Raw genomic sequence first — 72,089 nt, 5'->3', positions numbered from 1 at the left:
CCTAAGAGGCTGAACACCTAAAATGTGTCTACTGTGACTGAGGAACTAATTTTTAAATTATTTAATTTAATCTAATTAAATTTTAAATAGTTAAGTACGGCTAGTGGCTACTGTATTACACAGCAGCAGCTCTACACAATTTTGTGCACCTTGGTTTTTCACTGAACAATATATCCTGGAGATGACTCCGTACCAGTACAGAGAGGGAGTCCTCATTGCTTCTATAACTGCATAATCCACCAGATGTAGATGGACCATAGGTGATCATCCAGCCCTCTGTTGGTGGACATGTCAGGCATAAGAGCAACCCAGAGGGGAGGTCCATCTTGTGAGAAAGCTGTGAAAACTATCCACTAAATCAGGAGACTTAGATGTGCAGATCAGGGTCCTGGTCTGGGCTTGTCTTTGAGAACTTGGTCTCTATGCTTTCTGTCTCCTGTGGATCTGGGTCCAGGCCCCCACCACTGGGAGACAAGGCCCTAAATGAAGAAGAAACTCCATGTCACCTCTGATGGACCCCTCAGATAACTAAATGGGAGGGACCACCCTCCTAGGGATAAGACAGACACAAAATCACTCTCGACATCTATCATGCAAGCTGGCCAAGAGCTAAGAGAAAATAACCCTCTAGCTCGCACCCATGACAGAACCAAGACTGAAACCACACAGTGTTACTACCTTGACATTCACTGTCCTTCTGGGAGGGAAATCTTGTCAGGAGAAAGGAGTAGCCTCTTAGGGCTCTTCAAGAGAACAAAGGTGTGGGTTACGAGTTGCCTCGGTTTCCCAAGTACAACCTCTCCCCTCTCAACTGCATTATTTCCTGTTTAGATGCCAGGTTTCCAGGACTCAGGGTGAAGCCTGAACTAAACTTGTTTGGAATGGAGTCCCTTTGAGGTCATACCTCACCACCCTATGGCGTGCGCACTAACATCCACCTTGCTGCCTGTGGATGTCTCTAGTTACCCAGGTCTACTGATCAGGAGGGGGAAGGTATGGGATGCAGATGTGGAATTGGACTGACCATGCCTGGTACACAGTAGACACCTAATTCACATTTAATAAAGAAATGAGATGTAGATGCAGGAGTAAGCAGGAAATGAAAGCTACCTATATGTCCTTTCATTCTTTTTATACACATAAATTCTTCAAGGAGCAGTGGGATTACACAACAGCCTCTAAGTAGATTTGTGTGACACTATAGTGGGTTATCTATAAAATGGTACATTGATACCTACCTCACAGGTCTGTTGTGAGGAGAAATTAACAAACCAATAAGAAAAGGGAACCCTCATACACTGTTGGTGGGAATATAAATTGGTGTAGCCACTATGGTCGATAATATGGAAGTTCCTTAAAAAACTAAAAATAGAACTACTATATGATACAGCAATTCTACTCCTAGATATATATCCAGAAAAAAGAAAACACTAATTCGAAAAGATACATGTACCCCAATGTTCATAGTACATTGTTGATTATTTACAATAGGCAAGACATAGAAACAACCCAGGGTCGAGGAGAGCACCCAAGATGGTGGAGAAGAAAGACCCTGAGTTTACCTCCTCTCATGAGCACACCAAAATCACAACTATCTGCAGAAAAAACATCAATGAAAAAAAAAATGGAACCTACCAGAAAAGATCTTCTACAACTAAAGACATAAGGAACCACAACAAGATGGGTAGGAGGGGCGTATTCACAATAGAATCAAATCCCATACCCCATGGGTGGGCGACCCACAAACTGGAGAATAATTATATTGCAGAGGTTCTCCCACAGGAGTGAGAGTCCTGAGCCCCACGTCTGGCTCCCCATCCCATGGGTCTGGCACCAGGAAGACGAGTCCCCAGAATTTGTCTTTGTAAGCCAATGGGACTTAATTGCAGGAGCCCCACAGGGCTGGCAGAAATAGAGGTTTCACTCTTAAAGGGCACACACAATCTCACATGTGCCAGGACCAGGACAAAAGCATTGACTTGATAGGAGCCTAGGCTAGACCTACCTGCTGGGCTTGGAGAGTCTCCTGTAGAGGTGACGGGGGGGGGGGAGTGGCTGTGGCTCACCCTGGGGACATGGACATGGTGTCAGACATACTGGGGAATATTCAACCCTGTGAACACTCCTGGCAGCTGACATATTGGCTCATTAGTTCCAAGACCTGGTGCCAACCAACAGCCTATAGGCTCCAGTGCGGGGACACCTCAGGCCAAATATCCAACTGGGTGGGGACACAGCACCATCCATCAGCAGACAGGCTGCCTAAAGGATAAAGAGCCGATAGCCACCTCTGGGCACACCCCTAGACACAGCCTAGCCCACCAGAGTGCCAAGATCAAGCTCCACTGAGCAGTGGACAGGCATCAGACCCTCCCAGCAGGAAGCCTACACAAGCCTCTAGACCATCCTCAACCACCAGGGGGTAGACAGCAGAAGTAAGAAAACTACAATCCCACCATGCAGGCCAGACCCTACCCTAGTGCCAGCTGGGCCCTGATCCTGCATGCTAGCAGGCCTACGCAACTTTCAGGACACCCCGGGCCCCATACCCAACTGTGTCAGGAACCACCCTCCCCCATCAATGATCTGAAACAAGTTCTGGGATCCCTGGGCCCTGCAGACAGACTCCAGAAACCAGCTGTGCCTGCCACTAGTGTGGCACTAACCCCAGGATCTAGCTTCACCTGCCAATGGGTGAGCAATAGCCCCAGAGGCTTTGGGACACTGGCTCCACCCACCAGTGAGCCAGCACTAGCCCTGGGGCCCCCTAGGATTCCTCAATGAGCCACCTCATGATCGGCCCCTGCTAAACAGCAGCCAGCAGCATCAGTACAAGGCAGGACCTGGCAACCAACCAGACTAGGGCCAACCAAGCCTACAAGGCCACCCACAAAGTCAGCCCACCACAACAAAAGGACCCATACAGCCCTCTTAAGGGGAACCCCTAGAGCATATACGTTGGGTGATTAGAGGGGAGTGCACTGCTGGGACACATAGGAGGCCTCCTACAGAGGGTGACTTCTCCAAGGTTGAGAAGCATAACTAACCTACCAGATACATAAAAATACAAATAGCAACTTAGACAAAATGTGGCGGCAGAGGAATATGTTCCAGACGAAGGATAAAGTCAAAACCCTAGAAGAACTAACTGAAGTGGAGATAGGCAATCTACCTGAGAAAGAGTTCAGAGTAATGATTGTAAAGATGATCAAAGAACTTGGGAGGAGAATGGATGCACAGAGTGAGAAGTTAGAAGGTTTTAACAAAGAGAAAATATAAAGAACAACCAAACAGAGATGAAGAATATAATAAATGAAATGAAAAATACACTAGAAGGACTCAGAAGTAGACTAAATGATTCAGAGAAACGGACCAGTGAGCAGGAAGACCACCCATCAGGAAGCAGAGTTGTGGAACTCACTGCTGAAGAACATAAAAAAGAAAAAAGAATGAAAAGAAATGAGGACAGTTTAAGAGACCTCTGGGACAACATCAAGCACACGAATATTTACATTATAGGGGTTTCAGACGGAGAAGAGAAAGAGAAAGGTCCCAAGAAACTATTTGAAGCGATAATAGCCAAAAACCTCCCTAATCTGGGAAAGGAAATAGTCACGCAAGTCCTGGAAGCCCAAAGAGGCCCATACAGGATTAACCCAAAGAGGAACACAACAAGACACATTGTAATCAAAATGATGAAAATTGAAGATAAAGAGAGAAGACTAAAAGCAGCAAGGGAAAAGTCACAAGTAACATACAAGGGAACTCCCATAAGGCTATCAGCTGATTTTTCAGCAGAAACTCTGCAGGCCAGAAGGGAGTGGTCCAATATATTTAAAGTGATGAAAGGGAAAGCCTACAACCAAGAACACTCTACCCAGCAAGGCACTCATTCAGATTTAATGAAGAAATCAAAAGCTTTACAGATAAGCAAAAGCTAAAATAATTCAGTACCACCAAACCAGCTTTACAACAAATGTTAAAGGAATGTCTCTGGGTGAAAAAAAAAAGGTCACGACTAGAAACAAGAAAATTATGGAATGAAAAAGCTCACTGGTAAAGGCAAACAGTAAAGGTAGGAAATCATCCACACACACAAAGTTAGTAGGGAGGTTAAAAGACAAAAGTATTAAAATCATCTGTATCCACAATAAGCAGTTAAGGGCTACACAAAACACTTAAGTGTAAAATATGATATCAAAAACAGTAATCATGAAGGAAACCAAGATGGCAGAGGAGTAGGGGGAAGTGGAGTTCACCTCTCCCCACAAATGCATCAAGAATACATCTACAGGGCTTCCCTGGTGGCGCAGCGGTTGAGAATCTGCCTGCTAATGCAGGGGACACGGGTTCGAGCCCTGGTCTGGGAAGATCCCACATGCCGCGGAGCAACTAGGCCCATGAGCCACAACTACTGAGCCTGCGCGTCTGGAGCCTGTGCTCCGCAACAAGAGAGGCCGCGATAGTGAGAGGCCCGCGCACCGCGATGAAGAGTGGCCCCCGCTTGCCACAACTAGAGAAAGCCCTCGCACAGAAACGAAGACCCAACACAGTCAAAAATAAATAAATAAATAAAATTTAAAAAAAAAAGAATACATCTACAGATTAAACAATTCTCACAGAACATCAGCTGAACACTAGCAAAGACCTTGGATACTGGAAAGGACAAGAGAGATCCCTGCATAACTGGGTAGGATGAAAGAAAGAAGGGAAAAAGAAGAGGAGAGGAAGCAGGACGGGATCTGCACCCCTAGGGGGGCGGGAGCTAAAACAGAGGAGAGGTTCCTGCATCCGAGGAAGCCCCCTCACCAATGGGGAAATCAGTTGGGACAGAAGGGGGAGTATCTGAGGCTGTTGGAGGAGGGTGAAACAGCCGGTCTATGGCAGACAGGACAGAGTGAGACTTACATAGATGGTCCATGCCTCAGCCCTGTGTGCCCCAGACTGGGATGTGTGTCCACCATACATGGGGGCTGAGAGCTGGAACCTGGGGATTGGAAAGCAAACTGTGGGGAGGACTGCTGTTGGCTGTGAGGAGACAGCCTGACGGGATGGGAGGGAGGAAATCCACAACCAGGAATGCTTGTGGAGGAAACCCAGACTGCCATAGAAGCAAGGCTCCACTGTTGAATGACACGCAGGGGGTGGAGCCACCATTGCAGCCTCTCTCTCCACACACCGGCCCCTCCCCCACCCAGGTGCTAGGAAAAGCCCCCACCAGGGCTGGCCTTCGTGCCTGCCGCCAGGTGCTAGGAAAAGCCCCCACCAGGGCTGGCCTTCGTGCCTGCCGCCAGGTGGTAGGAAAAGCCCCCACCAGGGCTGGCCTTCTCGTGCCTGCCGCCAGGTGCTAGGAAAAGCCCCCACCAGGGCTGGCCTTCTCATGCCTGCCGCCAGGTGCTAGGAAAAGCCCCCACCAGGGCCGGCCTTCTCGTGCCTGCCGGCAGGTGCTAGGAAAAGCCCCCACCAGGGCTGGCCTTCTCGTGCCTGCCGCCACACCTGCTGCCAGGCACTAGGAAAGGCTCCCACTAGGGCCGGAGCTCTCGCACACGTGGCTGCTGGCTTTCTTACGCAGCTGTCGCCACCGGGGCACCTGCGACCCAGGCAGTTGTGCCATCTCCACACCCTGCCCTTGCCGGGGCAGACCTGAGTGCTCCAGGGCAGCCTCGGGAGCAGACTAATGTGAGTAGCCCACAGGCAGAGGTGGGGCAAAACCCACAGCTGAGCCCCAGGGGCAGGGTGATTAAGGAAGAGGAACCAAAATCTTTCCATGAAGCTGCACAAACCACAGATTAAATCCCCATGATCAGCTTGGTAAACCCTGCATCTATGGAATATCTGAATGGACAATGAGTGTTCCCCAAACTGAAACCGGTCTAGTTCTAGCAGCTGTGGGCTTTGGGGACTAGTACACACAGGAGATGGGCCAGGTCAGAGTCTGAGCTGCCCCCACAGTGCCCACAGAGGGACCAGACACCTACCTAGAGGTTTTGGAGGGCCTGGTAGGGAGGTGGAGGGTGGCTGTGACTCATGGTGGGGGCAAGGATACTGACAGCTGAGACCCCAGGAAAATATAATTATTACTATTTTTTAATGTTTTGTTTGTTTTGTTGTCGTTTTATTATTATTTGTTTTTATTTCCTTCTTGTCATGAAGAACCTAAGGGCAAGACGGGAATAAAGACACAGACCTACTAGAGAATGGACTTGAGGATACGGGGAAGGGGAAGGGGAAGCTGGGACGAAGTGAGAGAGTGGCATGGACATATATGCACTACCAAATGTAAAACCGATAGCTAGTGGGAAGCAGCCGCATAGCACAGGGAGATCAGCTCGGTGCTTTGTGACCACCTAGTGGGGTGGGATAGGAAGGGTGGGAGGGAGACACAAGAGGGAGGTGATATGGGGATATATGTATATGTATAGCTGATTCACTTTGTTATAAAGCAGAAACTAACACACCATTGTAAAGCAATTATAATCTAATAAAGGTGTTAAAAAAATGTGGTATATATACAATGGAATACTACTCAGCCATAAAAAAGAGAAATTAACACCATTTACAGCAACATGGATGATCTAGAGATTATCATAGTAAGTGAAGTCAAAGACAAATATCACATGACATCACTTATATGTGGAATCTAAAATATGACACAAATGAACTTATCTATGAAACAGAAACAGACTCACAGACATAGAGAACAGCCAGGTGGTTACCAAAGGGGAAGCGGGGGGAGAAAGAAAGTAGGAGTTTCGCATTAACAGATACAGATACACACTACTATATATAAAATAGATAAATAACAAAGACCTACTGTATAGCACAGGAAACTATATTCAATATCTTGTAATAACCTATAATGGAAAAGAATCTGAAAAAGAATATATATATATATATATATATATCTCTGAATCACTTTGGTGTACACCTGAAACATTATAAATCAACTATAGTTCAATAAGAAAAATTTTTAAAAAAAGAACCCGTGTCCTCAACAGATGATTAGTTTAAGAAGATGTCGTATATATATACAATGAGGTATTACTCAGCCATAAATAAAATGAAATATTGCCTTTTGCAGCAACACGGATGGACCCAGAGATTATCATACTAAGTGATGTAAGTCAGAAAGAGAAAAACAAATATTATATGATATCACTTATATGTGGAATCTAAAAAATACTACAAATGAATCTATATACAAAACAGAAATAGACTCACACATATAGAAAACAAATTTATGGTTACCAAAGGTGAAAGGGAGGGAGAGGAGGGGTAAATCAGGAGTATGGGATTAACAGATACAAACTAATATACATAAAATATATAAGCAACAAGCTTTTACTGTATAGGCCAGGGAACTATATTCAGTATCTTATAATAACCTATAATAGAAAATAATCTGAAAAAAATATATATATATAACTGAATCACTTTGCTGTATACCTGAAACTAACATAATAATGTAAATCAATTATACTTCAAAAAAAAAATAGATGATATCTAACACATACTAATGTAAAACTTCAACAAATGTATGTATGGTTTCTCCTGTGTTCTCCCCCAACAAAAGAGATGACTTACACATGAACAATTCATAGAGATCATTGGGATTTGCAGTAGCAGGAAAAGAAATGTATACATATTTATATGATGGATTAGCTTCTGTGCCACTTCGTTGTAGATGAGTTAGCTAATTATGGTGAGGAAGAAGCAAATCATCCCCTCATTATTTTGTGTGTGTGTATGTACAATATAATGATTCAATATTTTTATATATATAAATATATATATATATATCTCGTGAAATGATCACAACATAAGTCTAGTTAACATCCATCAACTTACATAGTTACAATTTTTTTTTCTTGTGATAAGGACTTTCAAGATCCATTCTCTTTAGCAACTTTCAAATATGCAATACAGTATTTTTAACTGTAGTCTTCATGTTGTACATTACATCTCCTGACTTACTTATTTTACAACTGAAAGTTTGTACCTTTTGACCCCCTTCACCCATTTCGCCCATCCCCACCCCCAACCTCAGGCAACCACCAATCTGTTCTCTATATCCATGAGCTCAGGTTTGTTTGTTTGCTTGCTTTTTGTTTTCATTTTTTGTTTTTCAGATTCCATATATAAGAGAGTTCTTATGGTATCTGTATTTCTCTATCTGATTTATTTCATTCAGCATGATGCCCTCACGGTCTATCAATTTTGTCCCAAATGGCAAGATTTCGTCCTTTTTTAAAGCTGAGTAATTTTCCGTTGTATATAAACATTTTCTTTATCCATTCACCCATCGATGGACACTTAGATTGTTTCTATGTCTTGGGTATTGTAAATAATACTGGAGGTTAACATGGTGGTGCAGATATCTTTTTGAGTTAGTGTGTTCATTTTCTTGGGATAAATATCCCAAGAAAGTGGAATTGCTGGAACGTGTGATAATTCTATTTTTAATTTTTGGAGGAACTTCCATAATGTTTTCCATAGTACGTGCACCAATTAACATTCCCATCAACAGTGCCAAAGGGTTCCCTTTTCTCCCACCCTCGCCAGTACTTGTTATTTCTGGTCTTTTTGATAATCGCCATTCTGACAGGTGTGAGGTGATATATCATTGTGGTTTTGATTTGCATTTCCTTAATAATTAATGATGCTAAGCATCTTTTCATGTACTTGTTACCCTCTCTGTCTTCTTTGGAAAGTTTTCTTTTCACATCCTTTTTTTTTAAAATCAGGTCGTTTGGGATTTTTTGCTGTTGAGTTGTATGAGTTGCTTAAATATTTTGGATATTAACCCCTTATCAGATATCATGACTTTTTATTTGATGGTTGCTGATCTTTTTTACCTTTCATTTTGACATTGGAATAGCAGCCTCCCATTGATCCCCAGAAAGGAGAAAGGACAATAACAGAGTATAAGGATGGGTCTGCTGTACAATAGACTGAAAACAGGAGACTCGAGTCCCAAATATCAGATTGGTCTTTGCCTACAGGACCATGGGTAGTCCTTTTCCCTGTCTGGTCTCAGCCCTAACACAGAAAAACATTGCATATCCCAATGGTTAGAGTGGGGGGAAAACTTGGGCACATTTAATTACTGGTTTCATGATCTTTAGCAAATGTTGAGCCTCCATATAGATGAGACCCAAATGTAATGTCTAGGCATGACTTATGCATACATGGAGACTATAAGGAGAGAGTTATGGACTGAATTGTATCTCCCCAAAATTCATGTTGAAATCCTAACCCCTAGTACCTCAGAATGTGGCTGTTTGAGGAGATATGGCCTTTAAAAAGGTTATTAAGGTAAAATAAGTTCATATGGAAGGGCCCTAAACCAATATAGCTGGTGTCCTTAAAGGAGGAGATTAGGACACAGAAAACACAGACCTGGGAATGACCATGTAAGGATACAGCGAGAAAGTGGCCATCTGTCAGCCAAGGAGGGAAGCCTCAGGAGAAACCAAACCTACTGAAACTTTTACCTTGGGCTTCTAGCCTCCAGAACTTTGAGAAAATAAATTTCTGTTGTTTAAGCCACCCAGTCTGTGGTATTTTGTTATGAAAGCCCTAGAAATCTAATATAGGGAGGAAATGCACAAACGTGATATTTTTTAAAAAACTTAATGAGTGGCAGATGGCAAGTTGTTTATTAATATCTGGGTTTGGCTATAGTTTTCACTTTTTCTAAATTAGTGTGGGTCATCTTCAAAATCAGAATTAAAGCTTATGGAGGAATTCCCGGGCGGTCCAGTGATTAGGACTCTGTGCTTCCACTGCAGGGGGCACGGGTTCGATCCCTGGTTGGGGAACTAAGATCCTGCATGTTATGCGGCACAGCCAAAAAGATAAAAAATAACAAAATAAAGCTCATGAAAACAGTGGCTGGTAGGAAATATTTCAGACATAGAGATAGTATAGAAAATAGTATATCAGGGAATTCCCTGGTGGCCAATGGTTAGGACTCCGCGCTTTCACTTCTGTGGCCCAGGTTCAATCCCTGATCGGGGAACTAAGATCCCACAAGCTGTGCAGTGCCGCCAAAACAAAACAAAACAAAACAAAAACAGACACTGGGGATCTCTCATCACACCAGAAACAACCATGCTAGCACCATGATCTTGGCCTCTAGAACTGTAAGAAAAATTTAAAAATAAATAAATAAAAATTAAAAAAAAAACTTCTTTAAAAAAAACAAGAAAATAGTATATCAGACTTCAGTATACTCACATTAAGAAATAAAACATTACATGTAGAGGTGAAAGTCACCGGTGCACCCTTCTATGATTTCCCAGAGGTAACCATTATCAAGATATGGGGGGTTTTACTCTTGAAATCTTTCTTTACATTTTCTCCTCAAGTGAAGTATAGTATTGTTTTGTTGCATGTTTTACTCATAGATGCCTGGCTCCCTAATGGAAAAGGAGAAAGGAAGAAACATAAGGAGAACAAATCCACATTCACCTCTCAACAGTGTGACCTGCCATTTATGCTTCCTTGCCATGTGAATTCTCTTTCTAGAGTTTCTAAAATGGACACACCCATTGTCTCACTTTATATGCTGTAGGTGGCACCAATAGAATATTATTATCCCCCACATACTATTTTCAGTCACTTTTTTATCCACTGTGTCAAAATCTTAGAGTTCCCAGGTGCCAGGTAGCCCAAAACAATGACGCAGTGTCTCCTGAACATGAAACTTCTTCCCTTTATCCAGGCCTAATTTTCTGTCTTTCATTCACACTGTTGCTTATCTAGGCCTGTACATCGAGAACCTAATATGAGCCAACCGGATGAAAGAAGACAGTGATTGAAGGGAGTTAGTTTTCCTGTGTCCAGATTAATACCCAGATCCCTCAGTTGGTTTAGGGATGCAGGCTGTAGAGAACTTGAGCTGAATTTGTATTACAAGTGTTGGGCATGTGTATATTTTCCTTTCCTTTTATTATTTTTATTTGCACAAGGAAGTACTTCAAAGGTGTTTTCATTCACCTGTGTTGATTGTTCCTGGGGACTTACCTGAATGATCCTGTGACTAAACTTCCCCTGAATTCTCCCTTCTGGAAACTGTGGGGCCGAGTGCTGGGTGATCTCATGCAGTTCCTCACCCTTTCCCTCTCCTGTGGCACTCACTGCTTTGCTAACTGGGTGGCAAAACTGATGAACATGCTTTCAATTCAAGGGGCTTTATTTGGAGGGCACAGAAAGAAGCGTGTTGTGAAATTTACTTTCATCTCTTGACCTTCACTAAAATCCTGGGAAGTGGAGACATTGTCTGACTGCTGAATGTCAGGTTTATTTGAGAGACATACTTGCCCGTCCGCTAGGCATCTGTTATGTCCCTGAAGCTGCCCAGTTGGGACTGTCATGTGGTATATTCATGAACTACTTCTGGAACCATGCTATTCTATTACCTAATTCCCTTGGCTTAGGGATGTTCCTCATTCTGACACTGACCAGTTTCCTGGGCTGGAGTTTTTTTTGTTTTTGTTTTTTTTTTTCACTTCCCAAACTAAGACACTTTTGTTGTAAATAAAAATAGAAAGTGCAGGAGGTGGGAAAAATTGTTTGAAACCCTTAAAGTCTACTACTTATGAATAAGCACTGTTACCATTTCTTCATATATTTTCTCAGAAATTTTACTTTGCAAATGTTACCGTATTTAAGAATGTAAATGAGATAATATCCTTAAACTTTTGTAAAATGCCTTTTTAATATAAATATCATATTATGAAGGTCAATTCATGCCAATCAATATAAATGCACATAATAATAAAAATGGCAGTAGAAACACTAATGGCCAATTTAGGTATGATAATCATAAGAACTGTTAATTATAACTGCTGACTCCCTCAGTTCCCCACACTGTGGTCAGTGCTAAACCTGTACTTGCTCATTTAATCCTCATCACAACCTATGAGGAGGAGCTCCTGTTGCCCGACTAGCCATCAGGGAGCTGAGGCACAGTGATGGCGGTGCTAGCCAGTCACAAGATGAAGCTATGAACCAATTCTGGGTGGCAGCTGAGCCCCACATCTAACTAGTGTACACGAGCGCCTCTCATCTCATGAGACACTCAACCTTACTGTTCATCAGGGCACAGCAAAATAAAACTAATTAAGGTCCCATGGTTTTGTTCTCAGTTAACTAGGCAAAAGTTTAAAATATTGATTTTAATCAGTGTGGTTTGGAATTTGAGGACCTGTGTCCTGTTACATTGTGGAAGGGGCTCCTCCAGATCTTGCTCCCTTCCTGTGTCTCTGGGATGTTCCTATTCTAAAGTGAATGGCTTTTCCTGTGCTTGGGGCAGAAAGTGCTGTTTCTCCAGCCATTTTAATATTTTATGTAATTGCAAGAGCAATAGGTATTTATTATAGTTAAAAATAGGTGATATAGGGGCTTCCCTGGTGGCGCAGTGGTTGAGAGTCTGCCTGCCGATGCAGGTGACACGGGTTCGAGCCCTGGTCTGGGAAGATCCCACATGCCGCGGAGCAACTGGGCCCGTGAGCCACAACTACTGAGCCTGTGCGTCTGGAGCCTGTGCTCCGCAACAAGAGAGGCCGCGATAGTGAGAGGCCCGCGCACCGCGATGAAGAGTGGCCCCCGCCTGCCACAACTGGAGAAACCCCTCGCACAGAAACAAAGACCTAACACAGCCATAAATAAATAAATAACCTATGGTGAGAGTTCTCATGGTGATAGTGCCCATGGTGACAGTGCCCATGGTGACAGTGCCCATGGTGGCAGTGCCCACGGTGATAGTGCCCATGGTGATAGTGCCCATGGTGACATTGCTCACGGTGACAGTGCTCATGGTGACAGTGCTCACGGTGACAGTGCCTATGGTGACAGTGCTCATGGTGACAGTGGCCATGGTGATAGTGCTCACAGTGACAGTGCCCATGGTGATAGTGCCTATGGTGATAGTGCTCATGGTGACAGTGCCCATGGTGATAGTGCTCTTGGTGACAGTGCCCATGGTGAAAGTGCTCACGGTGACAGTGCCCATGGTGATAGTGCTCACGGTGACAGTGCCTATGGTGACAGTGCCCATGGTGACAGTGCCCATGGTGGCAGTGCCCATGGTGGCAGTGCCCACGGTGATAGTGCCCATGGTGACAGTGCCCATGGTGACATTGCTCACGGTGACAGTGCTCATGGTGACAGTGCTCTCAGTGACAGTGCCTATCGTGACAGTGCTCACAGTGACAGTGCCTATGGTGACAGTGCTCATGGTGACAGTGGCCATGGTGATAGTGCTCACGGTGACAGAGCCCATGGTGATAGTGCCCATGGTGATAGTGCTCATGGTGACAGTGCCCATGGTGATAGTGCTCTTGGTGACAGTGCCCATGGTGAAAGTGCTCACGGTGACAGTGCCCATGGTGATAGTGTTCACGGTGACAGTGCCCATGGTGGCAGTGCCCATGGTGACAGTGCCCACGGTGGCAGTGCCCACGGTGACAGTGCCCACGGTGACAGTGCCCACGGTGATAGTGCTCACGGTGACCGTACTCACGGTGACAGTTCCCATGGTGATAGTGCCCATGGTGAAAGTGCTCATGGTGACAGTGCCCATGGTGATAGTGCTCATGGTGACAGTGCCCATGGTGACAGTGCTCACGGTGACACTGCCCATGGTGATAGTGCTCACGGTGACAGTGCCCATGGTGACAGTGCCCATGGTGACAGTGCCCATGGTGATACTGCTCAAGGTGACAGTGCTCACGGTGACAGTGCCCATGGTGATAGTGCCCATGGTGAAAGTGCTTATGGTGACAGTGCCCATGGTGATAGTGCTCATGGTGACAGTGCCCATGGTGACAGTGCTCACGGTGACACTGCCCATGGTGATAGTGCTCACGGTGACAGTGCCCATGGTGACAGTGCCCATGGTGACAGTGCCTATGGTGACAGTTCCCATGGTGATAGAGCCCATGGTGACAGTGCCCATGGTGACAGTGCCCCTGGTGGCAGTGCCCACGGTGATAGTGCCCATGGTGACAGTGCCCATGGTGACATAGCTCACGGTGACAGTGCTCATGGTGACAGTGCTCACGGTGACAGTGCCTATGGTGACAGTGCTCATGGTGACAGTGGCCATGGTGATAGTGCTCACAGTGACAGTGCCCATGGTGAAAGTGCTCACGGTGACAGTGCCCATGGTGATAGTGCTCACGGTGACAGTGCCTATGGTGACAGTGCCCATGGTGGCAGTGCCCAAGGTGGCAGTGCCCACGGTGATAGTGCCCATGGTGACAGTGCCCATGGTGATATTGCTCACGGTGACAGTGCTCATGGTGACAGTGCTCACGGTGACAGTGCCTATGGTGACAGTGCTCACAGTGACAGTGCCTATGGTGATAGTGCTCATGGTGACAGTGCCCATGGTGATAGTGCTCACGGGGACAGTGCCCACGGTGACCGTGCCCACGGTGACAGTGCTCATGGTGACAGTGCCCATGGTGATACTGCTCAAGGTGACAGTGCTCACGGTGACAGTGCCCATGGTGATAGTGCCCAAGGTGAGAGTGCTCATGGTGACAGTACCCATGGTGATAGTGCTCACGGTGACAGTGCTCATGGTGGCAGTGCCCATGGTGACAGTGCCCACGGTGGCAGTGCCCACTGTGACAGTGCCCACGGTGACAGTGCTCACGGTGATAGTGCTCACGGTGACCGTACTCATGGTGACAGTTCCCATGGTGAGAGTGCCCAAGGTGAAAGTGCTCATGGTGACAGTGCCCATGGTGATAGTGCTCATGGTGAAAGTGCCCATGGTGAAAGTGCTCACGGTGACAGTGCCCATGGTGATAGTGCTCATGGTGACAGTGCCCATGGTGACAGTGCTCACGGTGACACTGCCCATGGTGATAGTGCTCACGGTGACAGTGCCCATGGTGACAGTGCCCATGGTGACAGTGCCTATGGTGACAGTTCCCATGGTGATAGTGCCCATGGTGACAGTGCCCATGGTGACAGTGCCCATGGTGGCAGTGCCCACGGTGATAGTGCCCATGGTGACAGTGCCCATGGTGATACTGCTCAAGGTGACAGTGCTCACGGTGACAGTGCCCACGGTGATAGTGCCCACGGTGACAGTGCTCATGGTGACAGTACCCATGGTGATAGTGCTCACGGTGACAGTGCCCATGGTGACAGTGCTCACGGTGACAGTGGCCATGGTGATAGTGCTCACGGTGACAGTGCCCATGGTGATAGTGCTCACGGTGACAGTGCCCATGTGACAGTGCTCACGGTGACAGTGGCCATGGTGATAGTGCTCACGGTGACAGTGCCCATGGTGATAGTGCCTATGGTGACAGTGCTCATGGTGACAGTGCCCATGGTGATAGTGCTCATGGTGACAGTGCTCATGGTGACAGTACTCATGGTGACAGGGCCCAGGGTGATAGGGCTTATGGTGACAGTGCCCATGGTGACAGTGCCCATGGTGACAGTGCTCACGGTGACAGTGGCCATGGTGATAGTGCACACGGTGACCGTGCTCACCGTGACAGTTCCCATGGTGATAGTGCCTACGGTGACAGTGCCCACGGTGACAGTGCCCATGGTGACAGTGCCCACGGTGATAGTGCTCACAGTGACAGTGCTCACGGTGACAGTACCCATGGTGACAGTGCTCACGGTGACAATTCCCATGGTGACAGTGCCCATGGTGATAGTGCTCATGGTGACAGTGCCCATGGTGATAGTGCCTATGGTGATAGTGCTCATGGTGACAGTGCCCATGGTGATAGTGCTCACGGTGACAGTGCCCATGGTGATAGTGTTTACGGTGACAGTGCTCATGGTGGCTGTGCCCATGGTGACAGTGCCCACGGTGGCAGTGCCCACGGTGACAGTGCCCACGGTGATAGTGCTCACAGTGACCGTACTCACGGTGACAGTGCCCATGGTGATAGTGCCTATGGTGATAGTGCTCATGGTGACAGTCCCCATGGTGATAGTGCTCTTGGTGACAGTGCCCATGGTGAAAGTGCTCACGGTGACAGTGCCCATGGTGATAGTGTTCACGGTGACAGTGCTCATGGTGGCAGTGCCCACGGTGACAGTGCCCACGGTGGCAGTGCCCACGGTGACAGTGCCCACGGTGACAGTTCCCATGGTGATACTGCCCATGGTGAAAGTGGTCATGGTGACAGTGCCCATTGTGACAGTGCCCACGGTGACAGTGCCCATGGTGACAGTGCCCACGGTGATAGTGCTCACGGTGACAGTTCCCATGGTGACAGTGCCTATGGTGATAGTGCTCATGGTGACAGTGCCCATGGTGACAGTGCTCACGGTGACAGTTCCCATGGTGATAGTGCCCATGGTGAAAGTGCTCATGGTGACAGTGCCCATGGTGATAGTGCTCATGGTGACAGTGCCCATGGTGACAGTGCTCACGGTGACAGTTCCCATGGTGACAGTGCCCACGGTGACAGTGCAAATGGTGACAGTGCCCACGGTGATAGTGCTCACAGTGACAGTTCTTACGGTGACAGTTCCCATGGTGACAGTGCTCACGGTGACAGTTCCCATGGTGACAGTGCCCATGGTGATAGTGCTCACGGTGACAGTGCCCATGGTGATAGTGACTATGGTGATAGTGCTCATGGTGACAGTGCCCATGGTGATAGTGCTCACGGTGACAGTGCCCACGGTGACCGTGCCCACGGTGACAGTGCCTATGGTGACAGTGCCCATGGTGATACTGCTCAAGGTGACAGTGCTCACGGTGACAGTGCCCACGGTGATAGTGCCCACGGTGACAGTGCTCATGGTGACAGTACCAATGGTGATAGTGCTCACGGTGACAGTGCCCACGGTGACAGTGCCCATGGTGACAGTGCTCACGGTGACAGTGCCCATGGTGACAGTGCCCATGGTGGCAGTGCCCATGGTGGCAGTGCCCATGGTGATAGTGCCTATGGTGACAGTGCCCATGGTGACATTGCTCACGGTGACAGTGCTCAGGGTGACAGTGCTCACAGTGACAGTGCCTATGGTGATAGTGCTCACGGTGACAGTGCCCATGATGATAGTGCTCACGGTGACAGTGCCCATGGTGACACTGCTCACGGTGACAGTGCTCATGGTGACAGTGCCTATGGTGATAGTGCTTATGGTGACAGTGCCCATGGTGATAGTGCTCTTGGTGGCAGTGCCCATGGTGAAAGTGCTCACGGTGACAGTGCCCATGGTGATAGTGTTCACGGTGACAGTGCTCATGGTGGCAGTGCCCATGGTGACAGTGCCCACGGTGGCAGTGCCCACTGTGACAGTGCCCACGGTGACAGTGCCCAGGGTGATAGTGCTCACGGTGACCATACTCATGGTGACAGTTCCCATGGTGATAGTGCCCAAGGTGAAAGTGCTCATGGTGACAGTGCCCAAGGTGATAGTGCTCATGGTGAAAGTGCCCATGGTGACAGTGCTCACGGTGACACTGCCCATGGTGATACTGCTCACGGTGACAGTGCCCATGATGACAGTGCCCATGGTGACAGTGCTCACAGTGACAGTGCCTATGGTGACAGTGCTCATGGTGACAGTGGCCATGGTGATAGTGCTCACAGTGATAGTGCCCATGGTGATAGTGCCTATGGTGATAGTGCTCATGGTGACAGTGCCCATGGTGATAGTGTTCACGGTGACAGTGCTCATGGTGGCAGTGCCCATGGTGACAGTGCCCACGGTGGCAGTGCCCACGGTGACAGTGCCCACGGTGATAGTGCTCACGGTTACCGTACTCACGGTGACAGTGCCCATGGTGATAGTGCCCATGGTGATAGTGCTCATGGTGACAGTGCCCATGGTGATAGTGCTCTTGGTGACAGTGCCCATGGTGAAAGTGCTCACGGTGCCAGTGCCCATGGTGACAGTGTTCACGGTGACAGTGCTCATGGTGGCAGTGCCCATGGTGACAGTGCCCACGGTGGCAGTGCCCACGGTGACAGTGCCCACGGTGACAGTGCCTACGGTGATAGTGCTCACGGTGACCGTACTCACGGTGACAGTTCCCATGGTGATAGTGCCCAAGGTGAAAGTGCTCATGGTGACAGTGCCCATGGTGACAGTGCTCATGGTGACAGTGCCCATGGTGACAGTGCTCACGGTGACACTGCCCATGGTGATAGTGCTCACGGTGACAGTGCCCATGGTGACAGTGCCCATGGTGACAGTGCCTATGGTGACAGTGCCATGGTGATACTGCTCAAGGTGACAGTGCTCACGGTGACAGTGCCCATGGTGATAGTGCCCATGGTGAAAGTGCTTATGGTGACAGTGCCCATGGTGATAGTGCCTATGGTGACAGTGCTCATGGTGACAGTGCCCATGGTGATAGTGCTCATGGTGACAGTGCTCATGGTGACAGTACTCATGGTGACAGGGCCCAGGGTGATAGGGCTTATGGTGACAGTGCCCATGGTGACAGTGCCCATGGTGACAGTGCTCACGGTGACAGTGGCCATGGTGATAGTGCACACGGTGACCGTGCTCACCGTGACAGTTCCCATGGTGATAGTGCCTACGGTGACAGTGCCCACGGTGACAGTGCCCATGGTGACAGTGCCCACGGTGATAGTGCTCACAGTGACAGTGCTCACGGTGACAGTACCCATGGTGACAGTGCTCACGGTGACAATTCCCATGGTGACAGTGCCCATGGTGATAGTGCTCATGGTGACAGTGCCCATGGTGATAGTGCCTATGGTGATAGTGCTCATGGTGACAGTGCCCATGGTGATAGTGCTCACGGTGACAGTGCCCATGGTGATAGTGTTCACGGTGACAATGCTCATGGTGGCAGTGCCCATGGTGACAGTGCCCACGGTGGCAGTGCCCACGGTGACAGTGCCCACGGTGATAGTGCTCACAGTGACCGTACTCACGGTGACAGTGCCCATGGTGATAGTGCCTATGGTGATAGTGCCTATGGTGATAGTGCTCATGGTGACAGTCCCCATGGTGATAGTGCTCTTGGTGACAGTGCCCATGGTGAAAGTGCTCACGGTGACAGTGCCCATGGTGATAGTGTTCACGGTGACAGTGCTCATGGTGGCAGTGCCCACGGTGACAGTGCCCACGGTGACAGTGCCCACGGTGACAGTGCCCACGGTGACAGTTCCCATGGTGATACTGCCCATGGTGAAAGTGGTCATGGTGACAGTGCCCATGGTGACAGTGCCCACGGTGACAGTGCCCATGGTGACAGTGCCCACGGTGATAGTGCTCACGGTGACAGTTCCCATGGTGACAGTGCCTATGGTGATAGTGCTCATGGTGACAGTGCCCATGGTGACAGTGCTCACGGTGACAGTTCCCATGGTGATAGTGCCCATGGTGAAAGTGCTCATGGTGACAGTGCCCATGGTGATAGTGCTCATGGTGACAGTGCCCATGGTGACAGTGCTCACGGTGACAGTTCCCATGGTGACAGTGCCCACGGTGACAGTGCCCATGGTGACAGTGCCCACGGTGATAGTGCTCACAGTGACAGTTCTTACGGTGACAGTTCCCATGGTGACAGTGCTCACGGTGACAGTTCCCATGGTGACAGTGCCCATGGTGATAGTGCTCACGGTGAGAGTGCCCATGGTGATAGTGACTATGGTGATAGTGCTCATGGTGACAGTGCCCATGGAGATAGTGCTCACGGTGACAGTGCCCACGGTGACCGTGCCCACGGTGACAGTGCCTATGGTGACAGTGCCCATGGTGATACTGCTCAAGGTGACAGTGCTCACGGTGACAGTGCCCACGGTGATAGTGCCCACGGTGACAGTGCTCATGGTGACAGTACCATTGGTGATAGTGCTCACGGTGACAGTGCCCACGGTGACAGTGCCCATGGTGACAGTGCTCACGGTGACAGTGCCCATGGTGACAGTGCCCATGGTGGCAGTGCCCATGGTGGCAGTGCCCATGGTGATAGTGCCCATGGTGACAGTGCCCATGGTGACATTGCTCACGGTGACAGTGCTCATGGTGACAGTGCTCACAGTGACAGTGCCTATGGTGACAGTGCTCACGGTGACAGTGCCCATGATGATAGTGCTCACGGTGACAGTGCCCATGGTGACAGTGCTCACGGTGACAGTGCTCATGGTGATAGTGCCTATGGTGATAGTGCTTATGGTGACAGTGCCCATGGTGATAGTGCTCTTGGTGACAGTGCCCATGGTGAAAGTGCTCACGGTGACAGTGCCCATGGTGATAGTGTTCACGGTGACAGTGCTCATGGTGGCAGTGCCCATGGTGACAGTGCCCACGGTGGCAGTGCCCACTGTGACAGTGCCCACGGTGACAGTGCCCACGGTGATAGTGCTCACGGTGACCGTACTCATGGTGACAGTTCCCATGGTGATAGTGCCCAAGGTGAAAGTGCTCATGGTGACAGTGCCCAAGGTGATAGTGCTCATGGTGAAAGTGCCCATGGTGACAGTGCTCACGGTGACACTGCCCATGGTGATAGTGCTCACGGTGACAGTGCCCATGATGACAGTGCCCATGGTGACAGTGCCTATGGTGACAGTGCTCACAGTGACAGTGCCTATGGTGACAGTGCTCATGGTGACAGTGGCCATGGTGATACTGCTCACAGTGATAGTGCCCATGGTGATAGTGCCTATGGTGATAGTGCTCATGGTGACAGTGCCCATGGTGATAGTGTTCACGGTGACAGTGCTCATGGTGGCAGTGCCCATGGTGACAGTGCTCACGGTGGCAGTGCCCACGGTGACAGTGCCCACGGTGATAGTGCTCACGGTTACCGTACTCACGGTGACAGTGCCCATGGTGATAGTGCCCATGGTGATAGTGCTCATGGTGACAGTGCCCATGGTGATAGTGCTCTTGGTGACAGTGCCCATGGTGAAAGTGCTCACGGTGCCAGTGCCCATGGTGATAGTGTTCACGGTGACAGTGCTCATGGTGGCAGTGCCCATGGTGACAGTGCCCACGGTGGCAGTGCCCACGGTGACAGTGCCCACGGTGACAGTGCCTACGGTGATAGTGCTCACGGTGACCGTACTCACGGTGACAGTTCCCATGGTGATAGTGCCCAAGGTGAAAGTGCTCATGGTGACAGTGCCCATGGTGACAGTGCTCATGGTGACAGTGCCCATGGTGACAGTGCTCACGGTGACACTGCCCATGGTGATAGTGCTCACGGTGACAGTGCCCATGGTGACAGTGCCCATGGTGACAGTGCCTATGGTGACAGTGCCATGGTGATACTGCTCAAGGTGACAGTGCTCACGGTGACAGTACCCATGGTGATAGTGCCCATGGTGAAAGTGCTTATGGTGACAGTGCTCATGGTGATAGTGCTCATGGTGACAGTGCCCATGGTGAGAGTGCTCACGGTGACAGTTCCCATGGTGATAGTGCCCATGGTGAAAGTGCTCATGGTGACAGTGCCCATGGTGATAGTGGTCATGGTGACAGTGCCCATGGTGACAGTGCCCACGGTGACAGTGCCCATGGTGACAGTGCCCACGGTGATAGTGCTCACAGTGACAGTTTTTACGGTGACAGTTCCCATGGTGACAGTGCTCACGGTGACAGTTCCCATGGTGACAGTGCCCATGGTGATAGTGCTCACGGTGACAGTGCCCATGGTGATAGTGCCTATGGTGATAGTGCTCATGGTGACAGTGCCCATGGTGATAGTGCTCACGGGGACAGTGCCCACGGTGACCGTGCCCACGGTGACAGTGCCTATGGTGACAGTGCCCATGGTGATACTGCTCAAGGTGAGAGTGCTCACGGTGACAGTGCCCACGGTGATAGTGCCCAAGGTGAGAGTGCTCATGGTGACACTACCCATGGTGATAGTGCTCACGGTGACAGTGCTCATGGTGGCAGTGCCCATGGTGACAGTGCCCACGGTGGCAGTGCCCACTGTGACAGTGCCCACGGTGACAGTGCCCACGGTGATAGTGCTCACGGTGACCGTACTCATGGTGACAGTTCCCATGGTGATAGTGCCCAAGGTGAAAATGCTCATGGTGACAGTGCCCATGGTGACAGTGCTCATGGTGAAAGTGCCCATGGTGACAGTGCTCACGGTGACACTGCCCATGGTGATAGTGCTCACGGTGACAGTGCCCATGGTGACAGTGCCCATGGTGACAGTGCCTATGGTGACAGTGCTCACGGTGACAGTGCTCATGGTGACAGTGCTCACAGTCACAGTGCCTATGGTGACAGTGCTCAGGGTGACAGTGGCCATGGTGATAGTGCTCACAGTGACAGTGCCCATGGTGATAGTGCCTATGGTGATAGTGCTCATGGTGACAGTGCCCATGGTGATAGTGTTCACGATGACAGTGCTCATGGTGGCAGTGCCCATGGTGACAGTGCCCACGGTGGCAGTGCCCACGGTGACAGTGCCCACGGTGATAGTGCTCACGGTGACCGTACTCACAGTGACAGTTCCCATGGTGATAGTGCCCAAGGTGAAAGTGCTCATGGTGACAGTGCCCATGGTGATAGTGCTCATGGTGACAGTGCCCATGGTAACAGTGCTCACGGTGACACTGCCCATGGTGATAGTGCTCACGGTGACAGTGCCCATGGTGACAGTGCCCATGGTGACAGTGCCTATGGTGACAGTGCCCATGGTGATACTGCTCAAGGTGACAGTGCTCACGGTGACAGTGTCCATGGTGATAGTGCCCATGGTGAAAGTGCTCATGGTGACAGTGCCCATGGTGATAGTGCTCATGGTGACAGTGCCCATGGTGACAGTGCTCACGGTGACACTGCCCATGGTGATAGTGCTCACGGTGACAGTGCCCATGGTGAAAGTGCTCACGGTGACAGTGCCCATGGTGATAGTGTTCACGGTGACAGTGCTCATGGTGGCAGTGCCCATGGTGACAGTGCCCACGGTGGCAGTGCCCACGGTGACAGTGCCCACGGTGACAGTGCCAACGGTGATAGTGCTAACGGTGACCGTACTCACGGTGACAGTTCCCATGGTGATAGTGCCCATGGTGAAAGTGGTCATGGTGACAGTGCCCATAGTGACATTGCCCACGGTGACAGTGCCCATGGTGACAGTGCCCACGGTGATAGTGCTCACGGTGACTGTTCCCATGGTGACAGTGCCTATGGTCATAGTGCTCATGGTGACAGTGCCCATGGTGACAGTGCTCACGGTGACAGTTCCCATGGTGATAGTGCTCATGGTGACAGTGTCCATGGTGATAGTGTTCACGGTGACAGTGCTCATGGTGGCAGTGCCCATGGTGACAGTGCCCACGGTGGCAGTGCCCACGGTGACAGTGCCCACGGTGATAGTGCTCACAGTGACCGTACTCACAGTGACAGTGCCCATGGTGATAGTGCCTATGGTGATAGTGCTCATGGTGACAGTCCCCATGGTGATAGTGCTCTTGGTGACAGTGCCCATGGTGAAAGTGCTCACGGTGACAGTGCCCATGGTGATAGTGTTCACGGTGACAGTGCTCACGGTGGCAGTGCCCATTGTGACAGTGCCCACGGTGGCAGTGCCCACGGTGACAGTACCCACGGTGACAGTTTCCATGGTGATAGTGCCCATGGTGAAAGTGGTCATGGTGACAGTGCCCATGGTGACAGTGCCCACGGTGACAGTGCCCATGGTGACAGTGCCCACGGTGATAGTGCTCACGGTGACAGTTCCCATGGTGACAGTGCCTATGGTGATAGTGCTCATGATGACAGTGCCCATGGTGACAGTGCTCACGGTGACAGTTCCCATGGTGATAGTGTCCATGGTGAAAGTGCTCATGGTGACAGTGCCCATGGTGAGAGTGCTCATGGTGAGAGTGCCCATGGTGACAGTGCCCACGGTGACAGTGCCCATGGTGACAGTGCCCACGGTGATAGTGCTCACAGTGACAGTTCTTACGGTGATAGTTCCCATGGTGACAGTGCTCACGGTGACAGTTCCCATGGTGACAGTGCCCATGGTGATAGTGCTCACGGTGACAGTGCCCATGGTGATAGTGCTCATGGTGACAGTGCCCATGGTGATAGTGCTCACGGTGACAGTGCCCACGGTGACCGTGCCCACGGTGACAGTGCCTATGGTGACAGTGCCCATGGTGATACTGCTCAAGGTGACAGTGCTCACGGTGACAGTGCCCACGGTGATAGTGCCCACGGTGACAGTGCTCATGGTGACAGTACCCATGGTGATAGTGCTCACGGTGACAATGCCCACGGTGACAGTGCCCATGGTGACAGTGCTCACGGTGACAGTGCCCATGGTGACAGTGCCCATGGTGGCAGTGCCCATGGTGACAGTGCTCACGGTGACACTGCCCATGGTGATAGTCCTCACGGTGACAGTGCCCATGGTGACAGTGCCCATGGTGACAGTGCCCATGGTGATACTGCTCAAGGTGACAGTGCTCACGGTGACAGTGCCCATGGTGATAGTGCCCATGGTGAAAGTGCTCATGGTGACAGTGCCCATGGTGATAGTGCTCATGGTGACAGTGCCCATGGTGACAGTGCTCACGGTGACACTGCCCATGGTGATAGTGCTCACGGTGACAGTGCCCATGGTGAAAGTGCTCACGGTGACAGTGCCCATGGTGATAGTGTTCACGGTGACAGTGCTCATGGTGGCAGTGCCCATGGTGACAGTGCCCACGGTGGCAGTGCCCACGGTGACAGTGCCTATGGTGATAGTGCTCACGGTGACAGTGCCCATGGTGACAGTGCTCACGGTGACAGTTCCCATGGTGATAGTGCCCATGGTGAAAGTGCTCATGGTGACCGTGCCCATGGTGACAGTGCCCATGGTGGCAGTGCCCATGGTGGCAGTGCCCATGGTGATAGTGCCCATGGTGACAGTGCCCATGGTGACATTGCTCACGGTGACAGTGCTCATGGTAACAGTGCTCACAGTGACAGTGCCTATGGTGACAGTGCTCACGGTGACAGTGCCCATGGTGACAGTGCTCACGGTGACACTGCCCATGGTGATAGTGCTCATGGTGACAGTGCTCATGGTGACAGTGCTCATGGTGACAGGGCCCAGGGTGATAGGGCTTATGGTGACAGTGCCCATGGTGACAGTGCCCATGGTGACAGTGCTCACGGTGACAGTGGCCATGGTGATAGTGCACACGGTGACCGTGCTCACCGTGACAGTTCCCATGGTGATAGTGCCCACGGTGACAGTGCCCACGGTGACAGTGCCCATGGTGACAGTGCCCACGGTGATAGTGCTCACAGTGACAGTGCTCACGGTGACAGTACCCATGGTGACAGTGCTCACGGTGACAATTCCCATGGTGACAGTGCCCATGGTGATAGTGCTCATGGTGACAGTGCCAATGGTGATAGTGCCTATGGTGATAGTGCTCGTGGTGACAGTGCCCATGGTGATAGTGCTCACGGTGACAGTGCCCATGGTGATAGTGTTCACGGTGACAGTGCCCACGGTGACAGTGCCCACGGTGATAGTGCTCACGGTGACCGTACTCTCGGTGACAGTTCCCATGGGGATAGTGCCCATGGTGAGAGTGCTCATGGTGACAGTGCCCATGGTGATAGTGCTCATGGTGACAGTGCCCATGGTGACAGTGCTCACGGTGACACTGCCCATGGTGATAGTGCTCACGGTGACAGTGCCCATGGTGACAGTGCCCATGGTGGCAGTGCCCACGGTGATAGTGCCCATGGTGACAGTGCCCATGGTGACATTGCTCACGGTGACAGTGCTCATGGTGACAGTGCTCACAGTGACAGTGCCTATGGTGACAGTGCTCATGGTGACAGTGGCCATGGTGATAGTGCTCACAGTGACAGTGCCCATGGTGATAGTGCCTATGGTGATAGTGCTCATGGTGACAGTGCCCATGGTGATAGTGTTCACGGTGACAGTGCTCATGGTGGCAGTGCCCACGGTGACAGTGCCCACGGTGGCAGTGCCCACGGTGACAGTGCCCACGGTGATAGTGCTTACAGTGACCGTACTCACAGTGACAGTGCCCATGGTGATAGTGCCTATGGTGATAGTGCTCATGGTGACAGTCCCCATGGTGATAGTGCTCTTGGTGACAGTGCCCATGGTGAAAGTGCTCACGGTGACAGTGCTCATGGTGATAGTGTTCACGGTGACAGTGCTCATGGTGGCAGTGCCCATGGTGACAGTGCCCACGGTGGCAGTGCCCACGGTGACAGTTTCCATGGTGATAGTGCCCATGGTGAAAGTGGTCATGGTGACAGTGCCCATGGTGACAGTGCCCACGGTGACAGTGCCCATGGTGACAGTGCCCACGGTGATAGTGCTCACGGTGACAGTTCCCATGGTGACAGTGCCTATGGTGATAGTGCTCATGATGACAGTGCCCATGGTGACAGTGCTCACGGTGACAGTTCCCATGGTGATAGTGTCCATGGTGAAAGTGCTCATGGTGACAGTGCCCATGGTGATAGTGCTCATGGTGAGAGTGCCCATGGTGACAGTGCCCACGGTGACAGTGCCCATGGTGACAGTGCCCACGGTGATAGTGCTCACGGTGACAGTTCTTACGGTGACAGTTCCCATGGTGACAGTGCTCACGGTGACAGTTCCCATGGTGACAGTGCCCATGGTGATAGTGCTCACGGTGACAGTGCCCATGGTGATAGTGACTATGGTGATAGTGCTCACGGTGACAGTGCCCATGGTGACAGTGCCCATGGTGGCAGTGCCCATGGTGGCAGTGCCCATGGTGATAGTGCCCATGGTGACAGTGCCCATGGTGACATTGCTCACGGTGACAGTACCCATGGTGATAGTGCTCACGGTGACAGTGCCCATGGTGACAGTGCCCATGGTGATAGTGCTCACGGTGACAGTGCCCATGGTGACAGTGCCCATGGTGACAGTGCCCATGGTGGCAGTGCCCATGGTGGCAGTGCCCACGGTGATAGTGCCCATGGTGACAGTGCCCATGGTGACATTGCTCACGGTGACAGTGCTCATGGTGACAGTGCTCACAGTGACAGTGCCTATGGTGACAGTGCTCACGGTGACAGTGCCCATGGTGACAGTGCTCACGGTGACAGTGCCCATGGTGATGGTGTTCACGGTGACAGTGCTCATGGTGGCAGTGCCCATGGTGACAGTGCCCACAGTGGCAGTGCCCACTGTGACAGTGCCCACGGTGACAGTGCCCACGGTGATAGTGCTCATGGTGACAGTGCCCATGGTGACAGTGCTCACGGTGACACTGCCCATGGTGATAGTGCCCAAGGTGAAAGTGCTCATGGTGACAGTGCCCATGGTGATAGTGCTCATGGTGACAGTGCCCATGGTGACAGTGCTCACGGTGACACTGCCCATGGTGATAGTGCTCACGGTGACAGTGCCCATGGTGACAGTGCCCATGGTGACAGTGCCTATGGTGACAGTGCTCACGGTGACATTTCCCATGGTGACAGTGCCCATGGTGATAGTGCTCACGGTGACAGTGTCCATGGTGATAGTGCCTATGGTGATAGTGCTCATGGTGACAGTGCCCATGGTGATAGTGCTCACAGTGACAGTGCCCACGGTGACCGAGCCCACGGTGACAGTGCCTATGGTGACAGTGCCCATGGTGATACTGCTCAAGGTGACAGTGCCCACGGTGACAGTGCCCACGGTGATAGTGCCCACGGTGACAGTGCTCACGGTGACAGTACCCACGGTGATAGTGCTCACGGTGACAGTGCCCACGGTGACAGTGCCCATGGTGATAGTACTCACAGTGACAGTGCCCATGGTGACAGTGCACATGGTGACAGTGCCCATGGTGGCAGTGCCCATGGTGGCAGTGCCCATGGTGATAGTGCCCATGGTGACAGTGCCCATGGTGACATTGCTCACGGTGACAGTGCTCATGGTGACAGTGCTCACAGTGACAGTGCCTATGGTGACACTGTTCACGGTGACAGTGCCCATGATGATAGTGCTCACGGTGACAGTGCCCATGGTGACAGTGCTCACGGTGACAGTGGCCATGGTGATAGTGCTCACGGTGACAGTGCCCATGGTGACAGTGCCCATGGTGACAGTGCTCATGGTGACAGTGCCCATGGTGATAGTGCTCATGGTGACAGTGCTCATGGTGACAGTGCTCATGGTGACAGGGCCCAGGGTGATAGGGCTTATGGTGACAGTGCCCATGGTGACAGTGCCCATGGTGACAGTGCTCACGGTGACAGTGGCCATGGTGATAGTGCCCACGGTGACAGTGCCCACGGTGACAGTGCCCATGGTGACAGTGCCCACGGTGATAGTGCTCACAGTGACAGTGCTCACGGTGACAGTACCCATGGTGACAGTGCTCACGGTGACAATTCCCATGGTGACAGTGCCCATGGTGATAGTGCTCATGGTGACAGTGCCCATGGTGATAGTGCCTATGGTGATAGTGCTCATGGTGACAGTGCCCATGGTGATAGTGCTCACGGTGACAGTGCCCATGGTGATAGTGTTCACGGTGACAATGCTCATGGTGGCAGTGCCCATGGTGACAGTGCCCATGGTGGCAGTGCCCACGGTGGCAGTGCCCACGGTGACAGTGCCCACGGTGATAGTGCTCACGGTGACCGTACTCACGGTGACAGTTCCCATGGGGATAGTGCCCATGGTGAGAGTGCTCATGGTGACAGTGCGCATGGTGATAGTGCTCATGGTGACAGTGCCCATGGTGACAGTGCTCACGGTGACACTGCCCATGGTGATAGTGCTCACGGTGACAGTGCCCATGGTGACAGTGCCCATGGTGGCAGTGCCCACTGTGATAGTGCCCATGGTGACAGTGCCCATGGTGACATTGCTCACGGTGACAGTGCTCATGGTGACAGTGCTCACAGTGACAGTGCCTATGGTGACAGTGCTCATGGTGACAGTGGCCATGGTGATAGTGCTCACAGTGACAGTGCCCATGGTGATAGTGCCTATGGTGATAGTGCTCATGGTGACAGTGCCCATGGTGATAGTGTTCACGGTGACAGTGCTCATGGTGGCAGTGCCCATGGTGACAGTGCCCACGGTGGCAGTGCCCACGGTGACAGTGCCCACGGTGATAGTGCTCACAGTGACCGTACTCACGGTGACAGTGCCCATGGTGATAGTGCCTATGGTGATAGTGCTCATGGTGACAGTCCCCATGGTGATAGTGCTCTTGGTGACAGTGCCCATGGTGAAAGTGCTCACGGTGACAGTGCCCATGGTGATAGTGTTCACGGTGACAGTGCTCATGGTGGCAGTGCCCATGGTGACAGTGCCCACGGTGGCAGTGCCCACGGTGACAGTGCCCATGGTGACAGTTCCCATGGTGATAGTGCCCATGGTGAAAGTGGTCATGGTGACAGTGCCCATGGTGACAGTGCCCACGGTGACAGTGCCCATGGTGACAGTGCCCACGGTGATAGTGCTCACGGTGACAGTTCCCATGGTGACAGTGCCTATGGTGATAGTGCCCATGATGACAGTGCCCATGGTGACAGTGCTCACGGTGACAGTTCCCATGGTGATAGTGCCCATGGTGAAAGTGCTCATGGTGACAGTGCCCATGGTGATAGTGCTCATGGTGACAGTGCCCATGGTGACAGTGCCCACGGTGACAGTGCCCATGGTGACAGTGCCCACGGTGATAGTGCTCACAGTGACAGTTCTTACGGTGACAGTTCCCATGGTGACAGTGCTCACGGTGACAGTGCCCATGGTGATAGTGACTATGGTGATAATGCTCATGGTGACAGTGCCCATGGTGATAGTGCTCACGGTGACAGTGCCCACGGTGACCGTGCCCACGGTGACAGTGCCTATGGTGACAGTGCTCACAGTGACAGTGCCTATGGTGACAGTGCTCACGGTGACAGTGCCCATGATGATAGTGCTCACGGTGACAGTGCCCATGGTGACAGTGCTCACGGTGACAGTGCTCATGGTGATAGTGCCTATGGTGATAGTGCTCATGGTGACAGTGCCCATGGTGATAGTGCTCATGGTGGCAGTGCCCATGGTGACAGTGCCCACGGTGGCAGTGCCCACTGTGACAGTGCCCACGGTGACAGTGCCCACGGGGATAGTGCTCACGGTGACCGTACTCATGGTGACAGTTCCCATGGTGATAGTGCCCAAGGTGAAAGTGCTCATGGTGACAGTGCCCAAGGTGATAGTGCTCATGGTGAAAGTGCCCATGGTGACAGTGCTCACGGTGACACTGCCCATGGTGATAGTGCTTACGGTGACAGTGCCCATGGTGACAGTGCCCATGGTGACAGTGCCTATGGTGACAGTGCTCACAGTGACAGTGCCTATGGTGACAGTGCTCATGGTGACAGTGGCCATGGTGATAGTGCTCACAGTGACAGTGCCCATGGTGATAGTGCCTATGGTGATAGTGCTCATGGTGACAGTGCCCATGGTGATAGTGTTCACGGTGACAGTGCTCATGGTGGCAGTGCCCATGGTGACAGTGCCCACGGTGGCAGTGCCCACGGTGACAGTGCCCACGGTGATAGTGCTCACGGTGACCGTACTCACGGTGACAGTGCCCATGGTGATAGTGCCTATGGTGATAGTGCTCATGGTGACAGTGCCCATGGTGATAGTGCTCTTGGTGACAGTGCCCATGGTGAAAGTGCTCACGGTGACAGTGCCCATGGTGATAGTGTTCACGGTGACAGTGCTCATGGTGGCAGTGCCCATGGTGACAGTGCCCACGGTGGCAGTTCCCACGGTGACCGTGCCCACGGAGACAGTGCCCACGGTGATAGTGCTCACGGTGACCGTACTCACGGTGACAGTTCCCATGGTGATAGTGCCCAAGGTGAAAGTGCTCATGGTGACAGTGCCCATGGTGACAGTGCTCATGGTGACAGTGCCCATGGTGACAGTGCTCACGGTGACACTGCCCATGGTGATAGTGCTCACGGTGACAGTGCCCATGGTGACAGTGCCCATGGTGACAGTTCCTATGGTGACAGTGCCATGGTGATACTGCTCAAGGTGACAGTGCTCACGGTGACAGTGCCCATGGTGATAGTGCCCATGGTGAAAGTGCTCATGGTGACAGTGCCCATGGTGATAGTGCTCATGGTGACAGTGCCCATGGTGACAGTGCTCACGGTGACAGTTCCCATGGTGATAGTGCCCATGGTGAAAGTGCTCATGGTGACAGTGCGCATGGTGATAGTGCCCATGGTGAAAGTGCTCATGGTGACAGTGCCCATGGTGATAGTGCTCATGGTGACAGTGCCCATGGTGACAGTGCTCACGGTGACAGTTCCCATGGTGATAGTGCCCATGGTGAAAGTGCTCATGGTGACAGTGCCCATGGTGATAGTGCTCATGGTGACAATGCCCATGGTGACAGTGCCCACGGTGACAGTGCCCATGGTGACAGTGCCCACGGTGATAGTGCTCACTGTGACAGTTCTTATGGTGACAGTTCCCATGGTGACAGTGCTCACGGTGACAGTTCCCATGGTGACAGTGCCCATGGTGATAGTGCTCACGGTGACAGTGCCCATGGTGATAGTGCCTATGGTGATAGTGCTCATGGTGACAGTGCCCATGGTGATAGTGCTCACGGGGACCATGCCCACGGTGACCGTGCCCACGGTGACAGTGCCTATGGTGACAGTGCCCATGGTGATACTGCTCAAGGTGACAGTGCTCACTGTGACAGTGCCCACGGTGATAGTGCCCACGGTGACAGTGCTCATGGTGACAGTACCCATGGTGATAGTGCTCACGGTGACGGTGCCCATGGTGACAGTGCCCATGGTGATAGTGCTCACGGTGACAGTGCCCATGGTGACAGTGCCCATGGTGGCAGTGCCCATGGTGGCAGTGCCCATGGTGATAGTGCCCATGGTGACAGTGCCCATGGTGACATTTCTCACGGTGACAGTGCTCATGGTAACAGTGCCTATGGTGACAGTGCCCATGGTGATACTGCTCAAGGTGACAGTGCTCACGGTGACAGTGCCCACGGTGACAGTGCCCATGGTGATAGTACTCATGGTGACAGTGCCCATGGTGACAGTGCCCATGGTGACAGTGCCCATGGTGGCAGTGCCCATGGTGGCAGTGCCCATGGTGATAGTGCCCATGGTGACTGTGCCCATGGTGACATTGCTCACGGTGACAGTGCTCATGGTGACAGTGCTCACAGTGACAGTGCCTATGGTGACAGTGCTCACGGTGACAGTGCCCATGATGATAGTGCTCACGGTGACAGTGCCCATGGTGACAGTGCTCACGGTGACAGTGGCCATGGTGATAGTGCTCACGGTGACAGTGCCCATGGTGATAGTGCCTATGGTGACAGTGCTCATGGTGACAGTGCCCATGGTGATAGTGCTCATGGTGACAGTGCCCATGGTGACAGTGCCCATGGTGGCAGTGCCCATGGTGGCAGTGCCCATGGTGATAGTGCCCATGGTGACAGTGCCCATGGTGACATTGCTCACGGTGACAGTGCTCATGGTGACAGTGCTCACAGTAACAGTGCCTATGGTGACAGTGCTCACGGTGACAGTGCCCATGATGATAGTGCTCACGGTGACAGTGCCCATGGTGACAGTGCTCACGGTGACAGTGCCCATGGTGACAGTGCTCACGGTGACAGTTCCCATGGTGATAGTGCCCAAGGTGAAAGTGCTCATGGTGACAGTGCCCATGGTGATAGTGCTCATGGTGACAGTGCCCATGGTGACAGTGCTCACGGTGACACTGCCCATGGTGATAGTGCTCACGGTGACAGTGCCCATGGTGACAGTGCCCATGGTGACAGTGCCTATGGTGACAGTGCTCACGGTGACAGTTCCCATGGTGACAGTGCCCATGGTGATAGTGCTCACGGTGACAGTGCCCATGGTGATAGTGCCTATGGTGATAGTGCTCATGGTGACAGTGCCCATGGTGATAGTGCTCACGGTGACAGTGCCCACGGTGACCGTGCCCACGGTGACAGTGCCTATGGTGACAGTGCCCATGGTGATACTGCTCAAGGTGACAGTGCTCACGGTGACAGTGCCCACGGTGACAGTGCCCATGGTGATAGTACTCATGGTGACAGTGCCCATGGTGACAGTGCCCATGGTGACAGTGCCCATGGTGGCAGTGCCCATGGTGATAGTGCCCATGGTGACAGTGCCCATGGTGACATTGCTCACGGTGACAGTGCTCATGGTGACAGTGCTCACAGTGACAGTGCCTATGGTGACAGTGCTCACGGTGACAGTGCCCATGATGATATTGCTCACGGTGACAGTGCCCATGGTGACAGTGCTCACGGTGACAGTGGCCATGGTGATAGTGCTCACGGTGACAGTGCCCATGGTGATAGTGCCTATGGTGACAGTGCTCATGGTGACAGTGCCCATGGTGATAGTGCTCATGGTGACAGTGCTCATGGTGACAGTGCTCATGGTGACAGGGCCCAGGGTGACAGGGCTTATGGTGACAGTGCCCATGGTGACAGTGCCCATGGTGGCAGTGCCCACGGTGACAGTGCCCACGGTGACAGTGCCCACGGTGATAGTGCTCACGGTGACCGTACTCACGGTGACAGTTCCCATGGGGATAGTGCCCATGGTGAGAGTGCTCATGGTGACAGTGCCCATGGTGATAGTGCTCATGGTGACAGTGCCCATGGTGACAGTGCTCACGGTGACACTGCCCATGGTGATACTGCTCACGGTGACAGTGCCCATGGTGACAGTGCCCATGGTGGCAGTGCCCACGGTGATAGTGCCCATGGTGACAGTGCCCATGGTGACATTGCTCATGGTGACAGTGCTCATGGTGACAGTGCTCACAGTGACAGTGCCTATGGTGACAGTGCTCATGGTGACAGTGGCCATGGTGATAGTGCTCACAGTGACAGTGCCCATGGTGATAGTGCCTATGGTGATAGTGCTCATGGTGACAGTGCCCATGGTGATAGTGTTCACGGTGACAGTGCTCATGTTGGCAGTGCCCATGGTGACAGTGCCCACGGTGGCAGTGCCCACGGTGACAGTGCCCACGGTGATAGTGCTCACAGTGACCGTACTCACGGTGACATTGCCCATGGTGATAGTGCCTATGGTGATACAGCTCATGGTGACAGTTCCCACGGTGATAGTGCTCACAGTGACAGTTCTTACGGTGACAGTTCCCATGGTGACAGTGCTCACGGTGACAGTTCCCATGGTGACAGTACCCACGGTGATAGTGCTCACGGTGACAGTGCCCACGGTGACAGTTCCCATGGTGATAGTGCCCATGGTGAAAGTGGTCATGGTGACAGTGCCCATGGTGACAGTGCCCACGGTGACAGTGCCCATGGTGACAGTGCCCACGGTGATAGTGCTCACGGTGACAGTTCCCATGGTGACAGTGCCTATGGTGATAGTGCTCATGGTGACAGTGCCCATGGTGACAGTGCTCACGGTGACAGTTCCCATGGTGATAGTGCCCATGGTGAAAGTGCTCATGGTGACAGTGCCCATGGTGATAGTGCTCATGGTGACAGTGCCCATGGTGACAGTGCCCACGGTGACAGTGCCCATGGTGACAGTTCCCACGGTGATAGTGCTCACAGTGACAGTTCTTACGGTGACAGTTCCCATGGTGACAGTGCTCACGGTGACAGTTCCCATGGTGACAGTACTCACGGTGATAGTGCTCACGGTGACAGTGCCCACGGTGACAGTGCCCATGGTGATAGTACTCACGGTGACAGTGCCCATGGTGACAGTGCCCATGGTGACAGTGCCCATGGTGGCAGTGCCCATGGTGACAGTGCCCATGGTGACATTGCTCACGGTGACAGTGCTCATTGTGACAGTGCTCACGGTGACAGTGCCTATGGTGACAGTGCTCTCGGTGACAGTGCCCATGATGATAGTGCTCACGGTGACAGTGCCTATGGTGACAGTTCTCACGGTGACAGTGGCCATGGTGATAGTGCTCACGGTGACAGTGCCCATGGTGATAGTGCCTATGGTGACAGTGCTCATGGTGACAGTGCCCATGGTGATAGTGCTCATGGTGACAGTGCTCATGGTGACAGTGCTCATGGTGACAGGGCCCAGGGTGATAGGGCTTATGGTGACAGTGCCCATGGTGACAGTGCCCATGGTGACAGTGCTCACGGTGACAGTGGCCATGGTGATAGTGCACACGGTGACCGTGCTCACCGTGACAGTTCCCATGGTGATAGTGCCCACGGTGACAGTGCCCACGGTGACAGTGCCCATGGTGACAGTGCCCACGGTGATAGTGCTCACAGTGACAGTGCTCACGGTGACAGTACCCATGGTGACAGTGCTTACGGTGACAATTCCCATGGTGACAGTGCCCATGGTGATAGTGCTCATGGTGACAGTGCCCATGGTGATAGTGCCTATGGTGATAGTGCTCATGGTGACAGTGCCCATGGTGATAGTGCTCACGGTGACAGTGCCCATGGTGATAGTGTTCACGGTGACAATGCTCATGGTGGCAGTGCCCATGGTGACAGTGCCCATGGTGGCAGTGCCCACGGTGACAGTGCCCACGGTGACAGTGCCCACGGTGATAGTGCTCACGGTGACCGTACTCACGGTGACAGTTCCCATGGGGATAGTGCCCATGGTGAGAGTGCTCATGGTGACAGTGCCCATGGTGATAGTGCTCATGGTGACAGTGCCCATGGTGACAGTGCTCACGGTGACACTGCCCATGGTGATACTGCTCACGGTGACAGTGCCCATGGTGACAGTGCCCATGGTGGCAGTGCCCACGGTGATAGTGCCCATGGTGACAGTGCCCATGGTGACATTGCTCATGGTGACAGTGCTCATGGTGACAGTGCTCACGGTGACAGTGCCTATGGTGACAGTGCTCATGGTGACAGTGGCCATGGTGATAGTGCTCACAGTGACAGTGCCCATGGTGATAGTGCCTATGGTGATAGTGCTCATGGTGACAGTGCCCATGGTGATAGTGTTCACGGTGACAGTGCTCATGTTGGCAGTGCCCATGGTGACAGTGCCCACGGTGGCAGTGCCCACGGTGACAGTGCCCACGGTGATAGTGCTCACAGTGACCGTACTCACGGTGACATTGCCCATGGTGATAGTGCCTATGGTGATAGAGCTCATGGTGACAGTCCCCATGGTGATAGTGCTCTTGGTGACAGTGCCCATGGTGACAGTGCCCACGGTGACAGTGCCCATGGTGACAGTTCCCACGGTGATAGTGCTCACAGTGACAGTTCTTACGGTGACAGTTCCTATGGTGACAGTGCTCACGGTGACAGTTCCCATGGTGACAGTACCCACGGTGATAGTGCTCACGGTGACAGTGCCCACGGTGACAGTTCCCATGGTGATAGTGCCCATGGTGAAAGTGGTCATGGTGACAGTGCCCATGGTGACAGTGCCCACGGTGACAGTGCCCATGGTGACAGTGCCCACGGTGATAGTGCTCACGGTGACAGTTCCCATGGTGACAGTGCCTATGGTGATAGTGCTCATGGTGACAGTGCCCATGGTGACAGTGCTCACGGTGACAGTTCCCATGGTGATAGTTCCCATGGTGAAAGTGCTCATGGTGACAGTGCCCATGGTGATAGTGCTCATGGTGACAGTGCCCACGGTGACAGTGCCCATCGTGACAGTTCCCACGGTGATAGTGCTCACAGTGACAGTTCTTACGGTGACAGTTCCCATGGTGACAGTGCTCACGGTGACAGTTCCCATGGTGACAGTACCCACGGTGATAGTGCTCACGGTGACAGTGCCCACGGTGACAGTGCCCATGGTGATAGTACTCACGGTGACAGTGCCCATGGTGACAGTGCCCATGGTGACAGTGCCCATGGTGGCAGTGCCCATGGTGACAGTGCCCATGGTGACAGTGCCCATGGTGACATTGCTCACGGTGACAGTGCTCATTGTGACCGTGCTCACGGTGACAGTGCCTATGGTGACAGTGCTCTCGGTGACAGTGCCCATGATGATAGTGCTCACGGTGACAGTGCCTATGGTGACAGTTCTCACGGTGACAGTGGCCATGGTGATAGTGCTCACGGTGACAGTGCCCATGGTGATAGTGCCTATGGTGACAGTGCTCATGGTGACAGTGCCCATGGTGATAGTGCTCATGGTGACAGTGCTCATGGTGACAGTGCTCATGGTGACAGGGCCCAGGGTGATAGGGCTTATGGTGACAGTGCCCATGGTGACAGTGCCCATGGTGACAGTGCTCACGGTGACAGTGGCCATGGTGATAGTGCACACGGTGACCGTGCTCACCGTGACAGTTCCCATGGTGATAGTGCCCACGGTGACAGTGCCCACGGTGACAGTGCCCATGGTGACAGTGCCCACGGTGATAGTGCTCACAGTGACAGTGCTCACGGTGACAGTACCCATGGTGACAGTGCTCACGGTGACAATTCCCATGGTGACAGTGCCCATGGTGATAGTGCTCATGGTGACAGTGCCCATGGTGATAGTGCCTATGGTGATAGTGCTCATGGTGACAGTGCCCATGGTGATAGTGCTCACGGTGACAGTGCCCATGGTTATAGTGTTCACGGTGACAATGCTCATGGTGGCAGTGCCCATGGTGACAGTGCCCATGGTGGCAGTGCCCACGGTGACAGTGCCCACGGTGACAGTGCCCACGGTGATAGTGCTCACGGTGACCGTACTCACGGTGACAGTTCCCATGGGGATAGTGCCCATGGTGAGAGTGCTCATGGTGACAGTGCCCATGGTGATAGTGCTCATGGTGACAATGCCCATGGTGACAGTGCTCACGGTGACACTGCCCATGGTGATAGTGCTCACGGTGACAGTGCCCATGGTGACAGTGCCCATGGTGGCAGTGCCCACGGTGATAGTGCCCATGGTGACAGTGCCCATGGTGACATTGCTCATGGTGACAGTGCTCATGGTGACAGTGCTCACAGTGACAGTGCCTATGGTGACAGTGCTCATGGGGACAGTGACCATGGTGATAGTGCTCACAGTGACAGTGCCCATGGTGATAGTGCCTATGGTGATAGTGCTCATGGTGACAGTGCCCATGGTAATAGTCTTCACGGTGACAGTGCTCATGGTGGCAGTGCCCATGGTGACAGTGCCCACGGTGGCAGTGCCCACGGTGACAGTGCCCACGGTGATAGTGCTCACAGTGATCGTACTCACGGTGACAGTGCCCATGGTGATAGTGACTATGGTGATAGAGCTCATGGTGACAGTCCCCATGGTGATAGTGCTCTTGGTGACAGTGCCCATGGTGAAAGTGCTCACGGTGACAGTGCCCATGGTGATAGTGTTCACGGTGACAGTGCTCATGGTTGCAGTGCCCATGGTGACAGTGCCCACGGTGACAGTGCCCACGGTGACAGTTCCCATGGTGATAGTGCCAATGGTGAAAGTGGTCATGGTGACAGTGCCCATGGTGACAGTGCCCACGGTGACAGTGCCCATGGTGACAGTGCCCACGGTGATAGTGCTCACGGTGACAGTTCCCATGGTGACAGTGCCTATTGTGATAGTGCTCATGGTGACAGTGCCCATGGTGACAGTGCTCACGGTGACAGTTCCCATGGTGATAGTGCCCATGGTGAAAGTGCTCATGGTGACAGTGCCCATGGTGATAGTGCTCATGGTGACAGTGCCCATGGTGACAGTGCCCACGGTGACAGTGCCCATGGTGACAGGGCCCACGGTGATAGTGCTCACAGTGACAGTTCTTACGGTGACAGTTCCCATGGTGACAGTGCTCACGGTGACAGTTCCCATGGTGACAGTGCCCATGGTGATAGTGCTCACGGTGACAGTGCCCATGGTGATAGTGACTATGCTGATAGTGCCCATGGTGACAGTGCCCATGGTGATAGTGCTCACGGTGACAGTGCCCACGGTGACCGTGCCCACGGTGACAGTGCCTATGGTGACAGTACCCATGGTGATACTGCTCAATGTGACAGTGCTCACGGTGACAGTGCCCACGGTGATAGTGCCCACGGTGACAGTGCTCATGGTGACAGTACCCATGGTGATAGTGCTCACGGTGACAGTGCCCACGGTGACAGTGCCCATGGTGACAGTGCTCACGGTGACAGTGCCCATGGTGACAGTGCCCATGGTGGCAGTGCCCATGGTGGCAGTGCCCATGGTGATAGTGCCCATGGTGACAGTGCCCATGGTGACATTGCTCACGGTGACAGTGCTCATGGTGACAGTGCTCACAGTGACAGTGCCTATGGTGAGAGTGCTCACGGTGACAGTGCCCATGATGATTGTGCTCACGGTGACAGTGCCCATGGTGACAGTGCTCACGGTGACAGTGCTCATGGTGATAGTGCCTATGGTGATAGTGCTCATGGTGACAGTGCCCATGGTGATAGTGCTCATGGTGGCAGTGCCCAAGGTGGCAGTGCCCACGGTGATAGTGCCCATGGTGACAGTGCCCATGGTGATATTGCTCACGGTGACAGTGCTCATGGTGACAGTGCTCACGGTGACAGTGCCTATGGTGACAGTGCTCACAGTGACAGTGCCTATGGTGATAGTGCTCATGGTGACAGTGCCCATGGTGATAGTGCTCACGGGGACAGTGCCCACGGTGACCGTGCCCACGGTGACAGTGCTCATGGTGACAGTGCCCATGGTGATACTGCTCAAGGTGACAGTGCTCACGGTGACAGTGCCCATGGTGATAGTGCCCAAGGTGAGAGTGCTCATGGTGACAGTACCCATGGTGATAGTGCTCACGGTGACAGTGCTCATGGTGGCAGTGCCCATGGTGACAGTGCCCACGGTGGCAGTGCCCACTGTGACAGTGCCCACGGTGACAGTGCTCACGGTGATAGTGCTCACGGTGACCGTACTCATGGTGACAGTTCCCATGGTGAGAGTGCCCAAGGTGAAAGTGCTCATGGTGACAGTGCCCATGGTGATAGTGCTCATGGTGAAAGTGCCCATGGTGAAAGTGCTCACGGTGACAGTGCCCATGGTGATAGTGCTCATGGTGACAGTGCCCATGGTGACAGTGCTCACGGTGACACTGCCCATGGTGATAGTGCTCACGGTGACAGTGCCCATGGTGACAGTGCCCATGGTGACAGTGCCTATGGTGACAGTTCCCATGGTGATAGTGCCCATGGTGACAGTGCCCATGGTGACAGTGCCCATGGTGGCAGTGCCCACGGTGATAGTGCCCATGGTGACAGTGCCCATGGTGATACTGCTCAAGGTGACAGTGCTCACGGTGACAGTGCCCACGGTGATAGTGCCCACGGTGACAGTGCTCATGGTGACAGTACCCATGGTGATAGTGCTCACGGTGACAGTGCCCATGGTGACAGTGCTCACGGTGACAGTGGCCATGGTGATAGTGCTCACGGTGACAGTGCCCATGGTGATAGTGCTCACGGTGACAGTGCCCATGTGACAGTGCTCACGGTGACAGTGGCCATGGTGATAGTGCTCACGGTGACAGTGCCCATGGTGATAGTGCCTATGGTGACAGTGCTCATGGTGACAGTGCCCATGGTGATAGTGCTCATGGTGACAGTGCTCATGGTGACAGTACTCATGGTGACAGGGCCCAGGGTGATAGGGCTTATGGTGACAGTGCCCATGGTGACAGTGCCCATGGTGACAGTGCTCACGGTGACAGTGGCCATGGTGATAGTGCACACGGTGACCGTGCTCACCGTGACAGTTCCCATGGTGATAGTGCCTACGGTGACAGTGCCCACGGTGACAGTGCCCATGGTGACAGTGCCCACGGTGATAGTGCTCACAGTGACAGTGCTCACGGTGACAGTACCCATGGTGACAGTGCTCACGGTGACAATTCCCATGGTGACAGTGCCCATGGTGATAGTGCTCATGGTGACAGTGCCCATGGTGATAGTGCCTATGGTGATAGTGCTCATGGTGACAGTGCCCATGGTGATAGTGCTCACGGTGACAGTGCCCATGGTGATAGTGTTTACGGTGACAGTGCTCATGGTGGCTGTGCCCATGGTGACAGTGCCCACGGTGGCAGTGCCCACGGTGACAGTGCCCACGGTGATAGTGCTCACAGTGACCGTACTCACGGTGACAGTGCCCATGGTGATAGTGCCTATGGTGATAGTGCTCATGGTGACAGTCCCCATGGTGATAGTGCTCTTGGTGACAGTGCCCATGGTGAAAGTGCTCACGGTGACAGTGCCCATGGTGATAGTGTTCACGGTGACAGTGCTCATGGTGGCAGTGCCCACGGTGACAGTGCCCACGGTGGCAGTGCCCACGGTGACAGTGCCCACGGTGACAGTTCCCATGGTGATACTGCCCATGGTGAAAGTGGTCATGGTGACAGTGCCCATTGTGACAGTGCCCACGGTGACAGTGCCCATGGTGACAGTGCCCACGGTGATAGTGCTCACGGTGACAGTTCCCATGGTGACAGTGCCTATGGTGATAGTGCTCATGGTGACAGTGCCCATGGTGACAGTGCTCACGGTGACAGTTCCCATGGTGATAGTGCCCATGGTGAAAGTGCTCATGGTGACAGTGCCCATGGTGATAGTGCTCATGGTGACAGTGCCCATGGTGACAGTGCTCACGGTGACAGTTCCCATGGTGACAGTGCCCACGGTGACAGTGCAAATGGTGACAGTGCCCACGGTGATAGTGCTCACAGTGACAGTTCTTACGGTGACAGTTCCCATGGTGACAGTGCTCACGGTGACAGTTCCCATGGTGACAGTGCCCATGGTGATAGTGCTCACGGTGACAGTGCCCATGGTGATAGTGACTATGGTGATAGTGCTCATGGTGACAGTGCCCATGGTGATAGTGCTCACGGTGACAGTGCCCACGGTGACCGTGCCCACGGTGACAGTGCCTATGGTGACAGTGCCCATGGTGATACTGCTCAAGGTGACAGTGCTCACGGTGACAGTGCCCACGGTGATAGTGCCCACGGTGACAGTGCTCATGGTGACAGTACCAATGGTGATAGTGCTCACGGTGACAGTGCCCACGGTGACAGTGCCCATGGTGACAGTGCTCACGGTGACAGTGCCCATGGTGACAGTGCCCATGGTGGCAGTGCCCATGGTGGCAGTGCCCATGGTGATAGTGCCTATGGTGACAGTGCCCATGGTGACATTGCTCACGGTGACAGTGCTCAGGGTGACAGTGCTCACAGTGACAGTGCCTATGGTGATAGTGCTCACGGTGACAGTGCCCATGATGATAGTGCTCACGGTGACAGTGCCCATGGTGACACTGCTCACGGTGACAGTGCTCATGGTGACAGTGCCTATGGTGATAGTGCTTATGGTGACAGTGCCCATGGTGATAGTGCTCTTGGTGGCAGTGCCCATGGTGAAAGTGCTCACGGTGACAGTGCCCATGGTGATAGTGTTCACGGTGACAGTGCTCATGGTGGCAGTGCCCATGGTGACAGTGCCCACGGTGGCAGTGCCCACTGTGACAGTGCCCACGGTGACAGTGCCCACGGTGATAGTGCTCACGGTGACCATACTCATGGTGACAGTTCCCATGGTGATAGTGCCCAAGGTGAAAGTGCTCATGGTGACAGTGCCCAAGGTGATAGTGCTCATGGTGAAAGTGCCCATGGTGACAGTGCTCACGGTGACACTGCCCATGGTGATACTGCTCACGGTGACAGTGCCCATGATGACAGTGCCCATGGTGACAGTGCTCACAGTGACAGTGCCTATGGTGACAGTGCTCATGGTGACAGTGGCCATGGTGATAGTGCTCACAGTGATAGTGCCCATGGTGATAGTGCCTATGGTGATAGTGCTCATGGTGACAGTGCCCATGGTGATAGTGTTCACGGTGACAGTGCTCATGGTGGCAGTGCCCATGGTGACAGTGCCCACGGTGGCAGTGCCCACGGTGACAGTGCCCACGGTGATAGTGCTCACGGTTACCGTACTCACGGTGACAGTGCCCATGGTGATAGTGCCCATGGTGATAGTGCTCATGGTGACAGTGCCCATGGTGATAGTGCTCTTGGTGACAGTGCCCATGGTGAAAGTGCTCACGGTGCCAGTGCCCATGGTGACAGTGTTCACGGTGACAGTGCTCATGGTGGCAGTGCCCATGGTGACAGTGCCCACGGTGGCAGTGCCCACGGTGACAGTGCCCACGGTGACAGTGCCTACGGTGATAGTGCTCACGGTGACCATACTCACGGTGACAGTTCCCATGGTGATAGTGCCCAAGGTGAAAGTGCTCATGGTGACAGTGCCCATGGTGACAGTGCTCATGGTGACAGTGCCCATGGTGACAGTGCTCACGGTGACACTGCCCATGGTGATAGTGCTCACGGTGACAGTGCCCATGGTGACAGTGCCCATGGTGACAGTGCCTATGGTGACAGTGCCATGGTGATACTGCTCAAGGTGACAGTGCTCACGGTGACAGTGCCCATGGTGATAGTGCCCATGGTGAAAGTGCTTATGGTGACAGTGCCCATGGTGATAGTGCCTATGGTGACAGTGCTCATGGTGACAGTGCCCATGGTGATAGTGCTCATGGTGACAGTGCTCATGGTGACAGTACTCATGGTGACAGGGCCCAGGGTGATAGGGCTTATGGTGACAGTGCCCATGGTGACAGTGCCCATGGTGACAGTGCTCACGGTGACAGTGGCCATGGTGATAGTGCACACGGTGACCGTGCTCACCGTGACAGTTCCCATGGTGATAGTGCCTACGGTGACAGTGCCCACGGTGACAGTGCCCATGGTGACAGTGCCCACGGTGATAGTGCTCACAGTGACAGTGCTCACGGTGACAGTACCCATGGTGACAGTGCTCACGGTGACAATTCCCATGGTGACAGTGCCCATGGTGATAGTGCTCATGGTGACAGTGCCCATGGTGATAGTGCCTATGGTGATAGTGCTCATGGTGACAGTGCCCATGGTGATAGTGCTCACGGTGACAGTGCCCATGGTGATAGTGTTCACGGTGACAATGCTCATGGTGGCAGTGCCCATGGTGACAGTGCCCACGGTGGCAGTGCCCACGGTGACAGTGCCCACGGTGATAGTGCTCACAGTGACCGTACTCACGGTGACAGTGCCCATGGTGATAGTGCCTATGGTGATAGTGCCTATGGTGATAGTGCTCATGGTGACAGTCCCCATGGTGATAGTGCTCTTGGTGACAGTGCCCATGGTGAAAGTGCTCACGGTGACAGTGCCCATGGTGATAGTGTTCACGGTGACAGTGCTCATGGTGGCAGTGCCCACGGTGACAGTGCCCACGGTGACAGTGCCCACGGTGACAGTGCCCACGGTGACAGTTCCCATGGTGATACTGCCCATGGTGAAAGTGGTCATGGTGACAGTGCCCATGGTGACAGTGCCCACGGTGACAGTGCCCATGGTGACAGTGCCCACGGTGATAGTGCTCACGGTGACAGTTCCCATGGTGACAGTGCCTATGGTGATAGTGCTCATGGTGACAGTGCCCATGGTGACAGTGCTCACGGTGACAGTTCCCATGCTGATAGTGCCCATGGTGAAAGTGCTCATGGTGACAGTGCCCATGGTGATAGTGCTCATGGTGACAGTGCCCATGGTGACAGTGCTCACGGTGACAGTTCCCATGGTGACAGTGCCCACGGTGACAGTGCCCATGGTGACAGTGCCCACGGTGATAGTGCTCACAGTGACAGTTCTTACGGTGACAGTTCCCATGGTGACAGTGCTCACGGTGACAGTTCCCATGGTGACAGTGCCCATGGTGATAGTGCTCACGGTGAGAGTGCCCATGGTGATAGTGACTATGGTGATAGTGCTCATGGTGACAGTGCCCATGGAGATAGTGCTCACGGTGACAGTGCCCACGGTGACCGTGCCCACGGTGACAGTGCCTATGGTGACAGTGCCCATGGTGATACTGCTCAAGGTGACAGTGCTCACGGTGACAGTGCCCACGGTGATAGTGCCCACGGTGACAGTGCTCATGGTGACAGTACCATTGGTGATAGTGCTCACGGTGACAGTGCCCACGGTGACAGTGCCCATGGTGACAGTGCTCACGGTGACAGTGCCCATGGTGACAGTGCCCATGGTGGCAGTGCCCATGGTGGCAGTGCCCATGGTGATAGTGCCCATGGTGACAGTGCCCATGGTGACATTGCTCACGGTGACAGTGCTCATGGTGACAGTGCTCACAGTGACAGTGCCTATGGTGACAGTGCTCACGGTGACAGTGCCCATGATGATAGTGCTCACGGTGACAGTGCCCATGGTGACAGTGCTCACGGTGACAGTGCTCATGGTGATAGTGCCTATGGTGATAGTGCTTATGGTGACAGTGCCCATGGTGATAGTGCTCTTGGTGACAGTGCCCATGGTGAAAGTGCTCACGGTGACAGTGCCCATGGTGATAGTGTTCACGGTGACAGTGCTCATGGTGGCAGTGCCCATGGTGACAGTGCCCACGGTGGCAGTGCCCACTGTGACAGTGCCCACGGTGACAGTGCCCACGGTGATAGTGCTCACGGTGACCGTACTCATGGTGACAGTTCCCATGGTGATAGTGCCCAAGGTGAAAGTGCTCATGGTGACAGTGCCCAAGGTGATAGTGCTCATGGTGAAAGTGCCCATGGTGACAGTGCTCACGGTGACACTGCCCATGGTGATAGTGCTCACGGTGACAGTGCCCATGATGACAGTGCCCATGGTGACAGTGCCTATGGTGACAGTGCTCACAGTGACAGTGCCTATGGTGACAGTGCTCATGGTGACAGTGGCCATGGTGATACTGCTCACAGTGATAGTGCCCATGGTGATAGTGCCTATGGTGATAGTGCTCATGGTGACAGTGCCCATGGTGATAGTGTTCACGGTGACAGTGCTCATGGTGGCAGTGCCCATGGTGACAGTGCTCACGGTGGCAGTGCCCACGGTGACAGTGCCCACGGTGATAGTGCTCACGGTTACCGTACTCACGGTGACAGTGCCCATGGTGATAGTGCCCATGGTGATAGTGCTCATGGTGACAGTGCCCATGGTGATAGTGCTCTTGGTGACAGTGCCCATGGTGAAAGTGCTCACGGTGCCAGTGCCCATGGTGATAGTGTTCACGGTGACAGTGCTCATGGTGGCAGTGCCCATGGTGACAGTGCCCACGGTGGCAGTGCCCACGGTGACAGTGCCCACGGTGACAGTGCCTACGGTGATAGTGCTCACGGTGACCGTACTCACGGTGACAGTTCCCATGGTGATAGTGCCCAAGGTGAAAGTGCTCATGGTGACAGTGCCCATGGTGACAGTGCTCATGGTGACAGTGCCCATGGTGACAGTGCTCACGGTGACACTGCCCATGGTGATAGTGCTCACGGTGACAGTGCCCATGGTGACAGTGCCCATGGTGACAGTGCCTATGGTGACAGTGCCATGGTGATACTGCTCAAGGTGACAGTGCTCACGGTGACAGTACCCATGGTGATAGTGCCCATGGTGAAAGTGCTTATGGTGACAGTGCTCATGGTGATAGTGCTCATGGTGACAGTGCCCATGGTGAGAGTGCTCACGGTGACAGTTCCCATGGTGATAGTGCCCATGGTGAAAGTGCTCATGGTGACAGTGCCCATGGTGATAGTGGTCATGGTGACAGTGCCCATGGTGACAGTGCCCACGGTGACAGTGCCCATGGTGACAGTGCCCACGGTGATAGTGCTCACAGTGACAGTTTTTACGGTGACAGTTCCCATGGTGACAGTGCTCACGGTGACAGTTCCCATGGTGACAGTGCCCATGGTGATAGTGCTCACGGTGACAGTGCCCATGGTGATAGTGCCTATGGTGATAGTGCTCATGGTGACAGTGCCCATGGTGATAGTGCTCACGGGGACAGTGCCCACGGTGACCGTGCCCACGGTGACAGTGCCTATGGTGACAGTGCCCATGGTGATACTGCTCAAGGTGAGAGTGCTCACGGTGACAGTGCCCACGGTGATAGTGCCCAAGGTGAGAGTGCTCATGGTGACACTACCCATGGTGATAGTGCTCACGGTGACAGTGCTCATGGTGGCAGTGCCCATGGTGACAGTGCCCACGGTGGCAGTGCCCACTGTGACAGTGCCCACGGTGACAGTGCCCACGGTGATAGTGCTCACGGTGACCGTACTCATGGTGACAGTTCCCATGGTGATAGTGCCCAAGGTGAAAATGCTCATGGTGACAGTGCCCATGGTGACAGTGCTCATGGTGAAAGTGCCCATGGTGACAGTGCTCACGGTGACACTGCCCATGGTGATAGTGCTCACGGTGACAGTGCCCATGGTGACAGTGCCCATGGTGACAGTGCCTATGGTGACAGTGCTCACGGTGACAGTGCTCATGGTGACAGTGCTCACAGTCACAGTGCCTATGGTGACAGTGCTCAGGGTGACAGTGGCCATGGTGATAGTGCTCACAGTGACAGTGCCCATGGTGATAGTGCCTATGGTGATAGTGCTCATGGTGACAGTGCCCATGGTGATAGTGTTCACGATGACAGTGCTCATGGTGGCAGTGCCCATGGTGACAGTGCCCACGGTGGCAGTGCCCACGGTGACAGTGCCCACGGTGATAGTGCTCACGGTGACCGTACTCACAGTGACAGTTCCCATGGTGATAGTGCCCAAGGTGAAAGTGCTCATGGTGACAGTGCCCATGGTGATAGTGCTCATGGTGACAGTGCCCATGGTAACAGTGCTCACGGTGACACTGCCCATGGTGATAGTGCTCACGGTGACAGTGCCCATGGTGACAGTGCCCATGGTGACAGTGCCTATGGTGACAGTGCCCATGGTGATACTGCTCAAGGTGACAGTGCTCACGGTGACAGTGTCCATGGTGATAGTGCCCATGGTGAAAGTGCTCATGGTGACAGTGCCCATGGTGATAGTGCTCATGGTGACAGTGCCCATGGTGACAGTGCTCACGGTGACACTGCCCATGGTGATAGTGCTCACGGTGACAGTGCCCATGGTGAAAGTGCTCACGGTGACAGTGCCCATGGTGATAGTGTTCACGGTGACAGTGCTCATGGTGGCAGTGCCCATGGTGACAGTGCCCACGGTGGCAGTGCCCACGGTGACAGTGCCCACGGTGACAGTGCCAACGGTGATAGTGCTAACGGTGACCGTACTCACGGTGACATTTCCCATGGTGATAGTGCCCATGGTGAAAGTGGTCATGGTGACAGTGCCCATAGTGACATTGCCCACGGTGACAGTGCCCATGGTGACAGTGCCCACGGTGATAGTGCTCACGGTGACTGTTCCCATGGTGACAGTGCCTATGGTCATAGTGCTCATGGTGACAGTGCCCATGGTGACAGTGCTCACGGTGACAGTTCCCATGGTGATAGTGCTCATGGTGACAGTGTCCATGGTGATAGTGTTCACGGTGACAGTGCTCATGGTGGCAGTGCCCATGGTGACAGTGCCCACGGTGGCAGTGCCCACGGTGACAGTGCCCACGGTGATAGTGCTCACAGTGACCGTACTCACAGTGACAGTGCCCATGGTGATAGTGCCTATGGTGATAGTGCTCATGGTGACAGTCCCCATGGTGATAGTGCTCTTGGTGACAGTGCCCATGGTGAAAGTGCTCACGGTGACAGTGCCCATGGTGATAGTGTTCACGGTGACAGTGCTCACGGTGGCAGTGCCCATTGTGACAGTGCCCACGGTGGCAGTGCCCACGGTGACAGTACCCACGGTGACAGTTTCCATGGTGATAGTGCCCATGGTGAAAGTGGTCATGGTGACAGTGCCCATGGTGACAGTGCCCACGGTGACAGTGCCCATGGTGACAGTGCCCACGGTGATAGTGCTCACGGTGACAGTTCCCATGGTGACAGTGCCTATGGTGATAGTGCTCATGATGACAGTGCCCATGGTGACAGTGCTCACGGTGACAGTTCCCATGGTGATAGTGTCCATGGTGAAAGTGCTCATGGTGACAGTGCCCATGGTGAGAGTGCTCATGGTGAGAGTGCCCATGGTGACAGTGCCCACGGTGACAGTGCCCATGGTGACAGTGCCCACGGTGATAGTGCTCACAGTGACAGTTCTTACGGTGATAGTTCCCATGGTGACAGTGCTCACGGTGACAGTTCCCATGGTGACAGTGCCCATGGTGATAGTGCTCACGGTGACAGTGCCCATGGTGATAGTGCTCATGGTGACAGTGCCCATGGTGATAGTGCTCACGGTGACAGTGCCCACGGTGACCGTGCCCACGGTGACAGTGCCTATGGTGACAGTGCCCATGGTGATACTGCTCAAGGTGACAGTGCTCACGGTGACAGTGCCCACGGTGATAGTGCCCACGGTGACAGTGCTCATGGTGACAGTACCCATGGTGATAGTGCTCACGGTGACAATGCCCACGGTGACAGTGCCCATGGTGACAGTGCTCACGGTGACAGTGCCCATGGTGACAGTGCCCATGGTGGCAGTGCCCATGGTGACAGTGCTCACGGTGACACTGCCCATGGTGATAGTGCTCACGGTGACAGTGCCCATGGTGACAGTGCCCATGGTGACAGTGCCCATGGTGATACTGCTCAAGGTGACAGTGCTCACGGTGACAGTGCCCATGGTGATAGTGCCCATGGTGAAAGTGCTCATGGTGACAGTGCCCATGGTGATAGTGCTCATGGTGACAGTGCCCATGGTGACAGTGCTCACGGTGACACTGCCCATGGTGATAGTGCTCACGGTGACAGTGCCCATGGTGAAAGTGCTCACGGTGACAGTGCCCATGGTGATAGTGTTCACGGTGACAGTGCTCATGGTGGCAGTGCCCATGGTGACAGTGCCCACGGTGGCAGTGCCCACGGTGACAGTGCCCACGGTGATAGTGCTCACGGTGACCGTACTCACGGTGACAGTTCCCATGGTGACAGTGCCTATGGTGATAGTGCTCACGGTGACAGTGCCCATGGTGACAGTGCTCACGGTGACAGTTCCCATGGTGATAGTGCCCATGGTGAAAGTGCTCATGGTGACCGTGCCCATGGTGACAGTGCCCATGGTGGCAGTGCCCATGGTGGCAGTGCCCATGGTGATAGTGCCCATGGTGACAGTGCCCATGGTGACATTGCTCACGGTGACAGTGCTCATGGTAACAGTGCTCACAGTGACAGTGCCTATGGTGACAGTGCTCACGGTGACAGTGCCCATGGTGACAGTGCTCACGGTGACACTGCCCATGGTGATAGTGCTCATGGTGACAGTGCTCATGGTGACAGTGCTCATGGTGACAGGGCCCAGGGTGATAGGGCTTATGGTGACAGTGCCCATGGTGACAGTGCCCATGGTGACAGTGCTCACGGTGACAGTGGCCATGGTGATAGTGCACACGGTGACCGTGCTCACCGTGACAGTTCCCATGGTGATAGTGCCCACGGTGACAGTGCCCACGGTGACAGTGCCCATGGTGACAGTGCCCACGGTGATAGTGCTCACAGTGACAGTGCTCACGGTGACAGTACCCATGGTGACAGTGCTCACGGTGACAATTCCCATGGTGACAGTGCCCATGGTGATAGTGCTCATGGTGACAGTGCCAATGGTGATAGTGCCTATGGTGATAGTGCTCGTGGTGACAGTGCCCATGGTGATAGTGCTCACGGTGACAGTGCCCATGGTGATAGTGTTCACGGTGACAGTGCCCACGGTGACAGTGCCCACGGTGATAGTGCTCACGGTGACCGTACTCTCGGTGACAGTTCCCATGGGGATAGTGCCCATGGTGAGAGTGCTCATGGTGACAGTGCCCATGGTGATAGTGCTAATGGTGACAGTGCCCATGGTGACAGTGCTCACGGTGACACTGCCCATGGTGATAGTGCTCACGGTGACAGTGCCCATGGTGACAGTGCCCATGGTGGCAGTGCCCACGGTGATAGTGCCCATGGTGACAGTGCCCATGGTGACATTGCTCACGGTGACAGTGCTCATGGTGACAGTGCTCACAGTGACAGTGCCTATGGTGACAGTGCTCATGGTGACAGTGGCCATGGTGATAGTGCTCACAGTGACAGTGCCCATGGTGATAGTGCCTATGGTGATAGTGCTCATGGTGACAGTGCCCATGGTGATAGTGTTCACGGTGACAGTGCTCATGGTGGCAGTGCCCACGGTGACAGTGCCCACGGTGGCAGTGCCCACGGTGACAGTGCCCACGGTGATAGTGCTTACAGTGACCGTACTCACAGTGACAGTGCCCATGGTGATAGTGCCTATGGTGATAGTGCTCATGGTGACAGTCCCCATGGTGATAGTGCTCTTGGTGACAGTGCCCATGGTGAAAGTGCTCACGGTGACAGTGCTCATGGTGATAGTGTTCACGGTGACAGTGCTCATGGTGGCAGTGCCCATGGTGACAGTGCCCACGGTGGCAGTGCCCACGGTGACAGTTTCCATGGTGATAGTGCCCATGGTGAAAGTGGTCATGGTGACAGTGCCCATGGTGACAGTGCCCACGGTGACAGTGCCCATGGTGACAGTGCCCACGGTGATAGTGCTCACGGTGACAGTTCCCATGGTGACAGTGCCTATGGTGATAGTGCTCATGATGACAGTGCCCATGGTGACAGTGCTCACGGTGACAGTTCCCATGGTGATAGTGTCCATGGTGAAAGTGCTCATGGTGACAGTGCCCATGGTGATAGTGCTCATGGTGAGAGTGCCCATGGTGACAGTGCCCACGGTGACAGTGCCCATGGTGACAGTGCCCACGGTGATAGTGCTCACGGTGACAGTTCTTACGGTGACAGTTCCCATGGTGACAGTGCTCACGGTGACAGTTCCCATGGTGACAGTGCCCATGGTGATAGTGCTCACGGTGACAGTGCCCACGGTGACAGTGCCCATGGTGACAGTGCTCACGGTGACAGTGCCCATGGTGACAGTGCCCATGGTGGCAGTGCCCATGGTGGCAGTGCCCATGGTGATAGTGCCCATGGTGACAGTGCCCATGGTGACATTGCTCACGGTGACAGTACCCATGGTGATAGTGCTCACGGTGACAGTGTCCATGGTGATAGTGCCTATGGTGATAGTGCTCATGGTGACAGTGCCCATGGTGATAGTGCTCACAGTGACAGTGCCCACGGTGACCGAGCCCACGGTGACAGTGCCTATGGTGACAGTGCCCATGGTGATACTGCTCAAGGTGACAGTGCCCACGGTGACAGTGCCCACGGTGATAGTGCCCACGGTGACAGTGCTCATGGTGACAGTACCCACGGTGATAGTGCTCACGGTGACAGTGCCCACGGTGACAGTGCCCATGGTGATAGTACTCACAGTGACAGTGCCCATGGTGACAGTGCACATGGTGACAGTGCCCATGGTGGCAGTGCCCATGGTGGCAGTGCCCATGGTGATAGTGCCCATGGTGACAGTGCCCATGGTGACATTGCTCACGGTGACAGTGCTCATGGTGACAGTGCTCACAGTGACAGTGCCTATGGTGACACTGTTCACGGTGACAGTGCCCATGATGATAGTGCTCACGGTGACAGTGCCCATGGTGACAGTGCTCACGGTGACAGTGGCCATGGTGATAGTGCTCACGGTGACAGTGCCCATGGTGACAGTGCCCATGGTGACAGTGCTCATGGTGACAGTGCCCATGGTGATAGTGCTCATGGTGACAGTGCTCATGGTGACAGTGCTCATGGTGACAGGGCCCAGGGTGATAGGGCTTATGGTGACAGTGCCCATGGTGACAGTGCCCATGGTGACAGTGCTCACGGTGACAGTGGCCATGGTGATAGTGCCCACGGTGACAGTGCCCACGGTGACAGTGCCCATGGTGACAGTGCCCACGGTGATAGTGCTCACAGTGACAGTGCTCACGGTGACAGTACCCATGGTGACAGTGCTCACGGTGACAATTCCCATGGTGACAGTGCCCATGGTGATAGTGCTCATGGTGACAGTGCCCATGGTGATAGTGCCTATGGTGATAGTGCTCATGGTGACAGTGCCCATGGTGATAGTGCTCACGGTGACAGTGCCCATGGTGATAGTGTTCACGGTGACAATGCTCATGGTGGCAGTGCCCATGGTGACAGTGCCCATGGTGGCAGTGCCCACGGTGGCAGTGCCCACGGTGACAGTGCCCACGGTGATAGTGCTCACGGTGACCGTACTCACGGTGACAGTTCCCATGGGGATAGTGCCCATGGTGAGAGTGCTCATGGTGACAGTGCGCATGGTGATAGTGCTCATGGTGACAGTGCCCATGGTGACAGTGCTCACGGTGACACTGCCCATGGTGATAGTGCTCACGGTGACAGTGCCCATGGTGACAGTGCCCATGGTGGCAGTGCCCACTGTGATAGTGCCCATGGTGACAGTGCCCATGGTGACATTGCTCACGGTGACAGTGCTCATGGTGACAGTGCTCACAGTGACAGTGCCTATGGTGACAGTGCTCATGGTGACAGTGGCCATGGTGATAGTGCTCACAGTGACAGTGCCCATGGTGATAGTGCCTATGGTGATAGTGCTCATGGTGACAGTGCCCATGGTGATAGTGTTCACGGTGACAGTGCTCATGGTGGCAGTGCCCATGGTGACAGTGCCCACGGTGGCAGTGCCCACGGTGACAGTGCCCACGGTGATAGTGCTCACAGTGACCGTACTCACGGTGACAGTGCCCATGGTGATAGTGCCTATGGTGATAGTGCTCATGGTGACAGTCCCCATGGTGATAGTGCTCTTGGTGACAGTGCCCATGGTGAAAGTGCTCACGGTGACAGTGCCCATGGTGATAGTGTTCACGGTGACAGTGCTCATGGTGGCAGTGCCCATGGTGACAGTGCCCACGGTGGCAGTGCCCACGGTGACAGTGCCCATGGTGACAGTTCCCATGGTGATAGTGCCCATGGTGAAAGTGGTCATGGTGACAGTGCCCATGGTGACAGTGCCCACGGTGACAGTGCCCATGGTGACAGTGCCCACGGTGATAGTGCTCACGGTGACAGTTCCCATGGTGACAGTGCCTATGGTGATAGTGCCCATGATGACAGTGCCCATGGTGACAGTGCTCACGGTGACAGTTCCCATGGTGATAGTGCCCATGGTGAAAGTGCTCATGGTGACAGTGCCCATGGTGATAGTGCTCATGGTGACAGTGCCCATGGTGACAGTGCCCACGGTGACAGTGCCCATGGTGACAGTGCCCACGGTGATAGTGCTCACAGTGACAGTTCTTACGGTGACAGTTCCCATGGTGACAGTGCTCACGGTGACAGTGCCCATGGTGATAGTGACTATGGTGATAGTGCTCATGGTGACAGTGCCCATGGTGATAGTGCTCACGGTGACAGTGCCCACGGTGACCGTGCCCACGGTGACAGTGCCTATGGTGACAGTGCTCACAGTGACAGTGCCTATGGTGACAGTGCTCACGGTGACAGTGCCCATGATGATAGTGCTCACGGTGACAGTGCCCATGGTGACAGTGCTCACGGTGACAGTGCTCATGGTGATAGTGCCTATGGTGATAGTGCTCATGGTGACAGTGCCCATGGTGATAGTGCTCATGGTGGCAGTGCCCATGGTGACAGTGCCCACGGTGGCAGTGCCCACTGTGACAGTGCCCACGGTGACAGTGCCCACGGTGATAGTGCTCACGGTGACCGTACTCATGGTGACAGTTCCCATGGTGATAGTGCCCAAGGTGAAAGTGCTCATGGTGACAGTGCCCAAGGTGATAGTGCTCATGGTGAAAGTGCCCATGGTGACAGTGCTCACGGTGACACTGCCCATGGTGATAGTGCTTACGGTGACAGTGCCCATGGTGACAGTGCCCATGGTGACAGTGCCTATGGTGACAGTGCTCACAGTGACAGTGCCTATGGTGACAGTGCTCATGGTGACAGTGGCCATGGTGATAGTGCTCACAGTGACAGTGCCCATGGTGATAGTGCCTATGGTGATAGTGCTCATGGTGACAGTGCCCATGGTGATAGTGTTCACGGTGACAGTGCTCATGGTGGCAGTGCCCATGGTGACAGTGCCCACGGTGGCAGTGCCCACGGTGACAGTGCCCACGGTGATAGTGCTCACGGTGACCGTACTCACGGTGACAGTGCCCATGGTGATAGTGCCTATGGTGATAGTGCTCATGGTGACAGTGCCCATGGTGGTAGTGCTCTTGGTGACAGTGCCCATGGTGAAAGTGCTCACGGTGACAGTGCCCATGGTGATAGTGTTCACGGTGACAGTGCTCATGGTGGCAGTGCCCATGGTGACAGTGCCCACGGTGGCAGTTCCCACGGTGACCGTGCCCACGGAGACAGTGCCCACGGTGATAGTGCTCACGGTGACCGTACTCACGGTGACAGTTCCCATGGTGATAGTGCCCAAGGTGAAAGTGCTCATGGTGACAGTGCCCATGGTGACAGTGCTCATGGTGACAGTGCCCATGGTGACAGTGCTCACGGTGACACTGCCCATGGTGATAGTGCTCACGGTGACAGTGCCCATGGTGACAGTGCCCATGGTGACAGTTCCTATGGTGACAGTGCCATGGTGATACTGCTCAAGGTGACAGTGCTCACGGTGACAGTGCCCATGGTGATAGTGCCCATGGTGAAAGTGCTCATGGTGACAGTGCCCATGGTGATAGTGCTCATGGTGACAGTGCCCATGGTGACAGTGCTCACGGTGACAGTTCCCATGGTGATAGTGCCCATGGTGAAAGTGCTCATGGTGACAGTGCGCATGGTGATAGTGCCCATGGTGAAAGTGCTCATGGTGACAGTGCCCATGGTGATAGTGCTCATGGTGACAGTGCCCATGGTGACAGTGCTCACGGTGACAGTTCCCATGGTGATAGTGCCCATGGTGAAAGTGCTCATGGTGACAGTGCCCATGGTGATAGTGCTCATGGTGACAATGCCCATGGTGACAGTGCCCACGGTGACAGTGCCCATGGTGACAGTGCCCACGGTGATAGTGCTCACTGTGACAGTTCTTATGGTGACAGTTCCCATGGTGACAGTGCTCACGGTGACAGTTCCCATGGTGACAGTGCCCATGGTGATAGTGCTCACGGTGACAGTGCCCATGGTGATAGTGCCTATGGTGATAGTGCTCATGGTGACAGTGCCCATGGTGATAGTGCTCACGGGGACCATGCCCACGGTGACCGTGCCCACGGTGACAGTGCCTATGGTGACAGTGCCCATGGTGATACTGCTCAAGGTGACAGTGCTCACTGTGACAGTGCCCACGGTGATAGTGCCCACGGTGACAGTGCTCATGGTGACAGTACCCATGGTGATAGTGCTCACGGTGACAGTGCCCATGGTGACAGTGCCCATGGTGATAGTGCTCACGGTGACAGTGCCCATGGTGACAGTGCCCATGGTGGCAGTGCCCATGGTGGCAGTGCCCATGGTGATAGTGCCCATGGTGACAGTGCCCATGGTGACATTTCTCACGGTGACAGTGCTCATGGTAACAGTGCTCACAGTGACAGTGCCTATGGTGACAGTGCTCACGGTGATAGTGCCCATGGTGACAATGCTCACGGTGACAGTGCCCATGATGAGAGTGTTCACGGTGACAGTGCTCATGGTGGCAGTGCCCATGGTGACAGTGCCCACGGTGACAGTACCCACTGTGACAGTGCCGACGGTGACAGTGCCCACGGTGATAGTGCTCACGGTGATGGTACTCACGGTGACAGTTCCCATGGTGATAGTGCCCAAGGTGAAAGTGCTCATGGTGACAGTGCCCATGGTGATAGTGCTCATGGTGACAGTGCCCATGGTGACAGTGCTCACGGTGACACTGCCCATGGTGATAGTGCTCACGGTGACAGTGCCCATGGTGACAGTGCCCATGGTGACAGTGCCTATGGTGACAGTGCTCACGGTGACAGTTCCCATGGTGACAGTGCCCATGGTGATAGTGCTCACGGTGACAGTGCCCATGGTGATAGTGCCTATGGTGATAGTGCTCATGGTGACAGTGCCCATGGTGATAGTGCTCACGGTGACAGTGCCCACGGTGACCGTGCCCACGGTGACAGTGCCTATGGTGACAGTGCCCATGGTGATACTGCTCAAGGTGACAGTGCTCACGGTGACAGTGCCCACGGTGACAGTGCCCATGGTGATAGTACTCATGGTGACAGTGCCCATGGTGACAGTGCCCATGGTGACAGTGCCCATGGTGGCAGTGCCCATGGTGGCAGTGCCCATGGTGATAGTGCCCATGGTGACTGTGCCCATGGTGACATTGCTCACGGTGACAGTGCTCATGGTGACAGTGCTCACAGTGACAGTGCCTATGGTGACAGTGCTCACGGTGACAGTGCCCATGATGATAGTGCTCACGGTGACAGTGCCCATGGTGACAGTGCTCACGGTGACAGTGGCCATGGTGATAGTGCTCACGGTGACAGTGCCCATGGTGATAGTGCCTATGGTGACAGTGCTCATGGTGACAGTGCCCATGGTGATAGTGCTCATGGTGACAGTGCCCATGGTGACAGTGCCCATGGTGGCAGTGCCCATGGTGGCAGTGCCCATGGTGATAGTGCCCATGGTGACAGTGCCCATGGTGACATTGCTCACGGTGACAGTGCTCATGGTGACAGTGCTCACAGTAACAGTGCCTATGGTGACAGTGCTCACGGTGACAGTGCCCATGATGATAGTGCTCACGGTGACAGTGCCCATGGTGACAGTGCTCACGGTGACAGTGCCCATGGTGACAGTGCTCACGGTGACAGTTCCCATGGTGATAGTGCCCAAGGTGAAAGTGCTCATGGTGACAGTGCCCATGGTGATAGTGCTCATGGTGACAGTGCCCATGGTGACAGTGCTCACGGTGACACTGCCCATGGTGATAGTGCTCACGGTGACAGTGCCCATGGTGACAGTGCCCATGGTGACAGTGCCTATGGTGACAGTGCTCACGGTGACAGTTCCCATGGTGACAGTGCCCATGGTGATAGTGCTCACGGTGACAGTGCCCATGGTGATAGTGCCTATGGTGATAGTGCTCATGGTGACAGTGCCCATGGTGATAGTGCTCACGGTGACAGTGCCCACGGTGACCGTGCCCACGGTGACAGTGCCTATGGTGACAGTGCCCATGGTGATACTGCTCAAGGTGACAGTGCTCACGGTGACAGTGCCCACGGTGACAGTGCCCATGGTGATAGTACTCATGGTGACAGTGCCCATGGTGACAGTGCCCATGGTGACAGTGCCCATGGTGGCAGTGCCCATGGTGATAGTGCCCATGGTGACAGTGCCCATGGTGACATTGCTCACGGTGACAGTGCTCATGGTGACAGTGCTCACAGTGACAGTGCCTATGGTGACAGTGCTCACGGTGACAGTGCCCATGATGATATTGCTCACGGTGACAGTGCCCATGGTGACAGTGCTCACGGTGACAGTGGCCATGGTGATAGTGCTCACGGTGACAGTGCCCATGGTGATAGTGCCTATGGTGACAGTGCTCATGGTGACAGTGCCCATGGTGATAGTGCTCATGGTGACAGTGCTCATGGTGACAGTGCTCATGGTGACAGGGCCCAGGGTGACAGGGCTTATGGTGACAGTGCCCATGGTGACAGTGCCCATGGTGGCAGTGCCCACGGTGACAGTGCCCACGGTGACAGTGCCCACGGTGATAGTGCTCACGGTGACCGTACTCACGGTGACAGTTCCCATGGGGATAGTGCCCATGGTGAGAGTGCTCATGGTGACAGTGCCCATGGTGATAGTGCTCATGGTGACAGTGCCCATGGTGACAGTGCTCACGGTGACACTGCCCATGGTGATACTGCTCACGGTGACAGTGCCCATGGTGACAGTGCCCATGGTGGCAGTGCCCACGGTGATAGTGCCCATGGTGACAGTGCCCATGGTGACATTGCTCATGGTGACAGTGCTCATGGTGACAGTGCTCACAGTGACAGTGCCTATGGTGACAGTGCTCATGGTGACAGTGGCCATGGTGATAGTGCTCACAGTGACAGTGCCCATGGTGATAGTGCCTATGGTGATAGTGCTCATGGTGACAGTGCCCATGGTGATAGTGTTCACGGTGACAGTGCTCATGTTGGCAGTGCCCATGGTGACAGTGCCCACGGTGGCAGTGCCCACGGTGACAGTGCCCACGGTGATAGTGCTCACAGTGACCGTACTCACGGTGACATTGCCCATGGTGATAGTGCCTATGGTGATAGAGCTCATGGTGACAGTTCCCACGGTGATAGTGCTCACAGTGACAGTTCTTACGGTGACAGTTCCCATGGTGACAGTGCTCACGGTGACAGTTCCCATGGTGACAGTACCCACGGTGATAGTGCTCACGGTGACAGTGCCCACGGTGACAGTTCCCATGGTGATAGTGCCCATGGTGAAAGTGGTCATGGTGACAGTGCCCATGGTGACAGTGCCCACGGTGACAGTGCCCATGGTGACAGTGCCCACGGTGATAGTGCTCACGGTGACAGTTCCCATGGTGACAGTGCCTATGGTGATAGTGCTCATGGTGACAGTGCCCATGGTGACAGTGCTCACGGTGACAGTTCCCATGGTGATAGTGCCCATGGTGAAAGTGCTCATGGTGACAGTGCCCATGGTGATAGTGCTCATGGTGACAGTGCCCATGGTGACAGTGCCCACGGTGACAGTGCCCATGGTGACAGTTCCCACGGTGATAGTGCTCACAGTGACAGTTCTTACGGTGACAGTTCCCATGGTGACAGTGCTCACGGTGACAGTTCCCATGGTGACAGTACTCACGGTGATAGTGCTCACGGTGACAGTGCCCACGGTGACAGTGCCCATGGTGATAGTACTCACGGTGACAGTGCCCATGGTGACAGTGCCCATGGTGACAGTGCCCATGGTGGCAGTGCCCATGGTGACAGTGCCCATGGTGACATTGCTCACGGTGACAGTGCTCATTGTGACAGTGCTCACGGTGACAGTGCCTATGGTGACAGTGCTCTCGGTGACAGTGCCCATGATGATAGTGCTCACGGTGACAGTGCCTATGGTGACAGTTCTCACGGTGACAGTGGCCATGGTGATAGTGCTCACGGTGACAGTGCCCATGGTGATAGTGCCTATGGTGACAGTGCTCATGGTGACAGTGCCCATGGTGATAGTGCTCATGGTGACAGTGCTCATGGTGACAGTGCTCATGGTGACAGGGCCCAGGGTGATAGGGCTTATGGTGACAGTGCCCATGGTGACAGTGCCCATGGTGACAGTGCTCACGGTGACAGTGGCCATGGTGATAGTGCACACGGTGACCGTGCTCACCGTGACAGTTCCCATGGTGATAGTGCCCACGGTGACAGTGCCCACGGTGACAGTGCCCATGGTGACAGTGCCCACGGTGATAGTGCTCACAGTGACAGTGCTCACGGTGACAGTACCCATGGTGACAGTGCTTACGGTGACAATTCCCATGGTGACAGTGCCCATGGTGATAGTGCTCATGGTGACAGTGCCCATGGTGATAGTGCCTATGGTGATAGTGCTCATGGTGACAGTGCCCATGGTGATAGTGCTCACGGTGACAGTGCCCATGGTGATAGTGTTCACGGTGACAATGCTCATGGTGGCAGTGCCCATGGTGACAGTGCCCATGGTGGCAGTGCCCACGGTGACAGTGCCCACGGTGACAGTGCCCACGGTGATAGTGCTCACGGTGACCGTACTCACGGTGACAGTTCCCATGGGGATAGTGCCCATGGTGAGAGTGCTCATGGTGACAGTGCCCATGGTGATAGTGCTCATGGTGACAGTGCCCATGGTGACAGTGCTCACGGTGACACTGCCCATGGTGATACTGCTCACGGTGACAGTGCCCATGGTGACAGTGCCCATGGTGGCAGTGCCCACGGTGATAGTGCCCATGGTGACAGTGCCCATGGTGACATTGCTCATGGTGACAGTGCTCATGGTGACAGTGCTCACGGTGACAGTGCCTATGGTGACAGTGCTCATGGTGACAGTGGCCATGGTGATAGTGCTCACAGTGACAGTGCCCATGGTGATAGTGCCTATGGTGATAGTGCTCATGGTGACAGTGCCCATGGTGATAGTGTTCACGGTGACAGTGCTCATGTTGGCAGTGCCCATGGTGACAGTGCCCACGGTGGCAGTGCCCACGGTGACAGTGCCCACGGTGATAGTGCTCACAGTGACCGTACTCACGGTGACATTGCCCATGGTGATAGTGCCTATGGTGATAGAGCTCATGGTGACAGTCCCCATGGTGATAGTGCTCTTGGTGACAGTGCCCATGGTGACAGTGCCCACGGTGACAGTGCCCATGGTGACAGTTCCCACGGTGATAGTGCTCACAGTGACAGTTCTTACGGTGACAGTTCCCATGGTGACAGTGCTCACGGTGACAGTTCCCATGGTGACAGTACCCACGGTGATAGTGCTCACGGTGACAGTGCCCACGGTGACAGTTCCCATGGTGATAGTGCCCATGGTGAAAGTGGTCATGGTGACAGTGCCCATGGTGACAGTGCCCACGGTGACAGTGCCCATGGTGACAGTGCCCACGGTGATAGTGCTCACGGTGACAGTTCCCATGGTGACAGTGCCTATGGTGATAGTGCTCATGGTGACAGTGCCCATGGTGACAGTGCTCACGGTGACAGTTCCCATGGTGATAGTTCCCATGGTGAAAGTGCTCATGGTGACAGTGCCCATGGTGATAGTGCTCATGGTGACAGTGCCCACGGTGACAGTGCCCATCGTGACAGTTCCCACGGTGATAGTGCTCACAGTGACAGTTCTTACGGTGACAGTTCCCATGGTGACAGTGCTCACGGTGACAGTTCCCATGGTGACAGTACCCACGGTGATAGTGCTCACGGTGACAGTGCCCACGGTGACAGTGCCCATGGTGATAGTACTCACGGTGACAGTGCCCATGGTGACAGTGCCCATGGTGGCAGTGCCCATGGTGACAGTGCCCATGGTGACAGTGCCCATGGTGACATTGCTCACGGTGACAGTGCTCATTGTGACCGTGCTCACGGTGACAGTGCCTATGGTGACAGTGCTCTCGGTGACAGTGCCCATGATGATAGTGCTCACGGTGACAGTGCCTATGGTGACAGTTCTCACGGTGACAGTGGCCATGGTGATAGTGCTCACGGTGACAGTGCCCATGGTGATAGTGCCTATGGTGACAGTGCTCATGGTGACAGTGCCCATGGTGATAGTGCTCATGGTGACAGTGCTCATGGTGACAGTGCTCATGGTGACAGGGCCCAGGGTGATAGGGCTTATGGTGACAGTGCCCATGGTGACAGTGCCCATGGTGACAGTGCTCACGGTGACAGTGGCCATGGTGATAGTGCACACGGTGACCGTGCTCACCGTGACAGTTCCCATGGTGATAGTGCCCACGGTGACAGTGCCCACGGTGACAGTGCCCATGGTGACAGTGCCCACGGTGATAGTGCTCACAGTGACAGTGCTCACGGTGACAGTACCCATGGTGACAGTGCTCACGGTGACAATTCCCATGGTGACAGTGCCCATGGTGATAGTGCTCATGGTGACAGTGCCCATGGTGATAGTGCCTATGGTGATAGTGCTCATGGTGACAGTGCCCATGGTGATAGTGCTCACGGTGACAGTGCCCATGGTTATAGTGTTCACGGTGACAATGCTCATGGTGGCAGTGCCCATGGTGACAGTGCCCATGGTGGCAGTGCCCACGGTGACAGTGCCCACGGTGACAGTGCCCACGGTGATAGTGCTCACGGTGACCGTACTCACGGTGACAGTTCCCATGGGGATAGTGCCCATGGTGAGAGTGCTCATGGTGACAGTGCCCATGGTGATAGTGCTCATGGTGACAATGCCCATGGTGACAGTGCTCACGGTGACACTGCCCATGGTGATAGTGCTCACGGTGACAGTGCCCATGGTGACAGTGCCCATGGTGGCAGTGCCCATGGTGATAGTGCCCATGGTGACAGTGCCCATGGTGACATTGCTCATGGTGACAGTGCTCATGGTGACAGTGCTCACAGTGACAGTGCCTATGGTGACAGTGCTCATGGTGACAGTGACCATGGTGATAGTGCTCACAGTGACAGTGCCCATGGTGATAGTGCCTATGGTGATAGTGCTCATGGTGACAGTGCCCATGGTAATAGTCTTCACGGTGACAGTGCTCATGGTGGCAGTGCCCATGGTGACAGTGCCCACGGTGGCAGTGCCCACGGTGACAGTGCCCACGGTGATAGTGCTCACAGTGATCGTACTCACGGTGACAGTGCCCATGGTGATAGTGACTATGGTGATAGAGCTCATGGTGACAGTCCCCATGGTGATAGTGCTCTTGGTGACAGTGCCCATGGTGAAAGTGCTCACGGTGACAGTGCCCATGGTGATAGTGTTCACGGTGACAGTGCTCATGGTTGCAGTGCCCATGGTGACAGTGCCCACGGTGACAGTGCCCACGGTGACAGTTCCCATGGTGATAGTGCCAATGGTGAAAGTGGTCATGGTGACAGTGCCCATGGTGACAGTGCCCACGGTGACAGTGCCCATGGTGACAGTGCCCACGGTGATAGTGCTCACGGTGACAGTTCCCATGGTGACAGTGCCTATTGTGATAGTGCTCATGGTGACAGTGCCCATGGTGACAGTGCTCACGGTGACAGTTCCCATGGTGATAGTGCCCATGGTGAAAGTGCTCATGGTGACAGTGCCCATGGTGATAGTGCTCATGGTGACAGTGCCCATGGTGACAGTGCCCACGGTGACAGTGCCCATGGTGACAGGGCCCACGGTGATAGTGCTCACAGTGACAGTTCTTACGGTGACAGTTCCCATGGTGACAGTGCTCACGGTGACAGTTCCCATGGTGACAGTGCCCATGGTGATAGTGCTCACGGTGACAGTGCCCATGGTGATAGTGACTATGCTGATAGTGCCCATGGTGACAGTGCCCATGGTGATAGTGCTCACGGTGACAGTGCCCACGGTGACCGTGCCCACGGTGACAGTGCCTATGGTGACAGTACCCATGGTGATACTGCTCAATGTGACAGTGCTCACGGTGACAGTGCCCACGGTGATAGTGCCCACGGTGACAGTGCTCATGGTGACAGTACCCATGGTGATAGTGCTCACGGTGACAGTGCCCACGGTGACAGTGCCCACGGTGACAGTGCTCACGGTGACAGTGCCCATGGTGACAGTGCCCATGGTGGCAGTGCCCATGGTGGCAGTGCCCATGGTGATAGTGCCCATGGTGACAGTGCCCATGGTGACATTGCTCACGGTGACAGTGCTCATGGTGACAGTGCTCACAGTGACAGTGCCTATGGTGAGAGTGCTCACGGTGACAGTGCCCATGATGATTGTGCTCACGGTGACAGTGCCCATGGTGACAGTGCTCACGGTGACAGTGCTCATGGTGATAGTGCCCATGGTGATAGTGCTCATGGTGACAGTGCCCATGGTGATAGTGCTCATGGTGGCAGTGCCCATGGTGACAGTGCCCACGGTGGCAGTGCCCACTGTGACAGTGCCCACGGTGACAGTGCCCATGGTGATAGTGCTCACGGTGATCGTACTCATGGTGACAGTTCCCATGGTGATAGTGCCCAAGGTGAAAGTGCTCATGGTGACAGTGCCCAAGGTGATAGTGCTCATGGTGACAGTGCTCATGGTGACAGTGCTCATGGTGACAGGGCCCAGGGTGATAGGGCTTATGGTGACTGTGCCCATGGTGACAGTGCCCATGTTGACAGTGCTCACGGTGACAGTGTCCATGATGATAGTGCACACGGTGACCGTACTCACGGTGACAGTTCTCATGGTGATAGTGCCCACGGTGACAGTGCCCACGGTGACAGTGCCCATGGTGACAGTGCCCATGGTGATAGTGCTCACAGTGACAGTGCTCACGGTGACAGTACCCATGGTGACAGTGCTCACGGTGACAATTCCCATGGTGACAGTGCCCATGGTGATAGTGCTCATGGTGACAGTGCCCATGGTGATAGTGCCTATGGTGATAGTGCTCATGGTGACAGTGCCCATGGTGATAGTGCTCATGGTGACAGTGCCCATGGTGATAGTGTTCACGGTGACAATGCTCATGGTGGCAGTGCCCACGGTGACAGTGCCCACGGTGGCAGTGCCCACGGTGACAGTGCCCACGGTGATAGTGCTCACGGTGACCGTACTCACGGTGACAGTTTCCATGGGGACAGTGCCCATGGTGAGAGTGCTCATGGTGACAGTGCCCATGGTGATAGTGCTCATGGTGACAGTGCCCATGGTGACAGTGCTCACGGTGACACTGCCCATGGTGATAGTGCTCACGGTGACAGTGCCCATGGTGACAGTGCCCATGGTGGCAGTGCCCACGGTGATAGTGCCCATGGTGACAGTGCCCATGGTGACATTGCTCACGGTGACAGTGCTCATGGTGACAGTGCTCACAGTGACAGTGCCTATGGTGACAGTGCTCATGGTGACAGTGGCCATGGTGATAGTGCTCACAGTGACAGTGCCCATGGTGATAGTGCCTATGGTGATAGTGCTCATGGTGACAGTGCCCATGGTGATAGTGTTCACGGTGACAGTGCTCATGGTGGCCGTGCCCATGGTGACAGTGCCCACGGTGGCAGTGCCCACGGTGACAGTGCCCACGGTGATAGTGCTCACAGTGACCGTACTCACGGTGACAGTGCCCATGGTGATAGTGCCTATGGTGATAGTGCTCATGGTGACAGTCCCCATGGTGATAGTGCTCTTGGTGACAGTGCCCATGGTGAAAGTGCTCACGGTGACAGTGCCCATGGTGATAGTGTTCACGGTGACAGTGCTCATGGTGGCAGTGCCCATGGTGACAGTGCCCACGGTGGCAGTGCCCACGGTGACAGTGCCCACGGTGATAGTGCTCACGGTGACCGTACTAACGGTGACAGTTCCCATGGTGATAGTGCCCATGGTGAAAGTGCTCATGGTGACAGTGCCCATGGTGATAGTGCTCATGGTGACAGTGCCCATGGTGACAGTGCTCACGGTGACACTGCCCATGGTGATAGTGCTCACGGTGACAGTGCCCATGGTGACAGTGCCCATGGTGACAGTGCCTATGGTGACAGTGCCCATGGTGATACTGCTCAAGGTGACAGTGCTCACGGTGACAGTGCCCATGGTGATCGTGCCCATGGTGACAGTGCCCATGGTGACAGTGCCCATGGTGGCAGTGCCCACGGTGATAGTGCCCATGGTGACAGTGCCCATGGGGACATTGCTCACGGTGATAGTGCTCATGGTGACAGTGCTCACGGTGACAGTGCCTATGGTGACAGTGCTCATGGTGACAGTGGCCATGGTGATAGTGCTCACAGAGACAGTGCCCATGGTGATAGTGCCTATGGTGATAGTGCTCATGGTGACAGTGCCCATGGTGATATTGCTCTTGGTGACAGTGCCCATGGTGAAAGTGCTCACGGTGACAGTGCCCATGGTGATAGTGCTGACGGTGACAGTGCCTATGGTGACAGTGCCCATGGTGACAGTGCCCATGGTGGCAGTGCCCAAGGTGGCAGTGCCCACGGTGATAGTGCCCATGGTGACAGTGCCCATGGTGACATTGCTCACGGTGACATTGCTCATGGTGACAGTGCTCACAGTGACAGTGCCTATGGTGACAGTGCTCACAGTGACAGTGCCTATGGTGACAGTGCTCATGGTGACAGTGGCCATGGTGATAGTGCTCACGGTGACAGTGCCCATGGTGATAGTGCCTATGGTGATAGTGCTCATGGTGACAGTGCCCATGGTGATAGTGCTCTTGGTGACAGTGCCCATGGTGAAAGTGCTCACGGTGACAGTGCCCATGGTGATAGTGCTCATGGTGACAGTGCCCATGGTGACAGTGCTCACGGTGACAGTTCCCATGGTGATAGTGCCCATGGTGAAAGTGCTCATGGTGACAGTGCCCATGGTGATAGTGCTCATGGTGACAGTGCTCATAGTGACAGTGCTCACGGTGACAGTTCCCATGGTGATAGTGCCCATGGTGAAAGTGCTCATGGTGACAGTGCCCATGGTAACAGTGCCCACGGTGACAGTGCCCATGGTGACAGTGCCCACGGTGATAGTGCTCACAGTGACAGTTCTTACGGTGACAGTTCCCATGGTGACAGTGCTCACGGTGACAGTTCCCATGGTGACAGTGCCCATGGTGATAGTGCTCACGGTGACAGTGCCCATGGTGATAGTGACTATGCTGATAGTGCCCATGGTGACAGTGCCCATGGTGATAGTGCTCACGGTGACAGTGCCCACGGTGACCGTGCCCACGGTGACAGTGCCTATGGTGACAGTACCCATGGTGATACTGCTCAATGTGACAGTGCCCACGGTGACAGTGCCCACGGTGACAGTGCCCACGGTGACAGTGCTCATGGTGACAGTACCCATGGTGATAGTGCTCACGGTGACAGTGCCCACGGTGACAGTGCCCATGGTGACAGTGCTCACGGTGACAGTGCCCATGGTGACAGTGCCCATGGTGGCAGTGCCCATGGTGGCAGTGCCCATGGTGATAGTGCCCATGGTGACAGTGCCCATGGTGACATTGCTCACGGTGACAGTGCTCATGGTGACAGTGCTCACAGTGACAGTGCCTATGGTGAGAGTGCTCACGGTGACAGTGCCCATGATGATAGTGCTCACGGTGACAGTGCCCATGGTGACAGTGCTCACGGTGACAGTGCTCATGGTGATAGTGCCTATGGTGATAGTGCTCATGGTGACAGTGCCCATGGTGATAGTGCTCATGGTGGCAGTGCCCATGGTGACAGTGCCCACGGTGGCAGTGCCCACTGTGACAGTGCCCACGGTGACAGTGCCCAAGGTGATAGTGCTCATGGTGACAGTGCTCATGGTGACAGTGCTCATGGTGACAGGGCCCAGGGTGATAGGGCTTATGGTGACCGTGCCCATGGTGACAGTGCCCATGGTGACAGTGCTCACGGTGACAGTGGCCATGGTGATAGTGCACACGGTGACCGTGCTCACGGTGACAGTTCTCATGGTGATAGTGCCCACGGTGACAGTGCCCACGGTGACAGTGCCCATGGTGACAGTGCCCATGGTGATAGTGCTCACAGTGACAGTGCTCACGGTGACAGTACCCATGGTGACAGTGCTCACGGTGACAATTCCCATGGTGACAGTGCCCATGGTGATAGTGCTCATGGTGACAGTGCCCATGGTGATAGTGCCTATGGTGATAGTGCTCATGGTGACAGTGCCCATGGTGATAGTGCTCATGGTGACAGTGCCCATGGTGATAGTGTTCACGGTGACAATGCTCATGGTGGCAGTGCCCATGGTGACAGTGCCCACGGTGGCAGTGCCCACGGTGACAGTGCCCACGGTGAGAGTGCCCACGGTGATAGTGTTCACGGTGACAATGCTCATGGTGGCAGTGCCCATGGTGACAGTGCCCACGGTGGCAGTGCCCGCGGTGACAGTGCCCACGGTGACAGTGCCCACGGTGATAGTGCTCACGGTGACCGTACTCACGGTGACAGTTCCCATGGGGATAGTGCCCATGGTGAGAGTGCTCATGGTGACAGTGCCCATGGTGATAGTGCTCATGGTGACAGTGCCCATGGTGACAGTGCTCACGGTGACACTGCCCATGGTGATAGTGCCCACGGTGACAGTGCCCATGGTGACAGTGCCCATGGTGGCAGTGCCCACGGTGATAGTGCCCATGGTGACAGTGCCCATGGTGACATTGCTCACGGTGACAGTGCTCACGGTGACAGTGCTCACAGTGACAGTGCCTATGGTGACAGTGCTCATGGTGACAGTGGCCATGGTGATAGTGCTCACAGTGACAGTGCCCATGGTGATAGTGCCTATGGTGATAGTGCTCATGGTGACAGTGCCCATGGTGATAGTGTTCACGGTGACAGTGCTCATGGTGGCCGTGCCCATGGTGACAGTGCCCACGGTGGCAGTGCCCACGGTGACAGTGCCCACGGTGATAGTGCTCACAGTGACCGTACTCACGGTGACAGTGCCCATGGTGATAGTGCTCATGGTGACAGTCCCCATGGTGATAGTGCTCTTGGTGACAGTGCCCATGGTGAAAGTGCTCACGGTGACAGTGCCCATGGTGATAGTGTTCACGGTGACAGTGTTCATGGTGGCAGTGCCCATGGTGACAGTGCCCACGGTGACACTGCCCATGGTGATAGTGCTCACGGTGACAGTGCCCATGGTGACAGTGCCCATGGTGACAGTGCCTATGGTGACAGTGCCAATGGTGATACTGCTCAAGGTGACAGTGCTCACGGTGACAGTGCCCATGGTGATCGTGCCCATGGTGACAGTGCCCATGGTGACAGTGCCCATGGTGGCAGTGCCCACGGTGATAGTGCCCATGGTGACAGTGCCCATGGTGACATTGCTCACGGTGATAGTGCTCATGGTGACAGTGCTCACGGTGACAGTGCCTATGGTGACAGTGCTCATGGTGACAGTGGCCATGGTGATAGTGCTCACAGAGACAGTGCCCATGGTGATAGTGCCTATGGTGATAGTGCTCACGGTGACAGTTCCCATGGTGATAGTGCCCATTCTGAAAGTGCTCATGGTGACAGTGCCCATGGTGATAGTGCTCATGGTGACAGTGCCCATGGTGACAGTGCTCACGGTGACAGTTCCCATGGTGATAGTGCCCATGGTGAAAGTGCTCATGGTGACAGTGCCCATGGTGATAGTGCTCATGGTGACAGTGCCCATGGTGACAGTGCCCACGGTGACAGTGCCCATGGTGACAGTGCCCACGGTGATAGTGCTCACAGTGACAGTTCTTACGGTGACAGTTCCCATGGTGACAGTGCTCACGGTGACAGTTCCCATGGTGACAGTGCCCATGGTGATAGTGCTCACGGTGACAGTGCCCATGGTGATAGTGACTATGCTGATAGTGCTCATGGTGACAGTGCCCATGGTGATAGTGCTCACGGTGACAGTGCCCACGGTGACCGTGCCCACGGTGACAGTGCCTATGGTGACAGTACCCATGGTGATACTGCTCAACGTGACAGTGCTCACGGTGACAGTGCCCACGGTGATAGTGCCCACGGTGACAGTGCTCATGGTGACAGTACCCATGGTGATAGTGCTCACGGTGACAGTGCCCACGGTGACAGTGCCCATGGTGACAGTGCTCACGGTGACAGTGCCCATGGTGACAGTGCCCATGGTGGCAGTGCCCATGGTGGCAGTGCCCATGGTGATAGTGCCCATGGTGACAGTGCCCATGGTGACATTGCTCACGGTGACAGTGCTCATGGTGACAGTGCTCACAGTGACAGTGCCTATGGTGAGAGTGCTCACGGTGACAGTGCCCATGATGATAGTGCTCACGGTGACAGTGCCCATGGTGATAGTGCTCACGGTGACAGTGCTCATGGTGATAGTGCCTATGGTGATAGTGCTCATGGTGACAGTGCCCATGGTGATAGTGCTCATGGTGGCAGTGCCCATGGTGACAGTGCCCACGGTGGCAGTGCCCACTGTGACAGTGCCCACGGTGACATTGCCCATGGTGATAGTGCTCACGGTGACCGTACTCATGGTGACAGTTCCCATGGTGATAGTGCCCAAGGTGAAAGTGCTCATGGTGACAGTGCCCAAGGTGATAGTGCTCATGGTGACAGTGCTCATGGTGACAGTGCTCATGGTGACAGGGCCCAGGGTGATAGGGCTTATGGTGACCGTGCCCATGGTGACAGTGCCCATGGTGACAGTGCTCACGGTGACAGTGCCCATGGTGATAGTGCACACGGTGACCGTGCTCACGGTGACAGTTCTCATGGTGATAGTGCCCACGGTGACAGTGCCCACGGTGACAGTGCCCATGGTGACAGTGCCCATGGTGATAGTGCTCACAGTGACAGTGCTCACGGTGACAGTACCCATGGTGACAGTGCTCACGGTGACAATTCCCATGGTGACAGTGCCCATGGTGATAGTGGTCATGGTGACAGTGCCCATGGTGATAGTGCCTATGGTGATAGTGCTCATGGTGACAGTGCCCATGCTGATAGTGCTCATGGTGACAGTGCCCACGGTGGCAGTGCCCACGGTGACAGTGCCCACGGTGACAGTGCCCACGGTGATAGTGCTCACGGTGACCGTACTCACGGTGACAGTTCCCATGGGGATAGTGCCCATGGTGAGAGTGCTCATGGTGACAGTGCCCATGGTGATAGTGCTCATGGTGACAGTGCCCATGGTGACAGTGCTCACGGTGACACTGCCCATGGTGATAGTGCTCACGGTGACAGTGCCCATGGTGACAGTGCCCATGGTGGCAGTGCCCACGGTGATAGTGCCCATGGTGACAGTGCCCATGGTGACATTGCTCACGGTGACAGTGCTCATGGTGACAGTGCTCACAGTGACAGTGCCTATGGTGACAGTGCTCATGGTGACAGTGGCCATGGTGATAGTGCTCACAGTGACAGTGCCCATGGTGATAGTGCCTATGGTGATAGTGCTCATGGTGACAGTGCCCATGGTGATAGTGTTCACGGTGACAGTGCTCATGGTGGCAGTGCCCATGGTGACAGTGCCAACGGTGGCAGTGCCCACGGTGACAGTGCCCACGGTGATAGTGCTCACGGTGACCGTACTCACGGTGAGAGTTCCCATGGTGATAGTGCCCATGGTGAAAGTGCTCATGGTGACAGTGCCCATAGTGATAGTGCTCATGGTGACAGTGCCCATGGTGACAGTGCTCACGGTGACACTGCCCGTGGTGATCGTGCTCACGGTGACAGTGCCCATGGTGACAGTGCCCATGGTGACAGTGCCTATGGTGACAGTGCCCATGGTGATACTGCTCAAGGTGACAGTGCTCACGGTGACAGTTCCCATGGTGATAGTGCCCATGGTGAAAGTGCTCATGGTGACAGTGCCCATGGTGATAGTGCTCATGGTGACAGT

The sequence above is a fragment of the Balaenoptera physalus genome (assembly GCF_965194825.1).
Source record: "Balaenoptera physalus genome assembly, chromosome: X".
In the NCBI taxonomy this organism is placed as follows: domain Eukaryota; kingdom Metazoa; phylum Chordata; class Mammalia; order Artiodactyla; family Balaenopteridae; genus Balaenoptera; species Balaenoptera physalus.
This window is presented reverse-complemented; position numbering follows the sequence as displayed.